Source organism: Cervus canadensis, chromosome 22 (assembly GCF_019320065.1).
Source record: "Cervus canadensis isolate Bull #8, Minnesota chromosome 22, ASM1932006v1, whole genome shotgun sequence".
Classification (NCBI taxonomy): Eukaryota; Metazoa; Chordata; class Mammalia; order Artiodactyla; family Cervidae; genus Cervus; species Cervus canadensis.
The window spans coordinates 24,785,086-24,857,174 of NC_057407.1; the positions used below are offsets into that span (position 1 = coordinate 24,785,086).

General features: G+C 40.4%; 1 long non-coding RNA gene and 1 other non-coding gene across 3 annotated transcripts; both read right to left on the bottom strand.

The window, feature by feature from the left end:
* Positions 1-22,039: 22,039 nt before the first annotated feature.
* On the bottom strand, positions 22,040-33,525 carry LOC122424306. 2 transcript variants are annotated; one of them, XR_006264377.1, is made up of 3 exons: positions 33,379-33,525; positions 31,417-31,557; positions 22,040-22,170 (listed from the first exon to the last, which is right to left on the bottom strand). It is a non-coding gene; the product is annotated as an uncharacterized LOC122424306 (long non-coding RNA). The 2 variants fall into 2 exon arrangements; XR_006264376.1 differs by lacking the exon at positions 22,040-22,170 and adding an exon at positions 22,629-22,688.
* An 11,677-nt stretch (positions 33,526-45,202) lies between these two features.
* On the bottom strand, positions 45,203-45,309 carry LOC122425259. The gene has a single exon (XR_006264794.1). It is a non-coding gene; the product is annotated as a U6 spliceosomal RNA (small nuclear RNA).
* Between the last annotated feature and the right edge of the window lie 26,780 nt (positions 45,310-72,089).

Below are 72,089 nucleotides of genomic sequence, written 5' to 3' on the forward strand. Positions count from 1 at the left end.
ACGTCTGCAACTTTTGAAAACATGGGCAATCTGCTTGGGCATTTTAAAACCATTTCAAACAGGTGGGGGTTGGGGAGGCTCACACTCACCCTCGCGCTCACACTCACGCACACACGCACGCACACACGCCGGCCTAAGCTTCCTTACCGCCCTCGGCCAGTGGCTGGCCACGCTGTCGGTCACCCAGCCCACCCCCCGCCGCAATTCCCTCTAATACCCTGAACCCAACCCAGAGAAGCGTGCCTTCCCGGCTTGCCCCCAACCTGCACCGTGCGGGCGGGTTCTGGTCTTGGAGCAGGGTGTGCTCCAGCCTCTGCGACCCTGGGGAGGCGGGCCATGGTGGTCCCCCAAATGGGATCCGTCACACGCTCACACACGTATACACACACTTATCTGCAACCTTAAACTTTAGGGCCAACTTTTCTGGACGCAGATAAAATATAAGGCGAGGGAAAGAAGCCAAAAAGCAAGAGGGGCTTGGGGTCTTCAACCGAAAAGGGTCTAGCTCTTTAAAACTCCCTCGCGGCCAGAGACCTCTGAAGCCAGGCGTCTGTCCCGGACTCCAGTTCCTGGCTGAGCTGGGCAGCCTTTGGACCCGCCCCGGGGCCAGGAGATAAGGATCACTCCTGGGTCTGGGATCTGCACCCGAGTCCTGGCGCCCGCGGGGGCGTGGGCGCGACAGCCACCTCTCGGAATTCGCAGCCGGGAGTTGCTGCTGCCTCGGGCACCGCCCGAGGGCGGGGGTAGAGCCAGCTAATGTCCCTGCTAGGTTTCGGAACTTGCTCGGGGGCTGCGGACGGAAAGAATATCTGCACCGGCAAGGCTACCCTCCCCAATACTCCCCAATCGGCCTGGACGATAGTCTCCTAAACATTTTCTTTTCCTCAGTGATTTGTAACTTGTTTATCCATCTTGGGTCACAAGAGAGATTTCAAGTGCTAAATAAGGGAGGTGAGTGTAAAGGACTCCGAAAGGGCGGGGTGCCTCAGAGGTCACGGTTGAGAGCTGAGCTCTGAGGTTTAGGTTCTCACCGGTCCAGTGTCCTGGACCGTGTGATCTTGACCAAGCGCTGGGACCCCTCAGAGCCTGAGTTTCTTAAGTGTAACAATACCTGACAAGATTCTTGGGAGTATTACCGGGAGGACACTTGTAAAGTGATGTATAATAAAAGCTTATTAGAAGTAGTAGTACTAGTAGTAGTTTGAAAATTTAGGAATCATTCGGGGTTTCAAGTTACATGGTAATTCCTCCTCTTCTTTCTAAAACTTAAAATATATAGGCATACATTTAAATATTTTAAAGCACTGCTTATAGGGCTCTTTTCTAAGCCAAGAAAAATAAGAGAAGAACTTTGCTACTTCTCTCTTGAGATATCCAAAACTGAAAAATCCTATTGCCTTCTAGTATTTGTAAAAGAAGGAAGTGACCGGTATTCCATGGCTCTTCTTAGTAAAGGAAACCATCTTCAGCCTCTTTTCTTAGAAGATACCCATTTGTCTCCAGCTTGACTGGATCAAGATGAATGAGAAATTAAAAAGGTTCAGTCCCAAAACCAAACAAAGATCCAGCCAGTCAGAATCTTAAGGATAGGTTCTATCATCTGGATGTTTAAGGTTGCCTTTACATGGTGCTAGCACACACCATTGAGGACCACAAGTCTATCATCTTGATTCCTGAGCTCACAGACACTTTTAGGGTAAGAATCTATGTCCACATCTTCTTGGACAGTATATACTCCAGGAAGGTAGTGGATCTGGGTAGTTTGGTTTACTGATGTATTCCCAGTTCTTAGAACAGTATCTGGTACCTTGTTAATGTTCAAGTATTTGGTGAGTGAATCCTCTTCCCAAAATGAACATTTTTGCGTACTTAAGTGTGAAATCACAGATTTCCCTACAGATCATTGGTAATCTTGACCATCTGTATTTCCCACTGCCCACACTCCATATTTTACAACTGTGGGTGCCTACGATTACTTGCCAGGAATTCTCCCACTTGCCTCTAATCAGCGGTCACCTACCTAGAGGAGGCCAAACAATAGACAAGATCAAGTGGTCAGCAGTTCCTCCCACTGGCAGCAGCACCATTTTCCCTCTCCAGGGTTCTGCATGACCCTGAAGCTGAGAAGAAGAAAGGACTTGGAATTTAGCCTACTTCAGATTCTAGGTGTGGAATAACCCCCCCAAAAAAGAAGGGAAAAGTGAGGGCACAGGGTAGAGAGAGGTATAGAGAGACATATTAAAATCCAGGAATTTAAAAAGAAGTAATTTGAACTTTCAAAACAGCTAAGACTGCCAATTTCCAGACATTAAGTTTATGATGTTCCCAAACTCTCTGCCTCTCCTCTGAACCTTTCTGTTTGTTCTACTTCTCCTGGTTCAGTTCCTGTGTCCCAGATTGGAAGGAGCTTCAGTGCAGAAATCATATTTATTCTACCCAAACTTTGAATACTCAGCACCTAAACCCATGCCTTGAGGTGAGTGTGCACATACACACTTGAAGAATGAATGTGTGAATGCATGGGTGAAGTGTGACCTTAAACTATGTAGTATGTGACCTTTAGCATGAAACTCATTTAAATTCCCTGACCTTTCAGTGGTTAGTTAGGACTACACCTTTCTGTTGCAGGGGGCGTGAGTTCCCTGTGGCATGGCCAAAAAATTAAGTAAGTAAAAAAAAAAAACATGAAACCCATTTAGATTTGGTGGCTAAAACTGATATTTATAGATTGTTTTCTTAAGAGTTTATAGTTATCTTGAAGTAGATTTTTCTTGAATATATGTAAAGAAGAACCCTGTGTTCTGGCTTCTCTCACTTACATTATGAATTTGACAATATATTCTAGTGGGGGGAAATAATGCCATAAAATAGTTATGTGCGTTATTTTATTTAATCACTATAACAATTGTGTGAGGTAGGTATGGCCTTGATTTTGTATGAATGACTTTGATTTTAGAGGAAAGTAAAGCGGAGAAGGCAATGGCACCCCACTCCAGTACTCTTGCCTGGAAAATCCCATGGATGGAGGAGCCTGGTAGGCTGCAGTCCATGGGGCCGCAAAGAGTCAGACATGACTGAGCGACTTCACTTTCACTTTTCACTTTTATGCATTGGAGAAGGAAATGGCAACCCACTCCAGTGTTCTTGCCTGGAGAATCCCAGGGATGCGGTCGCACAGAGTCGGACACGACTGAAGTGACTTAGCAGTAGCAAAGCTAGATAAGTAAAGAAACTTGCTCAAGAGCCTGGAAATGATAGAGCTAGTATGTGAACCAAGGGGCCCAAACCAAAGCCCACATTCAGAGCTACAGCCCTATGGGAGGGGTAGGATGTGGTCATCCACCATCTAGCATATTTGGGTACCAGCATATTTTGGCTCCAGTATCTGCCACATAGTGTGTGCATACCAGTTAAGACACTCTCCTATCTCTTCCTTTTAAACTGAAAGAATACAGTGTTCCACTCTGGAATCCAATCTGCAACCCTCCTTCTTTGGGCCCTGAGGATCAAATAATTTACTGGAATGTAGAGAGTATTAATTTGCAAACATTTCTGAAGTGTCTAGAGATCTGTCGGCTCTGGTACAGGTGACATGCCAATATACTGTTACTGCAGAAGCAGTTCAACAATGAAATCTTAATAAACATGATTAAGAAGTAAACTGTGACATAATAAACTGCAAAAATGATGGTCTTATTTTCCTATAGCTAGTTCCACTCAAAGGAAGAAGAAAATCCACAAATGTAAAATTGTGCATTTCTTTCTTCCAAAGACATTTCTTTTCAAAGATTTCGAGTTGTGAGTAAAGAAAGCATTACTGCAGTCGAAAGTGGTAACTTACCTCCTTTTTCTGAAAATGTGAAAACAGGAGATAAGTTGGTTGACTGTGAGGCAAAAGAGGACATATAAATTGGTTATCTTTTAGTTTCTGAAAAATGTCATCAAGAAGCATATATTATAGATATCAAGGTAAATGCTTCATATTCAATAACGTAACTGACTCCAAACTGGTAATTTAGAGCAGATCAACAAAGGAAGTTAAAACCCTTATTTCAGATAGAGGGAAACAGATAGTGAGGACCACTTTCTGAGTCATCTCCTGGAGGCACTTTTATGATTTACTTGATAACATGTTCTTTTCCTCACAGGGAAGCAGATAGGTTTTTTCTGACCATAGTACCCCTCTAGTCCTTTCAGCTAGGGAAGAAAAAATAAAATGTTAATTCTCGTGAGGTCGTGATCTTCCAAGCTATCACATGTGAACTATTATTTTCATATCCTAGAGGAGGGACTCCAGGAAGAGAGTTTAATCCTGGCTAATGTTCTGGTTCACTTCCATGGGAAAAAAATTAATATTGGTAACTGGAAGATTTGAAATTTCAATGTTGGCTGTGAGGAACCAAGAGAAACCCAAGAATTTATTATGGGAATCTCTCCTAAAATTTCCCAAATATTCAGCTATACTGTAACATATCATCCTGCATAATAACACTGAAAATATACCTGGTGACAGTAAATTTCCTCATGAACAGAATATTTGCAATTTTCTTCATAATAGATATTTGTATCTCTTTTATTTCATCTCCCACCAACTCTATGAAAATATAGAAATTGGAACCTGGTAGATGCTTAAATAATAATTTGATTATTGAAGGTGTTCATTCGATGTATGTCTTCTTATATATTTTAACAATTTTTATTGCACTGAAGCAGAACTGAATGAAAGAAGAGGAAATTACACATTGAAATCAAGGATGCAATACCTGCATTTTGAAAAATACCCCACAGTATAAATTACTGCTGAACAACTTTAAAAATAGACAAATAAAAAGGCAGAATTAAATTAAATCATTCAGGGACTTCCCTGGTGGCCCAATGGCTAAGACTCTGTGCTCCCAGAGCAGGGGGCCCCAGGTTCAATCCCTGGTCAGGGAACTAGATCCCACATGTTGCAACTAAGATCTGGTGCAGCCAAATAAATAATTAAATATTTTAAAAATTAATTAATTAATTAATTAAATCATTCAAGATTGTATTGCCATGAAATAACTACTTTTTGTATTTGGGTTTATCTCCTCCTGGACTTTCGCCAATACAAATATATACACACTGACACAATCTACTTTCTTTAGTTGTATCTCTCCTCATTTGGGATTTATAGTTAGTTTATGGAATAAAATAATCCTTTATACCTTTAATTGTGTGTGTGTGTTTGTGTGCTCAGTTGCTCCGTCGTGTCCAACTCTTTGAGACCCCCGTGAACTGTAGCCCACCAGGCTCCTCTGTCCGTGGGATTTCCCAGGCAAGAATACTGGAGTGGCTTGCCATTTCCTCCTCCAGGGGATCTTCCCAACCCAGGGATTGAATCTGCATCTCCTGCATTGGCAGGTGAATTCTTTACCACTGTGCCACCTGGTAAGCCCCTTATCTTTTTTTTTTTTTTTTTTAAATTTTATTTTATTTTTTTTTTAGCCCCTTATCTTTTATTACTCACCAATATGTCTTCAATTTTCTATTTGTTAAATATAAACCTATATCTATCACTTTTATTAGCTCAATAATATTCCATTCTTTAAATGTTCCAAAATTTATTAAAACAATGCCCTATTAATGATCATTTAGGATTCTGCATGAGACTAAAGTAATTATTTATATTAGGATGTTTTGGTTGCCAGGGACAGAAACTTAGTTGAACTAATTTAGGAATAAAAGGAAATGTATTAATCCATATAACTGGCAAGACTAGAGATGAAACTAGTTTTCAGCAAGCCTAGATTAAGAGGCTCAAGCAATGCTGTCAGCTTTATCCCTCCATCTCTTGATTCTTTTTTTCTCTGTTGCCCTCATCCTCTCATGCTACATATGGATTGACCTTCTCCCAAAATCCAGGAAAGACAACCATGTGCATCCAGGTTTAGCAATCCCAAAAGAAAGATTTTCACTAACAGATGGGAAAAGCAATGAGAGAAATTTCATTCCGTGTTAAAGTTTTCAGTTTCAATTGTGGAGAGTATAGATGGAGTTTGTGTACTTTTCACCGGCTTTGAGAATAAACACAAGTGAGTCACAAACATGATTGGCTACCTGATCAAGCCTGGCAGTGTGTGTGTAGACTTGAGACTCAGGGAAGGGCCTTTAAGGTACGTTTCTCTACAAGCTCCTATCGTGGTTGCCTCTTACGCAGTTAACTAAGAGTTCCAAGAATACAAATACAGTAGGAGTTTGATTTCAATCAAAGCTGCAGTGGTTGGCCCACACATTGGTAGCTATTTTGAATATACTCTGAATCTGGCAGTAGTGCAGGACTGTACCCTTTACAAAGGAAGCCAGTCAAGTGTTATACTTATTTAATACAGATGGTTTGTTAAACTATTTACATAACATCAATTTCAAATATTCTGAAATGAGTCTTAAGTTTTTCTGAAGCTAAACTAAAAAAGAGAAAGTTAAATATTTTAAGATGATCCGTGACAGTTGATAGATTGTTAGATCGTTTTCATTCATTTGTTCCTTCAACAAATGTTGATTAAATACTTATTTTGTCAATTTGCACTAGGCACTGATGGTATAGAACTAAAAGACCCACTAGGCTTTTTTTTTTTTTTTTGGCTGGAGGAAGGTTATCTCCTAATTGGATACACAAACAAAAATACAAGTTCAACTGTGTTGGGTAAGTTCAATGACAAGGAGCTAGGGTCATCTTGGTAGACAGCTCTTTAGGAAAATTATAATTTGCAAACATGGCTTCAGAAATTAAAGGTGCCATTTTTAGAAGCACTTCTTGCCTCCTCCACCTATAATTTATTTTAATAGTATTTTAATAAGTGAAAGAGAATGTCCAGTTTTATGATCACATTATGATACCTGAAGATATGTTTTATGGAACCATTCACTGAGTTCCCACATGGTTACAGCTGAATATAGTGTGATTATGTGCTTCCATAAAGGACAACTCTGTCTTGCCACAAAGTGATCCAGCAAACGCTAGGTGGAGTTTTGGAAAATGACTCAGCAATCTGGAATCTGAGCAGCCTTGCTCCTTGAACTGTACTATCTTTGGAAAATTGTTCCCTATAAAATCCTGTAGCCAGATGAACAAGGACCCCCGAAGATGCAGTACTCACTTTCCAGATTTAGCACATTCCTAGAATTTTAAACTCATTTTTATGGACTGTTGCCCAGGTGAGGGGGGGGCTTAGCCAAGCCAGGAACAGTTATGAGCAACATCCCCCAGGAAGTCAGTTCCCAAATTTGGAGTGCTTATATTCTGAACATTCCTGACAATTCTGGCTGAGAAATTCAGCTTGCCTAAGTTTGGGTACCCCAAGGATTTTACATGCAGCAGAGAACTGCTGAATTAAGCTAAGTGTTGGAAGACATTGCAGTTTTAATTATTAAGTTAGCCCCTTGCTTTAGTGAATGCACAAGTTGGCATATGTTTGGGAATGTTTCTGTTTCCAAACTCACAGCAACTGCATTTTTTAAATGTTTGACCTTGATCTTGCGACCTTTCCTCTAGAATCCTGAGAGTCCTGGGAACACTCACAGCTGAGTGATGGGAGCAAAACTAGACAGATAGCAATTTTCTTTCTCTTTTATTTATTTGTTTAACTCTTAGGCTACTTTGTTGTTGTTGTTGTTGTTGTTTTAACTCTTAGGCTACTTTGTTATAAACTGGACCTAACTTCCCTTTCAGTTATTAATTTTATTGAAATCTATCCTCTTGGTATGACTTTACACTTTGAATTGATACCGCTAAAACTAGTAAAGCTATGTGACCCACCTGCTAAGGCAAGCTGGCATTTTGGCACTGCTCTCCAGAGAGCTGAGACTGTTCTCTAGATTAATGTTTTCAAAGTCTTTGATTGCGGTTCAGAATAAGAAACAGCACATAAACATATATAAACACACACATATTATATGTGATTGAAACAAAAACTTCAAGAAACCATATTTATCCTTTCTGCATATGATGTACTATGCCTTGGGTTATGGCCCACAACCATATTTCTTAACCTTTCCTTGTATTACCTACAAGCTAAGAACGGTTTTATGTTTTTCAGTGGTCAAAAGCAAACAAATTATAATGAGACACATTTACAACATGTCATGTGCTCTTCTGAGCCTTCGCATTTATTGACTTGTTAAATCTTTAGTGGTTAACATATTTTGAGGGAGTGCTCTGTGTGCAGGATGCTTTGGTAAGTGCTTTCAATGATGCTTCCCAGGGAGCTCAAATGGGACAGAATCTGCCTGCAATGAGGGAGACCTGGGTTCGATCCCTGGGTTGGGAAGATCCCCTAGAGAAGGGCATGGCAACCCACTCCAATATTCTTGCGCGGAGAATTCCACGGACAGAGAGCCTGGCAAGCTAGTCCATGGAGTCACAAAGAGTCAGACATGACTAAGCGACCAACATTTTCTCTTTCACTCTATGAGGCAGGGGATATTAGTAGTCACACTTAATAGATGACAAAACAGAGGCTATATCACTTGCACAGGATTACACACCTAGGAAGTGGTCATTAGGATTTAATCCTAGGTTTCTCTGCTTCCAAACTTTTGGTTCTTAATACTGTTGATATTTTCAGCTTCTTGACCATAGCTTGACACATAATATGGACCCAATGCATATTTGAAGAAAGAGTGAACACATGTATGAATGAATGAAGGATGCAGAGATAGATTGATGGTATCCCATAGACCCTGACCAACTATGAGGACACAGATAAATTAGGTGATTGCTTGGTGCTTTAAAAAGCAACCAACCAAACAAATAAACAAAGTAAATCCCTCACTTATTAAGTGCTAAATACTTCATGTGGGCTTTCCCGGTGGCTCAGCAGTAAAGAAACGCACCTGCAGTGAAGGAGATGCAGGAGACTCAGGTTCGATCCCTGGGTCAGAAAGATCACCTGGAAAAGGAAATGGTAATCTATTGCAATATTCTTGCCAGGAAAATCCCATGGACAGAGGAGCCTGGCGGGCTTCAGTCACAAGAGTCCGAAATGACTTAGGGATTAAACCCCTACCACCACCACCACCAACTACTTTATGTAATTGCTTTCAATATCTTTACTCAATTAACCCTCATAAGGACACTATGAGGTAGATGCTATCCCTGTTTTGCAAAAGGAAGGACTGAGGTCCAGAGAGGTTAAGTACATTGCCTAAGATGATATGACCAGTATAGTTAGATCTGGTGTGACTAAGACAGATGATCTTCTTAATTACTATGCTATGTAGCTCCATTTATTAATTTCTAATATCACTGTAATACTACCTACCCCTATAATTGTATAACCAAAATAGACAATGTATCAGAACCTTCATTAATAACTATAATATTTTCCAGTGACATATTTCTCTACCAAAAAGTTAAAAACTCAGGGTGGAAGAAGTAGAGGAGACAAAGAAATGCCTTCCAGTACATTTGATATGGAAATTGTTATTAAAATGTTATGTTATATTTTTTGCAAATGTTCTATAAATCTAAAATTATTCTAGAATAATTTTTTTAAGAACACGATGAAGCACATGAAAAAATGTTTTACTTAACCCCAGTGAGATACTACTATACCTCCACTAGGATGGGTACAGTTTTTTTTAATGGAAGATAACAAGTGTTGGTTCAGATGCAAAGAAATTAGAACACTTAGGCATTTTTGCTGGAACTGTAAAATAATGCATACACTGTAAAACAGTTTGATGGCTCTTCAATATGCTAAATATTGAATTACTATATCACCCAGCAATTTAATTCCTAGGTGTATATCTATATATGCAAAAGAATTGAACACAGATGTACAAACAAAAACTTATATGTGGATGTTCATGGCTGCAATTGTCACAATAGCCAAAGATGGGAATAATCCAAACATCCATCAAAAAATTATGTTAAAGAAAATGCAAAAAAAAAAAGAAAGAAAGAAAATGCAGCTTTCCACACAGTAGAATAGTATTAAGCTGTAAAGAGGAACAAAGGACTGACATATGCTATAAAGCAAAAGAACCCTGAAAACATGATATTAAGTGAAAGAAGTCATATACAAAGGACCATATATTGTATGATTCCATTTATATGAAATGTCCAGAACAGGCAAATCCATAGAGATGAGAAATAAATTGGTGGTTATCAGAATTGTGGGGAGGCAGAAGGGGGAGTGCTGGTTAATGATCATGGGACTTTCTTTTGGGGATGATGAAAGTGTTCTGGAACTAAATAATGGTGATAGCTGCACAGTACTTTGAATGTACTAAATGCTACTGAATTGTACACTTTAAAATGGGTAAGATAGGGAATTCCCTGGCAGTCCAGTAGTTGGGCTTGGCATTTTCACTGCAGTGGCCCAGGTTCAATTCCTGGTCCCAAAAGCCATGTGTCAATAATAATAATAATAAGCTTAAAATAGCAAACTTTATGTTCAGTGTATTTTACCTCAATTTAAAAGCTCACTGTGATACCATTTTTAAAAGGTAGTATACTGAAATAGAATGTGCTGGGAGATACGATACAACTTACAAAGGAAAAAAATTAAATATTGCATGAAATACCAGTGTTCAGTACAGCATCTTGATTTACAGCGTGGACTTTCAAAACTGGCAGCTCTAGAATCAAAGCCCTGTGCTCTCAAATAATGACCAGTTATCCTTAGGCAAGTTTTATAACCTGTCTGAGACTCAGAGTCCTCATTCGTTAACTGTGTGTCATTGCTATTGGTTATAATGAAATACTTTTTATATAAGTTGTCACCTAGCCTAAAAATAATGATGATTAATATATACGTTGTTGTTTTTTCTTTTTCACCTTTGTATATATGTGAATTGAGTGTTACTAGTCTTCCTAATGATAATTTCACTAAAAAGAAAGTGATCTGGGTTTGGGGAGATAACAATCATAGTTTTATCACCATATGTGACTTTTTACATCCCAGGAAAAGTATCCCGTGAACAGATCTTTAAAATAGCATCCAAAGGAATCCAGCAATTCACTGTAACGATTATGTGAGGTTATACTGAAATTTAGACTAAATTGCTATTACTAAAATTTCTAGGTTGCTTCCAACTGTTACTACAAAACAATAGTCATGGAATCTGGGAATTGATAGGAAAGACTTTATTAGAAAAAAAAAGATACCTATGTTTCCTTCCTTTCCCCTTGAGGATAACTAAGCTGTCACCATGAATATCAAGACTGCTATTTCTTCGTGAATTTGCATATGGCATCCTCCCAGGTAATTTATGGAGCAAATCCTGACATAGCTCAGGAAGAAACCATGTCGCTCCTTTAGTATCATTAGTAACTGAAAAGCCAAAACATTTAAAGAGGTAGAGGAAATTCATCTCCCAAAGATTCAGACACAGCATTCTCTGCTCTACACCATAAACAATTCTTCCAGCCACACAACTCAGCCTTTCTAAAGTCAGAAAAAGAAACTTCTAGAACCCTGCCCTCTAACCTCTGTTCCTCATCCTCTTGGGCTCTCCTGGGAGTTGAGGAATGTGGGGAGAAAAATAGCTGGAGGGTTTGGCTTCCAGTTGGTCAACCCTGACGCTAATCGCTCTATGGGAGAGTTTAGATCTCCGTTCTTGGCAAGAAACTACAGGACAACAAAACTGCCAACTGAGTGACTATGTGAAGAGCAGGGAGCTGGGTCTGATGGGTATCTGGGGAGGGAAAGGTTTAACAGTTTCCATGCCTGTTCAAACATTCTAGTCTAAAAAAAAAAAAAAAAAAAAACATTCTAGTCTTACCAACAAATATAACAAAGTCTCACTGACGTTTGACCTGCAGGCATACCTCAGTTTCCTGCATTTTGCAGATATTGTATTAATATTTTTATAAATTGAAGGTTTGTGGCAATGCCACCTCAAGCAAATCTACTGGTACCATTTTTTTTTTCCCCTACTGGTACCATTTTTCCACCAGCATTTGCTCACTCCTGGTCTCTGTGTCACGTTTTGGTAATGCTTACAGTATTTCAAATTTTTTCATTAAGATTGTATCTGTTATGGTGATGTGTGGTCAGTGATCTTTGATGTTACTATTGTAATTGTTTTCCAGCACCACAAACTGTGCCTGTGTAAGGACATAGTTAACGTATCTGATAAATGCAGTATGTGTTCCAACTGCTCCACAAACCGACTGTTCCTCTGGTCCATCTCTACCCCTCTCCTCCTGCTGTCCTATTCCCTGAAACACAACGATATTGACATTAGGCCAGTTAATAAACCTACAGTGGCCTCTAAGTTTTCAAGTGAAAGGAAGAGTCTCATGTCTCTAATTTTAAGTAAAAACTAGAAATGATGAAGCTTAATGAGGCAGGAATGTCAAAAGCCTAGACAGGCCAAAAGTCAGGCCTCTTGTACCAGTTAGCCAAGTTGTGAACGCAGAGGAAAAAAGTCTTGGAGAAAATTATAAGTGCTGCTCCAGTGAACCCAGAAATGATAAGAAAGTGAAACAGCGTTACTGCTGATTGGGAGAACATATTAGTGGTCTGGATAGAAGAGCAAACCAGCCAGAACATTCCCTTAAGCCAAAGCCTAATCCAGAGCCAGGTCCTAACTCTGCTCTATTCTATGAAGACTGAGAGGTAAGCAAGCTGCAGAACAAGAATTTAAAGCTATCAGAGGTTGGTTCATGAGGCTTAAGGAAAGAACCCATATCTGTAACATAGAAGTGCAAAGAGAAGCAGCAAGTGCTGACGTAGAAGCTGCAGCAAGGTACACAAAATATTTAGCTAAGGTAGTTTATGAAGGTGACTATCTTGAGATTTTCAATATACATAAAACAATGTTCTATTGAAAGAAGATGTCCTCTAGGACTTTCATAGCTAGAGAGGTAGCTAGAGAGAAGTTGATGCCTAGCTTCAAAACTTCAAAGGACTGGCTGATTCTCTTGTAAGGGGTTATTGCAGCTGGTCATTTACAGTTGAAGCCAACGCTCGATTACCATTCTGAGAATCTTAAGGCCCTTAAGAATTATGCTTAATCTACTCTGCTTATGTGTTGTCAATGGAACAACAAAACCTGGATGACAGACAGCACATCTGTTTACAACATGGTTAACCGAATATTTTAAGCCCACTGTTGAGAACTACTTCTCAGGGAAAAAAAAAAAAAAAAACTCCTTGTAAAATATTACTGTTCATTGGGCTTTTCTGGGGGCTCAGTGGTAAAGAATCCTCCCACCAGTGCAGGAGACATGAGTTCGATTCCTGGTCCAGGAAGATCCCATATGCCATGAAGCAATTAACTTCATGTGCCACAACTATTGAGCCTGTGCTCTAGAGCCCAGGAACCTCAACTACTGAGACCACGTGCTGTAACTACTGAAGCCCGCATACCCTAGAGCCTGTGCTCCCCAATAAGACAAACCACGGCAATGAGAAGTCTGTGCACCACAACTACAGAATAGCCCCCACTCATTGCAGCTAGAGAAAAGACCACACAGCAGTGAAGACCCAGCACAGCCAAAAATTAATAAGTAATTTTTAAAAATAAATATTACTGCTGCTCAGTGACAATGCATCTTATCATCTAACTGCTCGGGTGGAGATGTACAGTGAGCAACATTATCCATTCTAGCAACATTATCCATTCTGCAGCTTATGGATCAAGGAGTCATGTTTACTTTCAAGTCTTATTATTAAGAAATATATTTCCTAAGGCTATAGCTTCCATAGACAGTGATCCCTCTGATCAATCTAGGCAAAAGGAATTGAAAACCTTCTGGAAAGGATTCACCATTTTAGATGCTGTTAAGAATATTCAAGATTCATAGGAAGAGGTCAAATTGTCAATATTAATGGGAGTTTGGAAGAAGTCAATTCCAACCCTCCTGTATAACTTTCAGGGGTTCAAGACTTCAGTGAATAAATAACCACCGCTATGGTAGAAATAGCAAGAGAACCAGAATTAGAAGTGGAGCCTGAAGATGTGGCTAAATTGCTGCAATCTCAGAATAAAACATGAACAAGTGAGGAGTTGCTTCTTGTGGCCAACCAAAGAAAATTGTTTCTTGAAATCACTATTTCCTTCATCTCCTGGAGGAGATGCTGTAAAGATTATTGAAATGGCAACAAAGGATTTAGAATATGACATAAGTTTAGTTGATAAAGGAGCAGCAGGGTTTGAAATGGTTGACTCCAATTTGAAAGAAGTTCTACTGTGGGGAATGCTATCAAATTGCATGCTAAAGAGAAATAATTTGTGAAAGGAAGAGTCAATCGGTGTGGCAAACTTCATTGTTATCTTAAGAAATGGACTTCCCTGGTAGTCCAGTGGTTAAGAATTCACCTGCCAGGGTACTCTTTTGCCCCCTTCTGATGCCTATGTCAGAAGCTTTCTCTATCTCCTTTATAATTTAATAAAACTTTATTACACAAAAGCTCTGAGCGATCTAGCCTCGTCTCTGGCCCTGGATTGAATTCATCTCCTCCAGAGGCCAAGAATCCTGCGTCTCATCGTTCAGCAACAACCTTTCATCTTGGGGGCTGGTCCGGGATCCTTCAGGACAAGATGGGCCTGATAATCTATGTGAGCCTACTTCTGCTGACTCCAGAAATCCCGAGTCTGCCATTTGATCCTCAAGACAATACCTTCCTGTCCTGGGCTCACTCCTATGCTGCATTCCACGATCGGTCTAACTGCTGGGTCTGCGGAGCACTCCCCTCTTCATCCGTGAAAGGCGTCCCATGGTGGACATCTGCACTTCAAGGAAAGGACTTTCTCCAAGTCTGCAAATACCTTCAACAATCGCATGTGATGCCTCTTCTTAAACTGATGACATCTAACAACCTTAAGATGGACTGTAACTATGGACATAATGTGACTTTTCATTTTGATTTTAACTTGGTTTAATGACTATTTTGCCTTACATCTGTAACTGTATAATGGGGTTTTCTAACCGTCTAAAAGCTTTTAATTTACAAATAGTTGTCCGAGCTCCTATGAGTCCACAGCCTCCTCCAACTATTACTTGGGGCCCCTGAATCAGACATCCTCACTATGAGGATTAGGAGAATATGGTGCCTCACCAATTTAGGGACAACGCCCCTTGTCAGCTCGGAAGCAGCTGTGGAATGAAAATGACGCCCCTTTTCCCTAGGCAACATAATTCTCCTAAAAGAAAAGGGGGGAATGAGAGAGTCATTTCCTAGGCAGGTTGATAAGAAGTCTAGGGGTCCCCAAGGAGAGAGAGGTCTGGGATATTCAAGGAGGAAAAAAGGACAAACTTTTACTTTTTTTCCTCTACCTTCCTTAGGATTATAAAACAATAATGTATCCTGCCTGAGGACAGTCTTTGGATTAAACCCTGTGACTAATTCTGTTATTTTAAAACATAAATTATGGGAGTAGGTCTGGTCTTTACAAGGATGTATCTTGCCTGAGGACAATCTTTGGATTAAACCTTCTGGCCAACTCTGTTATCTTAAAATGTAAATTATGGGAGTGGGTCTGGTGAGGTCTTTGCAGCCTCCAGACATTCTTTGGATTCATTGGAGAGTATATAACTCCATTGCTAACACTAGCAAACGGGTACTCTTTTGCCCCCTTCTGATGCCTATGTCAGAAGCTTTCTCTATCTCCTTTATACTTCAATAAAACTTTATTACACACACACAAAAAAAAATAATAATTCACCTGCCAATGCAGGAAACATGGGTTGAATCCCTGGTTCGGGAAGATTCCACCTGCCTCAGGGTAACTACGCCCCTGCGACACCACTAGGGAAGCCCGCCCTCCGCATAAGAGAAGCCCTGGCGGTGAGTGCTCACTGCAACTAGAGAAAGCCTTAGCTGCAACGAAGAACCAGCACAGCCCCAAATAAGATAAACAAATTATATATATATATTTTATATATTTATTATTATATATTATATATTATATTATACATATTATATCATAAATATTATATATTATATATATTATTGTATAGTAATATACAATATATAATATATATTTATATATTTTTTATATAATAATATATTTTTATATTAATTATATTATTATATATATTATATATATTGTATTATATTTTTACATATATATTATAAAAATTAATATATATTAATATATAGTAATATAATTTATATTATATTATATGTATATATTATATATTTATAGTATATATTAAATATATATTTATATTTAAATTATATATATATATGTATATATTTAAAGAAAGTAATAAACTGCCACAGCCAAGAAACGAAGATCCTGCCTGCTTGGTACGTCCCCTTAACACACCCCTGCAAAAGAAAAATAGAAAAGATACCTGATCACATCTGAACACAGGGTTCCGTTAAAAACAGTAGGGTGAACTGAGGGGAATGGAGGCGGCCCTCAGGATCACCCCAGTGTCAAATGGGGTCTTTCCGTTGAGCTAAGAGGGCTGCAGATGGCTCCCAATGGCGGTGCGCCCGCCCCAGTCTCGCGGGATCTGCTGCGGCGCGCAGGCTCCAGAGTTCGAGGGCACAGCGGTTGCACACGCATGGGCTTCTCTCCAGTTGTGGCACGTGGGGCTTTCAGAGCGTGTGTGGGCTCTGTAGCTGTAGTGTGAGGGCTCAGTTGCCCTGCAGCATGTGGGCTCTTAGTTCCCCAAACAGGGATGGAGCCGCCATGTCCCCTGCATGGGAAGGCGGATTCTTAACCACTGGACAAGCTGAGAAGTCCCAAGGGCGGAGGTTTTATCTGTGGACTGGCTGACTGACTGGCTAACAGCTCCAGCAATCTCACAAGCAGCCGAAAGCCTCAGTGGTAACAGGCAACTAGAGTTTTGTGAGTAGACTATGCCAAATTCTGGGTTTAGAACGGCCCAGCGAATTCAGTAGTATTCAAAACTGTGACTTCTGTTTCAAAATCATAGCTAAAAGCCGACTGTCACCATGAAGCTCTCCTCCCGCTGAGAAAGAGTCCAAGCGGCACTTTTCTCCCTTTGTCATATCAAGATGGCATTCTTATCTTGACTTAGCGTACTGCACTTCTATTCTATGATGGGTGCTTACTGCATAGTCTTAAAGAATCAAACTGTCGGATGAGAAGACAATATTGTTCTTTTATTTCAAGAATGTGTGGTGTTATCTAAGATACCATTGCCCATCCAGTAGATGGATTGCCAAGGCATTTCATCTGTGAGGAAAAAAACAAACAAAAGGTATGGCATGAGTCTGGGACAAAGTGCGAAGAGTTAGCCAACCCCTCACTTTTCCAAACTTGAAATCAACTTTCAGGGGAGAATTCTGATATTTCTTATCAGCCTCCACTCTTCGGTTCCTCCTTCCCAACAATTCTCATCTTGCATTTGAGGCCCCCTGTGGTACCAGGGAGGCTTCCCTGGTGACTCAGTGGTAAAGAACCTACCTGCCAATGCAGGCGGCTTGAGGGTTGGATCCCTGGGTGGTGAAGATCCCCTGGAGAAGGGAATGGCAACCCATTCCAGCATTCTTACCTGGAAAATTCCAGACAGAGGAGCCTGGCAGGGCTACAGTCCAGGGGGTTGAAAAGAGTCAGACACCACTGAGCATGCGTGCATCCATTACATCATGGTGCCATGGAAGTGAATTCTGTCTTCCCAGGGGCAGGAGCAAGGAACCCAGGTGTGGCCCATTTGGTTCACCTGGCCACAGTCACGGATGCCAGGCTCTGCACCTGTGAGCTAGGCTGGTTCCAGGCGTGAACCTCGGGCTCTGCACTTGGAATGCCGGGACAGAGGCTGCCCTCATGCTGGGCTGTGTGATGGCGCTGCCATCCCCTGGAACAGCAGTGACAGTTTTTGCCACTGTTAGGGGGAGCCAGCCCGAGGCCAGTGCTAATTCAGAGGACGCCAGAGATGAGAGAATTGAGTGGAAAGAGCAGTGGAGCCCCCATAACATGCATCAGATCGCCACTGAGTCTGGCCCTGTTTCTGGACTCTTCCACAAAGTCTATATATTCTGTTACTGAAACTGAAACTTCTGAATTCGCTGGCCAAATATCCTAGGAGGTAAGGGTGACAGAAATCCAGAAACAATTTTCTGTTCTCTAAAAATATAGTAGTATATATAGGAAATCAGGATGCAGCTGTAATCGCTGCAAGATCTATTTTCTCTTAGTTTTTTTAAGTGAAATCTTCCAAGTGTTAACACCTTAAATATGTTAATAACGTTTTGAATACATGTGTTTTCTTAAAAATGGCAACAGTGTGAAAGGATAGACATTGAGGAGGGTGTCTCCCTCCCATTTTTCTCAGTTCTCCTCCTCAAAGGCAACATTTAATTCCTTTACAGGCTTCTTAGTATACTTCTAAAGATATTCTGCACAAAGATCTTTCCTTTCAGTTAACACTTGCTATTGGGTTGGCCCAAAAGTTCATTTGAGTTTTTCTATAAGACATTATGGAAAAACACAAATGAATCTTTTGGCAAACTTAATATATGCTGTCAGCATCTTGCTTTTTTTGCTTACAGATATTTTTCAGAGGTTGTTCCATATCAGAAAATATTTAAGCTGCTTCTTTATTTTTTATTTTAATTGAAATATGGTTGATGGGCAACCAACAACCATATTTGGTTTTTTTAATGGGAAAACTGCTTCTTAAATATGATAACATGGGTAGGAATTTTTCATTCTTCATTTCACTGCTACCTGCAAACAAGGGTGAGTAAATTAGTTTGTTTAGTTAGTGAAATGAAGCAATTGTAGCAAATACCTGTTGCACATTTCTGAAGAAATTCATTTAAAATTATGAAACAGCTCCAAACTATTCTCTGTTTTGGTTCTGTGATTTGTTTAACCAAGATCCTAGAGTGAATCATTTAGGCTATAACCTTTAGCTATTTTACATAAAGCTGCAGCAAATGTTGTTATGTATGCTCCTTTGTTTGAAAGCCATGTAAAATGTTCTCAAAAACAGCCTGTATAAGTATAGGCTATTGAATCAAAAGTTTTAAATTTGAGACTCTGAATACAAGAATTCAAAAATTTGTTTTTGTTGGCTTTTTTGTTTGTGTGTGTTAACCCTTCCCCTTGACAAAGAGTTTAAAATTGAGGCATAATTGATTTACAATATTAGGATATTTTCAAGTGTACTCCAAACTGATTCAGTTTTAAATTATACTATATTACATATATTTTATTTGATTCTTGTCCATTATAAGCTATTATGAGATATTGAATATAGTTCCCGGTGCTGTACAGTAAATCCTTATTGTTTACTTTATATAGAGTGTGTATCTGTTAATCCCTTACTCCCAATTTATTCCCCCATCGCGTCCTTTTTGGTTATCTTAAAGTTTGTTTTGTATGTCTGTGAGTCTGTTTCCATTTTGTAAATGACTTTGTATCATTTGTTTAGATTTCGTATATAAGTGATATCATATGATACTTGTCTTTCTCTGGTTACTTCACTTCGTATGGTAATCTGTAGGTCCAGATGGATTCCTTTTTCTCACTCACCCATCCATCCATTCATTTATTCAATAAATAGTTATTGAGCACTCAATATGTGCCAGGGAGTATTTTGGGTACTGATCCTTACCTTAAGGACCTTCATTGAAAAAGAACTTAATAGGTCCGATGAATGTCCAGTCATCTGTGGTTATTTAGACACGTTAGTATTTAAGGGACTTTGTTATAACAGCTTCACAGTTATTTCAGTACAAAACAATTCATTTTTGGACCTGTATCAGAAGTCATGTCTATGCTAGGGCATTCAATATTTCTAGGTGATAAAAGTAAGGGACCAATAGTTCTTTTTGATGGAGAGCCTTCCATAGAATACTTCTAGAAACAGTTCCAAGCCATTCATTATGCATCAGTAGCCCCACCTACAGGGTCTTCCCTATAGGCCCAGCTCTCTGGCCTTGGCTGACTGGACCAGGAGTGGGCATGGGACCTTAAGGCAGCCACTTGATAGGCTAATTGGTGACTGCTATGCTGACCTGGCTCCAGAGCTTTGTCCATTAGCAGTATTGGTCACAACATTGCACCAGTCAGACACTCTCAAATTGAGATACTGAGAAAATAAAGTAAGTGTTAGCTAAGGAAGCAAAACCCAAAGGAAAGGAGAGACTGAGTCACATAGTCAAGTCATGAAATCCTGTAGCCAAGGTTTTCACACCCAGTGACTAGCCAGAGTTAACCAGGGCAGGTCTGGTCTAGGGCAGTTTTCCTCAAACTTGGGCAGAGAGTCCCTACTTCTGGATCTTTAAATTAGGTCAGTCCGTAATTCCATTTATTGTTTAAATTGAGACTTCTGTTTAATTGGTGATTGATGTCCCAATTATCCCAGATGGTAAAGGTGATGGGAATCTAGAAACAATCTTCTCTCCTTGGCTGGAGGGCCTGTTAAAATAGAGACGCTAGTTCCACAGTCAGAATTCCTAATACAGTGGGTCTGGGGAACCAAGAATTTGCATTGCTAACAAATTCCTAGTTGGTGCTGATACTGTTGATCCAAGGACCAAACTTTGAGAACCACTACTCTACAGAAATATTCCATGCATTCAAATCTCTTTGAAATAAGATGGGTCCTCTTCTTGCTGTTAGACTAGATAGAACATTTCATTTTCTGGGTCCCTGTGAGATCATTCTACCACAGAGCTGAAATTCCTGATTGCCTATATTTTCAGGTCCTTTTGACATCTCCACATTATTTAAGCTAATCTGAGTGAGTCCTTACCACAGTATGAGCCTCCAAAATAGAACACAGTAATAGGTATCATTTATTGAAGTCCTTACTCTGTACAAAGAGAAAGCATTCAATAAATGATAACTAGATGTTCCACTAGGGAATTGCAATGACTCATAAATATTTTGTCCCTAAGTTCATTACTGCAGTGTTGTTTATTTCGTATTTTTCTTTTTAAAAATGTTTAATTTCCTCTTGATTCTTACAGTCAATTATATAAGAACCAGTTTTGGCTCAGTGTTTGCAATTTTTTTCTACAGTTGCAATGTTCCATCATATCCTCAAAAATATTAAAACTCAGAGAAAATCAAAATCAGCACTAACAATTGAGACTGAGCTCTTCCTTTGACCTAGATACACTCTTTCTGACAAATTAGTGTGTTATTAAAATGTCTTACCTCTGAGGACATCTGCAATCACATTTATTACAAACAGAACTAGGAAGATCTATTAGAAGTTTATACCAGGCTCCATCCTAATAGTATCAAGTCTCTGGTTATGTCTTTTGTCAAACTTTAAAATGGACTATTTATTTCATGATTATTCCTTGTGCTTCTGCACCACTAAACTCCAAGCTGCATAAACCCTGCAAGTGGGTCCACTAGTTTTCTCTCAGTGCCTAACACGTGACAGGTGTTCAATAAATATTGATGGATGTTATGGGCTCAAAGTTTGTATTCCCCACCCCTAATTCTAACTCCTAATATGATGGAATTCAGAGGTGGAAGTCATTAGGTCATGTGATGAAGCTTTGGTAAGTGGGATTGAAGTAAAGTGAAAGTCGCTCAGTCTGACTGTTTGTGTCTCCATGGACTGTAGCCTGCCAGGCTCCTCTGTCCATGGAGTTCTCCAGGCAAGAATACTGGAATGGGTAGCTGTTGTCTTCTCCAGGGGATCTTCCCAACCCAAGGATCAAAGCCAGGTTTCCTGCATTGCAGGCAGATCCTTTACTGTCTGAACCACCGATTGGTGCCCTTATAAAAAGAGGTTAGAGTACTCCTTTGTCCATTTTCCTCCATGTGAAGGTACTAGGAGAAGAGGGCAATCTACAAGCCCGAAGAGGACCCTCGTCAGAACCCAACCATACTAGCACCCTTGTCTCAGACTTCCAGTCTCCAAGACTGTGAGAAACACATTTCTGTTGTTTAGAAGCCACACAGTCTATGATGCTTTGTTATAGCAGGCCAATTAGACTAAGACAGTGAAATTGAATTTCCCTGGCTGTACACTTACAATTAATGTGCTAAGGCAAGGGTCATTTGTATAATTTAAACTAAAATAATAACATGGAAATAGTTAAAGTGGAATAATACATTGAAAATAAAGTAGCTCATTTAGAAAGCCAGTGAAAATAAAAGGAGAAGCAACAAAGCTAGGAATTACTTTATTCTTCATTCCATTGATAAGAACTCTGCCTGTGGCCAAGGGCAAGTAGATGGTTTAATCGGTGAAGTAAGGCAACCACTTTGAATTCATTTAAAACGAGTTTGCTCCATAATCTGTAAAAGAAAACCAAGAAAGCACATAATAAAAATGACAGCCTGATACACCAAAATGACCCCTTTTATCTCAAGACCTTGAGGCATTTTGCAAATGACAATTATCTCTTACATCATCCGCTCTGAGGTAAGAATTATTTTCCCCATTATAACTCAGCCTCCATAAAATTATTCTTTCCCAAAGTCCCAAATCATGGCTGCTCTTTGAATCCCTCACCTCCTGAGAAATGTCTAAGTTAGCACATAAATCACGTTGTTAAAGAAAACTTTAAATCAGGGCAAAAAGTTATATTTGAGCTATCAAGAGACTAAGCTACTTAGAGATTTCAGATTTCAGTAAAACTTCCACAGTGGGCTTACCTGGTGGCTGAGCTGGTAAAGAACCTGCCTGCCAGTGCAGCAGGCACAAGAGACGTAGGTTCAATCCCTGGGTTGGAAAGATCCCCTGGAGAAGGAAATGGCAACCCACTCCCGTAATTCTTGTCTGGAAAATTCCACGGACAGGGGAGCCTGGCAGGCTATAGTCCAAGAGACACAAAGAGTAGGACATGATGGAGTGCATGTGTGCGCATGCCCATGCGTGTACACACACACACACACACACACACACACACACAGAGCAATGAGTGGAAATGAGAATAGATTGGGAGAATTTTAACACAAAAATCTGCTCAATTCTACTTTATATTTTAATGACATTTTCAATATTTGGAAGGCCTTAGAGATGAATTGACTTCAAAACACATTCTGAAATTGTAGGTGATCTGGAGCCAAAATAAAGAATATCTAACCAAGAATACATTCTCAGAGGAATGATAATAAAATCCAAGACTGGGAGAATGTTCCATTTTATTGCCCAGATCCATAGAAATTCACCATGGTAGATCAGACTTTTAATATCTGGTCACAACAGGACATCATTCTTAATGATCCCCAGCTGCAGAGAGTATGTACTTGGAATTTTCATCCCTACCTTTGTGCTATTAGGGAGCCTACGTTTTAGATTTACAGTATTTTTAAACTTCTATTTGCAAGGAATTACAAGCATCAAGAAAAAAAACTTACCAAGATAGTATAAAAACACTCCATAATGCCCTTCACCTAGATTCACCAATTGTTAATGTCTTGCCCTATTTACTTTGTCATTTGTCATGTATAGAATATTTTTCCCAAACCATCTGCAGTTATGTTGCATTCATTATACCACCTTATCCTTAAGTCCTTTACTGTGTCTTCCTAAGAATAAGAACATTCTCTTACATAACTGCTTTATAGTTATCCACTTCAGGTAATTAAACATTAATCAATATTTCTATTCAATCTACTGTTCACATTCCAATTTTGTTGACTGATCCAATAAGGATCTTTATTGTATTTTTCTTCTACAGTACAGGATTCAGACCAAGATTGCTTATTACATTTTGTTACTATGTCTCCTTTAATTTTGATCAATTCTTCAGGTTTTTTTTTTCCCCATAACAGTGACATTTTTGAAGAACATAGGTACCTTTTTAAATATATTACATAGAAAAAATTTTTGGAGAAATTTAGGTTTAATGATGGTAGTTTTAATTTTTCAGCTAACAAAGTTTTAAAAAATTGAAGTATAGTTGATTTACAATTTTGTGTGTGTTTCACATGTACAACACTGTGTTTCAGTTATATATATACATATATATATGTACATATATATCCTGGAGGAGGAAATGGCAACTCACTCCAGTATTACTGCCTGGAGAATTTCATGGACAGAGGAGGCTGGCAGGCTACAATCCATGGGGTTTCAAAGAGTTGGACATGACTGAAGCAACTTAGCATTCATGCACATATATATATATATATACACACCATACTGTGATTGTTATATATATAAATATATGTGATTCAGTTTTACATATATATATACTTTTTCAAATTCTTTTCCCTTATAGGTTATCACAAAATATTAATTATAGTTCCCTGTGCTATACAGTAGATCTTGTTTGGTTATCTATTATGTATATATATACAGATAATAGATATATATGTATGTGTGTATTAATCCTAACCATTAATTTATTTCTGCTGAACAACTTTTGATGGTAACTGCAAGGAGAGGCAGGAATTGCATAGCTTCTAATTCAGTCCTATCAGTGAAATTCATAAAAATGCATTCACATGTAATGTGCTAAAGGAGTGCCTGGCACATGGTTACTAGAAAATAAATGTCCTCAAGGGTAGCTTTCTTCCCCTCTCCAAACATGTATGTTCCATGTGATGAGAGTCATATATGAGTCTTCTTGGTAATTTCATCCTAATTATCTAAGATCATGGGTTGATATTGAGTAGACTCAATAAAAAGTTTGCTGAGTGAATGACTGCTGCAGCAATGAGGTGTTAACTAGTATCATCTTTTTCTTTAAAATTTCAGTCACCTAACAAGTGACAAGGCACAAAGTAATTGAGCAGGTATTGAAAGCCTTCACCTTCCCAGGAAAATGGGTTTCCCAGCAGGTGTCAAGCATATTCCTACAAAAGAATATCTTGTTTATTCCCCAAATGCTTAAAATCCACTGAAAAGATTGTGTTCTGTTATCTTTAATAGCCATTGTACATAATTTTCTTCTCTTCTTTGTTCATTCCTTCTCTCCACATGTTAAGATACCTACCAAAAACTCATTAACTCAAATTCTGATAAACTGAAACCTGTGGAGTTTTTGAAATATTCTCTGCTATCTGAACATGCTAAACAAATTTTAAAAATAAATAAACCGTGTAAGGGTGCTCATTTGGTTTACTTAAGGAATCAATAGTGCTTTGCTGAGGCACTGTTTATGTACAAGTGATGGGTTAATTGCAAAGAGCTCTATACTATTATTTAGTTAGCAAATTGAGAGGACAGATTTAGGGGACTGTGCATCTGTTTACTTGTTCTTATCCCAACACAACCATGGTTCAACCACAGACCAGATGATTAATGCTCAGTGAGAAGGATCTAGCCCAGGGTCACACAGGTAGTAAGTGGCTCAGATGGTATTTGGATCCAAGTCTTCAAGTCTCACCTTTGCTAGACCACTCTGTGCCCACACAGTTTGAGTCCTGTGGGTTCGTACTATGCTGAGTCTGTGGTAGGCAAATTAAGCTGATCAGGTAACTTCACCAAGAAAAACATTTGGAGAAAGAATTTAAGTATATGCTATTTGAAGGAAATCAACAATGTAGTCCTTGTGGGAAAAGTAGAACTTTGGCCTTTTCCCCCACTTATTTTAGAGTTGTTTTTATTTTGAAATACAAGGTGGGGTGTGGAGAGTAGCCATTGTAATGTCTTTAGTCTTTAGAGCCTCTTAAAGTACAAACTGCAGCCCTAAGTCCTTTAAAAAGAATAAAATGGCATTTCATTTAAATATATTCTTTTCATCATTTTAGAGAAAGCTTCCTTCACATTAAGATAATGAGCTTTTCCAGCAAAATATGATGGTGAGACACTTTGAATTACCCAACTCGGAGCAAATTTTAAGCAATTAGAACAGCTCCTGAGATAAAAGAAATCACCTGATAAAAAACACGTTATTTGTGTCTAGAGAGAATTACAATGAAGATTTCAGAGTACCATTATTTTCTGATTTTTCATTGTTTGTCTCCGGTCAGCTAAGGATTGCATTCTTTCTTCATAGATTAAGTGCCCTTCTGAATATTTAATGGCTCACTCAGAGTTGGTTTTTTAATTTCTTTAAAGATGGTTTTGATTTTTTTACTGGGAGCTACAGGGGATAAGTTGTGGGAAGAGTCTGTTAGGCGTATGAAAGGAATTGTATTCACTTTAAAGAAAGAATAATGAAATGATCCATCTACTCGTATTTTAAATGCTCCTTTTATATCCATGACTTAGACTGTTCATAAGTATGATTGGTTACATTTAAGTTACATGCATTTTCTCCTAATTATGCTTCTCAAAAATTATGGGGGAAAAAAACAAGGCATAAACCTTCTTTTGCACTTGACTTACATAAACTGATAAATGACTATTGCAGAATAAACACGTGCTAGTTTGTATTAACTGGAGTGAGATTGTCCAAACTGGTTGGCTGGTGGACAGGCCAAGTGGTCACAGTCATGGACCTAGATTTACTTAGCAGTTGTTATTTGTAGGTGCTAAGGAAAGCCCTTCACTTTCACCTAATCCTCACCTGAAACCTCAAAGGCAGTGACTGCTATCAGTTTTGTCGGTGAAGACAATGAGGATGGGAAGCATTATGCATGAGCAAAAGTCCTAGGGTTAATGATCCCATTCAGTCTGACTCCAGAGACTACACTTTGTGTTGGGTAGATCTCACTGGCACTTGTCACTGGGGAAATTAGAAGACTGTTGAGTAGATTCAACAAGCTAGAGGAAGAACTGTTGCAGGAGTCCAGGTAGAAGATGACGGGAGCTGGGACGAAAAAAAAATTTTTTTAATTAATTTTTTCTTTCTTTTAACCTGTTCCTCCCATCCTTTACCTGCCACATCTGGCAACCACCAATTGGCTCTTCTCTATATCTATCATCTTGGTTTTTTGTTTTTAGATTCCCCATGTAAGTAAGATCATATGGTATTCACTTAGCATAATACACTCAAAGTCCATTTACGTTGTTGCAAATGGCCAGATTTAATTCTCTTTTATGGCTGAATAATGTTCCACTGTATGTGTGTGTGTGTGTGTGTGTGTAAAAACATGGGGGCTCATTTTTTTTTTCAAATTAATATTTTTGTTTTCTTCAGATAAATATCCAGAAGTAGAATTTCTGGGTCACATTATGGTTGCATTTTTAATTTTTTTAGGAACTCCCATACTGTTTTCCATGTGTGTGAAAGTCACTCAGTCATGTCTGACTCTTTGCAACCCCATGAACTGTAGCCTGCCAGGCTCCTCCGTCCATTAAATGCTCCAGGCCAGAATACTAGAGTGGATAGCCATTCCCTTCTCCAGGGGATCTTCCCAACCCAGGGATAGAACCCAGGTCTCCCACATTGCAGGCTGATTCTTTACCATCTGAGCTACCGGGGAAGCCCAAGAATACTTGAGTGGGTAGCCTATCCCTTCTCCAGCGGAGCTTCCTGACCCATGAATCAAACTGAGGTCTCCTGCATTACAGGTGGATTCTTTAGCAGCTAGGCTACCCAGGAAGCCCGCTGTTTTCCATAGTGGCTATACTAATTTACATTCTCTCCAATACTTCTCCACATCCTTGCCAACACTTGCTATTTCTTGTCTTTGATAATAGGCCTACTTACAGGTGTGAGGGGACATCTCATTGTGGTTTTGATTTGCATTTACCTTATGATTAGTGACATGGAGTATCTTTCAGTATACCTGTGGCTATCTGTAAGTCTTCTTTGGAAAAATATCTATTTAGCATCTCTGAAATTAAAAGATGCTTACTCCTTGGAGGAAAGTTATGACCAACCTAGAAAGCATATTAAAAAGCAGAGACATTACTTTGTCAGCAAAGGTCCATCTAGTCAAGGCTATGGTTTTTCCAGTAGTCATGTATTGATGTGAGAATTGGACTATAAAGAAAGCTGAGCGCAGAAGAATTGATGCTTTTGAACTGTGGTCTTGGAGAAGACTTTTTTTTTTTTTTTTTTTTTGGAGAAGACTCTTGAGAGTCCCTTGGACTGCAAGGCGATCCAACCAGTCCATCCTAAAGGAGATCAGTCCTGGGTGTTCATTGGAAGGACTGATGTTGAAGCTGAAACTCCAATACTTTGGCTACCTGATGCCAAGAGCTAACTCATTGGAAAAGACCCTGATGCTGGGAAAGATGGAGGGCCGGAGGAGAAGGGGACATCAGAGGATGAGATGGTTGGATGGCATCACCGACTCAATGGACATGAGTTTGGGTAGACTCCGGGAGTTGGTGGTGGACAGGGAGGCCTGGTGTGCTGCGATTCATGGGGTCGCAAAGAGTTGGACACAACTGAGAGACTGAACTGAAGTAAACTGAACTGAACCTATTTTTTAATTAACTTTTTTTCAGTTTTTTGCTATTGACTTCCATCTGGCTATTCCTGAATTAAATCCTTTTATAATAAACCAGTAACCTAGTAAATAAATGTTTCTGAGTTCTGCGAGCTGCTCTGGCAAATTAAGGAAGGAGGCTGTGGGAACCTTCAGTGTTGGTCAGATGCACAGGTGACAACCTGGACTTAGCATTTGGCATCATGAATTATAATCATCAGAACCTCCAGTCTCTAGCCAGCTGGTCACAAGCACAGGAGATAACTGAAGTGGGACAGCAGGGAGCAGATGGGGGCACTCCTGTGGGACTGAACCCTGACTCTGAAACCTGATGCTATCTCTGGGTGTGCAGTGTCTGAATTGAGTTGAATCACAGGACGCCACCTGGTGTCCTGAGAATTGCTTGCTGATATGGGAAGGAGCCCCACCCCTACACACACATTCATACTCTGGAATTAAGTCCAGGAACCCTAAAATACATGGCTAAGACAGGTGGTGGAGAAGGAGCTCTGGAGAAGATCTAATGAAACCCTCTTTTATCTGACTCCATGCTTTTGTTGTTCAGTCACTCAGTCGTGTTCGACTCTTTGTGACCCCATGGACTATAGCATACCAGGCCTCCCTCTCCTTCAACATCTCCCAAAGTATGCACAAACTCATGTCCACTGAATCAATGATGCCATCCAACCATCTCATCCTCTGTCATACCCTTCTCCTCCTGTCTTCAATCTTTCCCAGCATCAGGGTCTTTTCAAATGAGTCAATTCTTCCCATCAGGTGGCCAAAGTATTGGAGCTTCAGCTTTAACATCAGTCCTTCCAATGAATATTCAGGGTTGATTTCCTTTAGGATTGACTGGTTTGATCTCCTTGCAGTCCAAGGCACTCTCAAGAGTCTTCTCCAACACCAAAGCTGGAAAGCATTAATTCTTCACTCTCAGCCTTCTTTATGGTCCAACTCTCTCATCTGTACATGACTACTGGAAAAACCATAGCTTTGACTAAATCTTCTCCAGGGAATCTTCCCAACCCAGGGATCGAACCCACATCTCCTGCACTGCAGGCAGATTCTTTACCATTTGAGCCACCAGGGAAGCCCCTACTCCTTGTTAGAGGAAAGCCAGTTAGAATGAGTGGAGGTCAGAATGGTGACATATTTTAAAAGAAATGATTTCACTATTTCCAAGAAATAGAACCAGGTTATAAAATTATTCCTTCATCTTCCCTCGAGCACTTGCTTAATAAAGAATTAGAAATGATTTGCCATTCAGAAATCAGCTGGACGGCCAATGGTGCTTCTTAAGTGTTTGAAGGTGATTAAAAGCAGTTTGCTTTTGTAAGGTGTTTAAACAGTCCCTCTGAAAATCTTGTTAAACTCTTCAGTTGCTTCCCTATTCTTTAAAAAAGGGGAAAACATAAACTCTGTTGAGAGTTGAGCCTTTCTGTGTCCCAATTAATGAAGCTTTACTCAGTTAAGAAATATTGACTGGCTGCATTAGCATGCATCTTCCTCTGGGGTCAACAGAGGCACCTTTAACCAGGCATTTAAACCTTAGCTGATGTTAGTGACTATTTTAACGACCACTCCAGTTAGCATTTTGCATTCTGCCAAATAGACTAATGGCGTGAGGGTGGGGATAAGGGACAAAGTCTCATAGCCTGCTTTGCCTAGAAACAGACCCCAGATCATGGAACTATGTCGTGATGGAGGTATTTCCTCTGATGTGTTGACTATCTTCACACGCCAGACTTCCACACACACTGTCTCCTTTAGTCCTCACAACCAGCAGACATGGATTATATTTCAGCTTTCCCTTTTGCAGATGATAGAACCCAAATATTAAACCTGTATATCCAACTCTCTGTTGGCCATCTTCACCTGTACCTTCCCTGAATAAAAGCCCAAACAACTCTATTTTTTTTAAAACCTCCTTTTTTTTTTGAGAGGGTCAGGAATCAATTCATCCATCAACAGTTAGAAATCTTGACTCATTTTTGATTCTTCCTTCTGTCTCTGTTTTTAAACCTTGCATAATCTAACAATTGCCAGCTCTTAATGGTTTCATTCCTACATATTTCTGTACAGTTGACCCTTGAACAGCACAGGTTTGAACTGCATGTTTCTACTTTATGGGGATATTTCTCAATAGTAAATAATATAGCAGTACATGGTCCTCTGTTGGTTGAATCTGTGGCTGCAGAACCACAGACATGGAGGCCCAACTGTAAATTATACATGGATTAACACCAGTGTTGTTCAAGGCTGATGGCTGCTTCCTCCAAGAACAACAGTTTTTCTTTCCCTGCGTCTACGGTCACCCATTCAAAGACTTCTTCCTCTTCTGCAACTGAATCTCTCTCTCCCTCCCTCTTACAAGGATACTGTGATAACACTAAGAGCTCACCCAGATAACCTCCCTGTCTCAAAGTCCCTAATCACATCTGCAAAATCCTTTTTGCCATGTCAGGTGACTTCACAGGTTCAAGGGATGAGGACATGGACATCTTGAGGGGCTAAGCCCCCCACATCCTCCTTGCCTTGCTCACCTTGTCCTCACTTCTCACCTCCTCACTGGTCTCTCTGTCTTTAGGGTAACCCATCCTCCCTTTCTGCCACCTGTGAGCAGTGGCTCCCCGACACAGATCTGTTAACTGAACCCTGGGGGACAGCTAACAGGACACATGCCTGGGTTCTACCTCTAGAGATTCTGAGTCAGAAAGTCCAGTGGATCTGTATTTTTTAAATCCACCAGCATACTGGTTTAAATAAGTAAATGAGCAAACAAAACTTTATACTTGGATGACAGTTCCAAAATTTCAACATAGGGGTAAGTCAGAAGTTCGTTTTGAGGAACAATCTCATAGGGGACTTACCTGAGACTGTGTTTACATAGCAAACATGTTATGTTTACATTGATTGCATGTTACAGATCAATGAAAATAGCAAGATTTTCTAAAGATGCTTTTCTGCAGATATTACATTACTTAAAAAAATTGTTTTAGTAGAGGAGTGATTTTTAACCCTTCCTTCCTCCTGCCACACCTTATCACCTACTATTTCTCGAGGTCACTGATACCCAAGGGAGTTTGGGAACCTCTGATTCTCAGACTTCTTAAGGACAAGTATTTAGTCTCCGCCTCCTAGAATTCCGGTTACTCAGCATTCAATTACTATGCTAAGTGCACAATTCTTCAAATTAATGGAATTTGCTAGTACAAAATCCAAGTACAAAAGCGTTTGTTAAGTTTTTACTAAAAGACAACCTACTTTGATGAGAAACTGAGACGGAGGATTAAAGGAGAACCATAAACACCCAGGCTGTTCGGAGGTCTGGTGAGCATTTTCTGTTGAAGAGTGTTACCAAGGCTGGTTGGTGGTGATGCATTTCGAGAGTGGATCCAAACACTCCTGGGAAGTGAAAAGCCAAGCAGATGTGTGTTATTTGTATCTGTCCAGATATGGAGTATACAGATTATACCTAGCACGTAGCACTTCTAATGGGCCCTCAGGCGCTGTTCTGATCACTGTATATGTATTAGCATGCTTCACCTCATGTAATTTGTATCATCTCATTTAATTTTCAGAAGACCTTAATAACTCACTCACTCACACACACACACACACACACACAAACACTTAAGAATGGTGAATCAGTGTGGTTAAATACCTTCGCCATGGTCACACAGCTAGGGAGTAGGTCATTAAATGCAAGCGCCCTGGTTGCAGAAGTTTTACCCTCCACACTGCACTGCCCAGAGATGTCAGCTGTGTCACCAGGCATAGTACAAGAGAGACAGAAGAACAGGCCCTAAGTGCATGGTCTAGTTAGGTAGAAAGGACACAAACACAAAAACATTCTGAGGCCATGACAAATAATTCAATACAAACAGACCTGTGCCCTGAAGTCTTATGGAGGGCAAGTGATTTGTCCAAGATCAAGCCAGTAAATAGCACAGTTGAGAACAGAATCCATGTGTATCTGAGACCAGATCCAGGTACTTTCAAATGGAATGAGGCTATCTAAAGCAGGAGCCAAGGGAAGGTACAGCAAGGGCATTTTATTTACTCTTGGGCTAAAAAAGGCCTGGCTTTATTATTATAAAAATTTTTTTGTGTACAGTTCAGTGATTTTCATTCAGTTGACTGAGTTGTATAACTATCATCGAAATACAATTTTTATAACATTCTCATCACCCCTTTAAGCTCCCTCATTCCCATGTACAGTTAATTTCTGTTTCTATCTCCAGTCACAAGCAACCTTTTGTGTACTTCCTATAGATTTGCTTTTTTCTGGACATTTCATACAAGGGGAATCACACAATATGTGACCTTTTGTATTGACTGCTTTCATTTAGCATAATGCTTTTTAGGTTAATCAGTGTTGTAGCATATATCAGTACTTTTTGCAGCTAAATAATATTTCGATCTATGGATATATCACATTTTGTTTATCCATTTTATTCATTTGCCAGTTGACAAATCTTTGAATGTTTCCCAGTTTGGGGCTCTTAAGAATAATGTCGCTACGAACAATCATGCACAAGGTTTTGTGCAGATGTTTACATTTCTCTAGGGCACATGCCTAGAAATAGAATTGCTCAGTTGTGGTAATCTTGTTTACTTTTGAGTATGTTTAATTTTTAAGGAACTGAACTGAACTGAACTGAAGGCCTGACATTTAAGCAAAGATATGAAGATGAAAAAAGAAAGAGCCAAGGAAAAAGGAAGGGACAATGTTCTAGACAGTGGGTAAAGCACCAGTTTCTTTATTCCTGATGGGATACCTATAAAGTAATAACTATTGTATTTTGCATCTTAAACCCAAGGCAAAATAGTGTTATCAAAGGAAAACTGTCAGTTTCTTGAAGGTGATAAATGAGCCTACATCACAGTTAGGTTGTGTTTTCTCAGTCTGGTTTAAACAATTCTGTGAGAAATCATTCAAAAAAGAAGAAGAAAGAAAGAAACACCCCAAACTAAAGCAAGGAACAAACATGCAAGCAAATGAAAAACCAAAATGCTGGCCATGATAGTCTGATAAGAGAAAGGCACAAGTCAAAAGTAAGAATCTATACTACTCCTTAGAGCCTGTGTTTTTCTGTGTTTCAGTGAGTTAATCTCTTCACATGCATAGCAGTAGTATTTGCACAGACTGAAAGCCACAGCTCTGCTTGTACTGCTTCCCAGAAGATCAATTGTGTTTAGCAAAATGCAGGAAAATAATCATACCCAAGCCATCTTTCTCCAATATGCTGTCTTCCTGTTTGTCAGCTTTAGCCAAAGTTGTTTTGTGTGTCTGTATGTTTTCCCTCTTCGTGTGCTTTTCTGCTCAAGACAGAGCACATATTCAGGGCCCTGGCAGTTGTGCATACAATACACTGGTTAATCCAAGGTGACCTGCAGGTTTCAACTTTGTTTGCGAAGGCAGCTGCTGTACAAAGAGCGAGGTAATTACGACATTACAAACCATGGACATAAAGTTGGAGAGCTGATTTCTAAAAGGCCCAAAGAGAGTTTTTACTTCTTAGCTTATGACCAGAAGTTCATGGCACATTAAGTTTTCCATTTGAAAGCTAAGAGAATCCCTTGCCACCGCTTCTAACTTCTCAAAGTGATTGGAGAGAGAAAATGTCAGGATTTCTCTTGATGAGAAAAGTGCTCTTCAAGTGGAGTGATAGAATGCCAGCTTTATCTCTGTACTTTAAGACTAAATAGGAAGCAGAGATTGGAGTTTTATCTGGACGGAGATCAGTGACGGCCTTTTTTTTTTTTCTTCATCACCTACTTAAAATTCATGTCCCTGACTTCTGGATATGGCCCATTCATTTTCCTTTGTGAAGTTCTCACGTAGTTTGCTTGTTCTGAGACCATCACCATGCCCTGGGGGTAGGCACATGGTCCAGACGTGACCCTTTGGAACAATGCGTATACCTGGTCACAGTATTGGGTTCAAGAATGGGCATGTGACCTCCTAAGCTGGGCTGATGAGAAGTCTAGAACTTTTGCTTAAACAGTCAGGAGAAAGGTGCCCTCTTTCCTTTGGATTGTTAGGCTGGAAGAATTTAAGTCTAGAGGTGCTAATAAATATCTTCTCTAGTTTAAAGGAGCACTCCTATCTGTAACAGGACAAAATAATAGCTGAGAGAGAGAAGTAGAACCCAGATATGAGGGAAGACAGTGTCCATCTGTGCTAAAATCTATAGCTTCTAGACTAGTCTATTATTTGAACCAGTCATTTCCTTTGTGTGTGTTTGGATAGAGGGAGGATTTTGTTACCTGCAATAGAAAAACAACAACAAAAACCCCACCATTCTGACTGATTTAGGGGTCACCCAAAACTGTGTTTAGTACTAAAAGAAAGTGGAATTTCTCCATACCTTAAACCCCAACTCTGAATCAACAAAGGAATTTGGGGAAAAGTCTCAGCATATGAATTTAGGTTCAGCTTCTATTGTGGCTTAGCTGGTAAAGATACTGCCTGCAATGTGGGCGACCTGGGTTTGATCTCTGGGTTGGGAAGATCCCCTGGAGGTGGGAAAGGTTACCCACTCCAGTATTCTGGCCAAGGGAATTCCATGGACTGTATAGTCCATGGGATTGCAAATAGCGGATACAACTGAGCAACATTCACTTTCACTTTCTACATAAGTGCCATACATAAAAATTTCAGCAAGTTAAACCAGAAAGAATCCCAGAAAGCTTGTGACCTAAAAAGGTGAAGTTACTGTCCCAGGGTTGTCTGTTGTGGTATAACTGAAGTGCCATGACGTTGGAGTCCTCCACTCTCTTTGACTATCTTTTAGTGAAACAAATTTCAAAATGTAAGCTCCTGCATATATGTGGATTGTAATATCAACTTGGGCTTCCCAGGAGCCTAAGTGGGTAGAGAATCTATCTGCTAATTCAGGAGACGTGGGTTTGATCCCTGGGTCAGGAAGATCCCCTGGAGAAGGAAATAGCAACCCACTCCAATTTTCTTGCCTGGGAAATCCTATGGACAGAGGAGACTGGAGGGCTACAGTACATGGGTTTACAAAGAGTTGGACACAGCTTAGTGACTAAACAGTAACAATGTTAACTTATGGACAGTGGTCAGCTTTTTATAAATGAAATAGAATAGATAACATTAGAATATATCACATGTTAGAAGAGAAGAGTAAGTAGTATTTAGTGAAGTTTTGTTTAAGTTGTATATTTAAAAATATGTATATATCCAAGTATACATAGAAATCAGTACAGTGAATCATTGAATCTGACATGAACTATGTGCTTGTATTGTGGTTCTTAGAGTTTGAAAACCTCTTGAATGCATGCTTGGGTTTCTTTTATGAGCACGTTTATATTTGAAAGGAATGGGGGGAGTATGTTTTTCATAACAGCAAAGGGTTCCTGGTCTCCCAAGCTAGCCTATTCCGGAGGGCAGGGATTCTAAGGAAGGTTCAGAGCCTGGGTTGTGAGCACAACAATTTCCCTGTTTGTCTTCCCCATCACTGAGCTACCAGCAACCAGAGCATTCTTTTGGAACGCTTTTGGAATTCTTTGGGGGATGAAAGTGCTGTATAAAATAAAGTCTGGTCTGTTTATGGATGTAATTCCCTGTGCCCAGAGATCAGGACGAGCGCTGCGGTCGGAATTACACTGCATCTGAATCTCATTAACTGCCCATGATTTCTCCCCTGGATCCCGCGGCTCTGCCCTCTCTGAATTACTGCGCACATGGTTGGCTTCCGCAGATTGCTCAACCCGGGTCATCTGCGATCCAGTCCGCCGTTCCGGTAGAACCGACGCTGCAATTTGAGTGGACCTATATCAGAAGTGCTTTCGACATGAAAATTCTGTCTAATGATTAAAGAAACTTCCTGAGCTCAATGCTGCTGACTTTACAGAGTTTATTACCAAACGCTGTGGGGAAGGGGTAGATTAGATTTCTTTGGCCTGGAGACAGAAAATTGGACAATACATGTTTATTACCAAAACTGGGACAGCAATCAAGGCCTATCTCAATCCCTGTTTAGTACTGAAAGAGTGTTGCACACTTTTTTTTAACCTAATAATTACTTACTTCAGTTCAGTTCAGTTCAGTCGCTCAGTCGTGTCCAACTCTTTGCAACCCCATAGACTGCAGCATGCCAGGCCTCCCTGTCCATCACCAACTCCCAGAGTCTACCCAAACTCATGTCCATTGAGTCGGTGATGCCATCCAACCATCTCATCCTCTGTCGCCCCCTTCTCCTCCTACCCTCCATCTTTCCCAGCATCAGGGTCTTTTCAAGTGAGCCAGCTCTTCGCATCAGGTGGCCAAAGTATTGGAGTTTCAGCTTCAACATCAGTCCTTCCAATGAACACCCAGGACTGATCTCCTTTAGGATGGACTGGTTGGATCTCGTTGCAGTCCAAGGGACTCTCAAGAGTCTTCTCCAACACCACAGTTCAGAAGCATCAATTCTTCTGTGCTCAGCTTTCTTTATAGTCCAACTCTCACACCTATACATGACTACTGGAAAAACCATAGCCTTAACTAGACGGACCTTTGTTGGCAAGGTAATGTCTCTGCTTTTTAATATGCTATCTAGGTTGGTCAAAACTTTCCTTCCAAGGAGTAAGAGTCTTTTAATTTCATGGCTGCAGTCACCATCTGCAGTTATTTTGGAGCCCCCCAAAATAAAGTCAGCCACTGTTTCCACTGTTTCCCCATCTATTTGCCATGAAGTGACAGGACCAGATGCCATGATCTTAGTTTTCTGAATGTTGAGCTTTAAGCCAACTTTTTCACTCTCCTCTTTCACTTTCATCAAGAGGCTCTTTAGTTCTTCTTCACTTTCTGCCATAATGGTGGTGTCATCTGCATATCTGAGGTTATTTATATTTCTCCTGGCAATCTTGATTCCAGCTTGTGCTTCCTCCAGCCCAACATTTCTCATGATGTACTCTGCATATAAGTTAAATAAGCACAGTAACAATATACAGCCTTGACTTACTCCTTTTTTTATTTGGAACCAGTCTGTTGTTCCGTGTCCAGTTCTAACTGTTGCTTCCTGACCTGCATACAGGTTTCTCAAGAGGCAGGTCAGGTGGTCTGGTATTCCCATCTCTTGAAGAATTTTCCACAGTTTATTGTGATCCACACAGTCAAATTACTTACATAGTCTTGCTATATACCATTCATGTTCTCAATGCTGTTATGTCATGCAATCTTCCTGTGGACTCTATCAGGGTGGGCTCAGTGATGCTGAGTAAGGAACAGCTCTCACATTTCAGTGTTTAAAACTACAGGTGTTTACAAAACTGCAATGAGGTACCACCTCACACATGTCAGAATGACCATGATTAAAATATTTACAATTAACAAAAGTTCCAGGTGGTGTAAAAAAAAAAGGAACCACCCCCTTTACTATTGATGGGAATGTAAAGTGGTACAGCCATTGTAGAGAATAGTATGGAGGCGCCTCAGAACGTTAAAATAGAATTGCCATATGATCCAGTGATTCCATTCCTGGATGTAAATCCAAACAGTTCAGTTCAATTCAGTCACTCAGTCGTGTCTGACTCTTTGTGACCCCTTGGACTGCAGCACGCCAGGCCTCCCTGTCCATCACCAACTCCTGGAGTTTACTCAAACTCCTACAAATCAAAAAGAAAAATGCATCCCAATGTTCATAGAAGCATTGTTCACAATAGCCACGACATGGAAACAACCTAAATGTTGATCAACAGATAAATGGTTGAAGAAGATATAGTTTACATATACAATGGAATATTACTCAGCTCTAAGAATGAAATAATGCCATTTGCAACAACATAGGTGGACCTAAAGAGAAATAATGGTTGAGTGAAATAGTCAGAAAGAGAAAGACAAATACCACATATGACACAAATATGTGGAATCTAAACATAGACACAAATGAACCTATCTACCAAACAGAAACAGACTCACAGACATAGAGAACAGACTTGTGATTGACAAGTGGGAGGGGAGGCAAAGGAGGGATGGATTGCAAGTGTGGGTTATCAGATGCAAATCTGAAGCAACAAGGTCCTACTATATAGAATAGGAAACTATATTCAGTATCCTGGAACAAACCATAATAGAAAAGAACTTTTAAAAGAATACATATACATATATATTTGTGAATCACTTTGCTGTACAGTAGAAATTAGTACAACATTGTAAAGCAACTATTGTTGTTGTTCAGTCACTCTGTCCTGTCTGACCCTTTGCGACCCCATGGACTGCAGCACACCAACCCTCCCTGTCTTTCGCTATCTCCTGGAGTTTGCTCAAACTCTTGTCCATCGAGTCGGTGATGCCATCCAGCCATCTCATGCTCTGTCCCCTTCTCCTCCTGCCTTCAATCTTTCCCAACCTCAGGGTCTTTTTCAATGAGTCAGCTCTTCCCATCAAGTGGCCTAAGTATTGGAGCTTCAGCTTCAGCATCAGTCCTTCCAATGAATAATTGATTTCCTTTAGGATTGACTGGTTTGATCTCCTTGCTGTCCAAGGGACTCTCAAGAATCTTCTCCAGAACCACAGTTTGAAAGCATTAATTGTTTGGCACTCAGCCTTCTTTATGATCCAACTCTCACATCCGTACATGACTACTGGAAAAACTGTGGCTTTGACAAGATGGACCTTTGTCAGCAAAGTGATGTCTCTGCTTTTTAATACACTCTCCAGGCTTGTCAAAACTTCTTTCATGGGGCAAGCGTCTTTTAATTTTACGGTTGCAGTCAATATCTGCAGTGATTTTGGAGCCCAAGAAAACAAAGTCTGTCACTACTTTTCATTTTTTCCCCTTCTGTTTGCCATGAAGTAATGGGACCAGATGCCATGATCTTAGTTTTCTGAATGTTGAGTTTTAACCCAGCTTTTTCACTCTCCTCTTTCACCTTCATCAAGAGGCTCTTTAGTTCCTCTTCACTTTCTGCTTATAAGGGTGGTGTCATCTGCCTATCTGAGGTTTTTGATATTTCTCCCAGCAATCTTGATTCCAGTTTGTGCTTCAGCCAATCCAGCATTTTGCATGACGTACTCTGCACATAAGTTAAATAAGCAGGGTGACGATATACAGCCTTGATGTACTCCTTTCCCAATTTGGAAAAAGTCCATTGTTCCATGTCCGGTTCTAACGGTTGCTTCTTGACCTGCACACAGATTTCTCAGGAGGCAGATAAGGTGATCTGGTGTTCTCATCTCTTGAAGAATCTTCCACAATTAGTTGTGATCCATACAGTCAAAGGATTTAGTGTAGTCAGTGAAGCAGAATAGAATTTTTTTCTGGAATTCTCTTGGTTTTACTATGATCCAATGGATGTTGACAATTTAATCTCTGGTTCCTCTGCCTTTTCTAAATCCAGCTTGTACATCTGGAAGTTTTTGGTTCACATACTGTTGAAGCCTAGCTTGAAGGATTTTGAGCATTACCTTGCTAGCATGTGAAATGAGTGCCACTCTGACAAGGGAACAGAGGGTGGCAAATTGTGCAGCAGTACTTAAGCCTTCTACTCAAAGTAATACCTTCCTTCTGCTCACTTCTTATTGGCTAAAGCAGGTTGTAGGCCTCACCTAATTTGAGAAGAGCAAGAAAGTACTGTCCTACCCATGTTTCTGGAAGGAAGAGAAACACATATTTATTGAACAAGGAAAATAACTTCTGCAACTGTTGTATGAAGAATGTGCTTTTACTACACCCATTTCTCATCCATTTTACAGATGAGAAAACTGAAACATAGTGAACTTGTGGAACCTGTGTCAGGTCACAAAAACAGTAAACAGAGTAGAATGACCAGGTTTAGCAAATAAAAATACAGGATACTTAGTTCAATTTGAATTTCAGACAACCAACAAATAATTTTTTAGTATATATGTGTGTGCTAAGTCACCTTCAGTCGTATCTGACTCTTTTCAACTCTGTGGACTATAGCCTTCCAGGCTCCTCTGTCCATGAGATTGCTCCAGGCAAGAATACCAGAGTGGGTTGCCATGCCCTCCTCAAGGGGATCTTCCTGGGCCAGAGATTGAACCCATGTCTCTTGTATCTCCTGTGATGGCAGGCGAGGTCTTTACCACTAGCGCCACCTGTATAAATACAAATATCTCTGTATTTTTGCTAAACAGGTATTTGGTGTTTATCTAAAAATTAAACTTAACTGGCTGCCGTGTATTTTATCTGGCAGCCTTAAGATGAAGTGGCCAGGATTTGAACCCAAGAATCTTGGCTCCAGAGATTATTTTTTGTTGTTATTTATCATGTTTGTTTTTGGTTTTTTTTTTGCTTCAATTTCTATTTTTATTTTTTGGCCACTTTCCACTGCATTTGGGATCCTAGTTCCCCAACTAGGATAGAACCCATGCCCCCTGCAGTGGAAGCACAGAATCCCAACCACTGGACCACCAGGGAAGTCCCTCCAGAGATGAATATTCTGTTTAGTACCATTCTCTTCCTGTGGTTTTGTTCCCCTTTCAATGTTAATTTAGTGTTTTCTCTTTAATCATATGAATAAGGCCATAAACAAACTTGAACACTTCTCTAGGAGGAAAGAAAAAGGCACTCTGGAAATGTTTTCTCACTGATAGTTTCTTGTACTGTTCTCGGAGGTGGGGATGGGACTCAGGAGGGGACAGAAGGTGGGGAAGCTAAGAAAATAGAGGAGAATGAGAATCTGTCTGCTTTCAGACCCATCTCGTGATCTGCCCCCTAATGTTCTTAGCCAGTAGGAGGGGAAATGTGGGGCAGATAATTCCCAAATTTTTCTATGGTTTTAAAACGTGGCAAATTTCCCTTTTTAACTATGAAGCTCGTAGGCTGATAATAAACTTAGTTGTCATTCCTGGTTCACAATAATTGGAGGATACAGGCTTGAGGAGTTGCATTTAACTGTGGTTGTCAGTGGGCGTATGATTTGTTTATGTGGGTGGGTGTAAGTTTGGCGTTGGGTGGGTTAGGAAGCCAGCCTAAGACTCTAGATGTTTCAGATACTTACCCACCCAGTAAAGAGTTGGTATGCAAATAATTGTTGATAATAATTAAGCCAGCCCAAGACTCCACGGCTTCGCAGGTGACGCTAGTGGTATAGAACCCTCCTGCCAAGGCAGGAGACCCAGGAGACGTAGGTTTGATCCCTGGGTCAGGAAGATCCCCTAGAGAAGAGAATGGCAACCCACTCCAATATTCTTGCCTGGAGAATCCCATGGACAGAGGAGCTGGTGGGCTACAGTCCATGGAGCCAAAAAGAATTGAACACGACTGAAGCAACGAAGCACGCAGCACACAAGACTCCACATTTTTCAGATACATTTTCACCAAGCTGATAGTTGATATGCAAACAATTATTTAATAATTATTACTATTAATTATTAAACAATAGCTGACTCATGATTAGCATTTGATAAACTTATTCATTGCCTGAAGCAGAATCTAGCATATAATGGAAATGAAATCTTTCTTGAATCAGTGATTTAAAGTTGATGCCTTTATTTGCCCTATTATACAAATGAGGAATTAGAAGTTTAGAGGAGCGAAGTGACCACTAATTAAAGTCATACCAGTTTCTGAAGAGCTTTTGGTCTAGGCAAGAACTTTAATTTGCCGAAAGGCTGGTGTTCCAGAGCTGGTTATTATTGATACTACTCCCTTTGACTTGACTTGGCCTTCTAAGGCAAGCAGTTGCAGCCTTAGAAGACTATTAAGAGTGGGGTAAGGACAAACAAATAATTAGGAGGAGCCTATTGGTATGCTTGAGCCCTTGGATAAAAAGATAACCCAGTACAGAAGATTAGCATTTCTTTACTGCTAAATGTCCTGTTTCAAGTCTTAATCCCACGCAAAGGGAGGCAAAATCTTTCCCTAAACTAGGTTTTTCTTTTTTTGACTGCTCTGGGTCTTTGTTTCCATGTATGGGCTCTTCAGTGGGGCCCACAGGCTTTCTCTAGTTGTGACTTAGTTTCCTCTTGGCATGTGGGATGGGATGGAACCCATGTCCTCTGCACTGCAAGGCGGATTCTTAACTACTGGACCACCAGGGAAATACCTAGGCTAGATGTTAAAGCAAAATATTTCTTTTGATTTGGTGATCCCACCAACTGAGCTATTTTTCTTTAAATGTTGTCCTGCAAGACACAGTCTGAGTAGTTTTGTTCTAGAAATAGATGCTGTATGCAAAATCACCATGGTCCTTTATTTTAATTTTGTTGGCTGGCTTGTAGTTCAAAGAAACTACCTTCTCAGTGAGGCCTGTACAACTTTCAGATCTGAGCAATGGAGATTCAGTATCTTCTTGGTGTGCCTTGGTGCAGGGACCAAGGAAAAGGAAAGTAAATGCAAATCTAAAGTTGTTTCTGATCAGGAATCTACTCTACACAGATATGTTCCTTAAGCTTTTTAATACATTTTGGCTTGGCACTAGGGCACACATATCTCAAAAACTAGTGTAACAGAAGATAACACCTGGCATTAATTAATTTCCATTGGGAATACTATTATTTAGTCATTACTATTAATATATCCCAGATCCTGTCCTGTGTTCTTTGTCATGATCATATTTTATATCCTTCAAAACAGGCTTATGGACTATTCTAACATTGTTGGTGGGTATACAGCTTGGTAAAGCCACTTCAGAAAACTGGCCTTCTCTCCCAAGCTGAACACATGCATACCCTATGACCCAGCAATTCCACTCCTTAGTATATATATATACCCAACACAAATGTGTACAAGTGCTTACCAAAAGATATCTTCTAGAATATGCATAGGAGCAATGTTAGTAATGGTCCCAAAAGAAGAAGTACCCAAATACCCAAATAAGAGAAGTACCCAAATAGATCAACTTTTAAATGGGTAAGTAAATTGTGTTATATTCACACTTGCAGCAATGCAAATGAACCATCTACAATTACATACAGAAGGATGAGTGTATTTCACAACCGTAATGTTGAATCAAGGAAACAAGACACAAGAGGCATACTGTATGATTCCATTTTTATAAAGATCAAAAATAGGTAAAACTCATGTGTTATATATATATGTCAGAGAGCAGCTACCCTTAGAGAAGGGTGTAGTAGGAGAATTCCAACACAGCCACCGTGATCCATGCCAATAGTATTACTCCCTAGCATAACCTCTGCCACTTTAATACAGTGGAACCTGCGATTTGATAGGATATAATTCCTATAACTAAGATCTTAATCACCCAGGAGATTGACCTGGGTAGCTTGAACTAACCAGGTGAGCTCTTGAAAGAGCATTTAAAGGTCAGAGATAGAAATTAGAGAGACCAGCTACTGCTAGACTGAAAGAAAGCAACAGGGTTAACCGGGTGAAAGCCACATGGCAAGAACTGTGAGCAACCTGTAGGAGCTGAAACTGGTATCCTGCCAACAACTAACAAGAAAGAAGGGACCTCAGTTATTGAGCCATAAGGAACTGAGTTCCAACAACAACATGAATGAGCTCAGGTCACAGATAAGACCCAAGCATTGTGTGACACCTTGATTCTCACCTGTGACCCGAGCAGAGGATCTAGCTAAGCCACACCCTGACTCCTGCCCTATGGAAGCTGAGGTCATCAATGTATCTTGTTTTAAGGCACTAAACTGGTTTTTTACATAGCAAAAGAAAATTAATATAGGTCACAGAGACTGGAAAGAGCTACTGGGGTCTGTTTCCTAATTCAAGTGATGGTTACACTTCAGTGTGTATGTGTATGTATATATATCTATATACACAGGCTTCCCTGGGAGCTCGGTTGGTAAAGAATCTGCCTGCAATGCAGGAGACCCCAGTTTGATTCCTGGGTCGGGAAGATCCACTGGAGAAGAGATAGGCTACCCACTCCAGTATTCTTGGTCTCCCTTGGTGGCTCAGCTGGTAAAGATACTGCCTGCAATGTGAGAGACCTGGGTTCAATCCCTGGGTTGGGAAGATCCCCTGGAGAAGGGAAAAGCTAAAAGTATACTGGCCTGGAGAATTCTGTGGACTGTATTGAGTTCATGGGGTCACAAAGAGTTGGACACAACTGAACAACTTTCACTCCCTCACTTACTCACTCATATATACATGTATATGTGTAGGTTGTTCTTTGAGGCTTGCAAGATCTTAGTTCCCCAACCAGGAATTGAACCTGGGCCTCAGCAGTGAAAGCACCAAATCCTAACCACTGGATCTCCAGAATTTCCTACACCAGTATATTTTTAAGTTGTGATGATTCATTGTGCTTTACACTTAGGATATGTGCACTTTTCTATTTGTATTTTGTATATATGTTTTAAATGTTTACTTATTTATTTTTGGTTCTGTTCAATCTTAGTTGTAGCATGTGGGCTCTTCATCATGGCATCTTCTGTTGCAGTGGGTGGACTTAGTTGCCCTGCAGCATGTGGGATCCTAGTTCCTTGACCAGGACTTGCACCCACGTCCCCTGCATTGGAAGACAGATTCTTAACCACTGGCTGCCAAGGAAGCCCCTGTATTTTGTTTATTGTTACAGAATAGCTAGACAGTGTTATGAAAGAGTCATCAAATTATGGTACAGTCTTATGAAGTAAGTTATATATTCTGATGTCTACAGTTGAGGAAGCCCAGAGACATACAAACCCAGGCCCACCTGGTTAAACTGTAGCTAGTCTCTTTTGTTCATGATCAGGCAATGAATATATCCCCATGGGATTGGTGCTACTGCAAAAAAGAGAATAGGATTACTCTTTAGAAGGAATCAGACCTTTACGATGTCACTTCGATTATTCAGAGAAGCTTGAAGATAGTTTCAGTCCTTCTCTCATGGTGCAGTTGAGTGATCTCTGCTAAGTGTGGCCTTTTCTTGCTATCTCCCTGCTGTTCCTTCCTCCAGGGGTTAGCAAAAATTGTAGCTCCTGAAGATTTTGGCTTTGACTCCGCCTGTCATCAGTAGAGAATGAAAGTAGAGATAAGGATGAGAGGTAGGATTTCACCTAAGGTGTTAAAGTTAGTGCAGGGAAAGGCATTCTTGACAGCAGCAGTTTCTTCAAACAAACAACCCAGCACCAACTCTCTTTTTTTGTTGTTGTTGTTCTTTTTTCTTTTAAAATATGGAACGCTTCACGAATTTGCGTGTCATCCTTGCGCAGGGGCCATGCTAATCTTCTCTGTATCGTTCCAATTTTAGTATATGTGCTGCCGAAGCAAGCACACCAACTCTCTTTTAAAGATACTGATACAGGGATTTCTCTTGTGGTCCTGTGGCTGGGTCTCTGTGCTCCCAATGCAGGGGGCCCAGGTTTGATCCCTGGCCAGGGAACCAGATACCACATACTGCAACAAAGACCCAGCATAGCCAAATAAAAATAATTATTTAAAAAAAATTAAAATTAAAAAAAGATACTGATACATAACTATACTATAATAAAAATTTGAAAACCTGTTAAACATCTTTTCCTTTCTATTTAAATAAATATATATTGAAAGTGAAAGTGTTAGTTGCTCAGTCGTGTCTGACTCTTTGTGAACCCACCAGGCTCCTCTATCCATGGGATTCTCCAGGCAAGAATACTGGAGTGGGTTGCCATACCCTTCTCCAGGGCATCTTCCCAATCCAGGGACTGAACCCAGGTCTCCTGCATTGCAGGCGGATTCTTTATGGCCTGAGCCACCAGGGAAGTTGAAATAAATAAATATTACTGATATAATCTTAATGTTTAATAATAATATTTTAACAATAGAATTTTAACATAAACAACCTGTAAATTAAAGACTATCCTCCTAAAAATAAACACTGTTAACTCTTGGGTAGGTCTTTGTTTTATTTTGCTTTGGTTTTTTTTTTTAATGATCAGTTTAAATTAAAAAAAAAAACAAACAAACGGAAAGTTACCAATAACAGAACTGGCTGCCCTATCGTTATGGAGAATGAGGGCATATGCCTGTCTAAAACCACTGTTCTATACAGCAGACTCTAGCCATACTGAGATGTCCTATGTAAAATACAGAGAATTTCAAAGGCTTAGGGGAAAAAAGAATATCTCAATGGCATTACATTGATTATATGTTAAAATGACAATCTTTTGATATAGTAGGTTAAGTACATTATTTTATTACTATGTCAACTACAAATTGGCACTTAACCAAGAGCACTGTCAACGACTGGACAACAAAGGAATTTGTCACCTGCCTCTGTGGGGAATTGAACCCCATGCTGCTATAGCTGTTGACCTTCAGCAACCCCTGAGGCAGTTCAGGATGGAGTGTGTGCTCCAGGGAATCTGGTGGGACAGGTCTTTAGATAGTTGGATGTTTTTAGGACAGATTTTATTATCTCAATCCTTGCATCTCTTCATATCTAGAGAAGCACTAAATCCCTTCAAGGTGACATCAGATTCTCATGACTAACAAAAACCTTTTGTAAAATGAGTGCTTCATGAACTCCCCCTTCACCAAAACCTTATATGTATTGACTTTCCCCCACTGCCACTTTAGAGCACTCTCAGAGCTATCTGAGATGCTGCCTCCTGGGCTGCAGTTCTCATTTTGCCCCAAATAAAACTTAACTCACAACTCTCAAGTTGTACATCTTTTTTAGTCGACAGAATAAAATTTTATCTGTAGCTCGTATGTATTTATTTCCATTGGGTAGACTCATTTAACGTATTGCAGAGTCTCATAAAAGATACCTGGAAAGGAAAGAACTGGAGATTTAGTTCCACAGCATCATTATTTGTTTCTTAATAATGTTTTTTCTCTTTGTATTACAGTAAGAAAGAAAAAAGTTAGTACAGGAAAGAATAAATTAGAAAGTAAAAGCTCTCCCACAAACTGAATCATCATTTTTGTTAACATGATGGCTTATACCCTTATAAACTGTAATTACACAAACATACTATGTATAGTCTCTTCTATAAACATTTTTTCACTAAATCTATCATAGATGTCTTTCTATAGAAATACATTGGTAGATATTTCACTGTGTGAGTGTACCAGGAGATTAAGGTTCTGTATGATTCATTTTTCATGGGGAGAAAAAAAAATGTCACTTACTAGAATTCTAATAGTACTTTTATCATTAATTCATCGCAATTTTAGGATTTTAAGTCTTCAAGGAGTGCCTAGAAATTAGTAGGTGCTCAATTGCTATAGTTAATGGAAGTAGAAGAAATATTCAATGCCATTTAGCCAACCATTATGCTAGTAGAATTAGCACCATTTTATTAGACCTTTAAAACCATTTTGTATTCAGAAACATGCTTTAGTCTACAAATATACACCTCTAGGGATTTAAGGTCCATAGATTATCATTCTATAATACTGTATAATCATCAAGAGTATTTTTAAAAAGGCAAATGTCACCTACTGGAGTGCAACGGAAAAGTTCGAAGAAGGGATTGACTAATTTCTCCTGGAGTTTGGAGGGCCCAGAACCTGACTTACACAGAATAGCCTGAAGATTAGTAGCTGAGAGGTTGTCCCTTTGAGTGAGCTGTGAACCGAGAGTGTGGACACTCCATTGGCACTGGTAACTTTGATTTTCTGAAGATCCCCCCACGCTGAAGAGGAGAGTACCCGAATGCGGCATTATGGGCTGGGTCACCAGAGTAGGCTGGAAGGAAACACAGGCTGTTGGTAAAAATGTACATTCAGGAAATAGGGCCTTGTCAGAAATCCCTAATTTTGGTGTTCAGTAAGACCAGATTTGGGGCTTGCTCAGAGACTCAGTGATAAAGAATCTACCTGCAATGCAGGAGACATAAGCAACACAGGTTTGATTCCTAGGTCAGGAAGATCCCCTGGAGGAGGGCATGGTAACCCACTCCAGTATTCTTGCCTGGAGAATTCCATGGACAGAGGAGCCTGGCAGGCTAGGTTTGCAAAGAGTTGGACACAACTGAAGCGACTGAGCATGCACACACATAGGACCATATTTGAAGTTCAGTGAAGACCATAAGCTTTTCCCTTTCTCCCGGTCTCAGCTCTTTGTGATCCTCAAGTACCCAAAAGTGTCTAACATTGGAGGCACAATAAGGAGAGAAGCATCAAAGCATTTTGCCCTCCCATCTAGGGTTAGGTCTGAGCTACTTGGGGAAAAATTCTGGAATGGATGAGAAACTGAAGTTTTGATAGTTACACTACATTGGACATTCTAATACCTGAAAATTAGATTGTTAATAAACTCAGATGTTCCAGAACAAGCCATGGAATCTGGCCTAGATATTGACCTGGGGTAGAGGAGACAAACACAGTAAATAAGATCTGAAGATGGCAATGGGGAAAATTAGTTTGTTTCCTTATCAAGGAACTCTTACCAAGTTCAATTCATTTAATTAACCAGTTTCTCACATAAACCTTCATTTCTATGTAAACTGTAATTCAGTTTTTACAACCTGAGATAATTTGATTGACCCAATAATCATATGTGACTTATAAGTTTGGGATTAAGTCAAGTTTCTCTATTGAGATGGCTATCTTTGACTAAACAGTGGGCTGATCCAGGGATCAGCAGCATCAGTGTCCCCTGGGAGCTGTCAGATCTACAGAATTTCAGGCTTTATCCCAGACCTACATAAGAGGAATCTATAATTCTAACAAGATCCCCCAGGTGATTTATACACACATTATAATTTCAGAAGCTTGATCAGAGAATTCAGTATGTTTTGCATTGTCTGCTACATGGGGAATTGCTCGTTTTGATCTCAGAACTGTGAGATGCTGAGTTAAAGGGAGGTTGGAATTGTGATACCCGGGCCCTCACTGTGCTACCCTGGGCAAGTCATTTCTAGGACTCCTGCTTTCTCCTAGTTGTCTCATCAGATGAATTGTAAGGTCCTCTCTGGCTCTGACGTTCTGTAATTCTAAGAAATTTCAGTGAAGCAAAACAAACAAAAAACCCACTTGAGATTTAATAAACTCTGTAATCAATTGATTAAAGAGCCACTGCAGATTTACCATGTCCTTGTGTAACTGTGATGAAGGATAGTGCTGGTGCATCCAAGCTTGTTGCATAGTCCTTTGTGTTAGCCCAAATGAAAAGTAATTTCCTGTTTAATAACAATTATCTCTTCTGCATCGAGGAGGAAGCATATTTGATGGTAAAAGAAGATTATTGCTAAAACAAAATAATATTTAGAGCAGTAGCCTTCCAGGAGCTTCTGAATCATTTGTATTAGAATGATTAGTAAATTCTTCATCTGAAAGCATGGCTAATTGGGATCTGTTTTGTGTAAAAGGACTTCTTCTGAAGAAAGCTCTGTGGAAAAACAAAACCCACGTTACTTCCCCAATGCACATACACCAAAATTCTCCTTCATCTTCTGAATTTAAGTCATGTGTTGGTGCAGATAAAGGAGATCCCTGGGGCTCAGTACTCAGGGATATGTGTCAGGTGCATCACTGATTCACACTGCGACTATAGCAAAATTTCTTTCCTCTTCTGGGGTTCAGTTCTATTATCTTAAACGTGATCAGGGGCTTCGCTGAAGGCACAGCGGTAGAGAGTCTGCCTGCAGATGTACGGGTTGGATCTCTTATCTGGGAGGATCCTACTTGCCTCCGAGCAACTAAGCCCAAGTGCCACAACTATTGAGCCTGTGCTCTTAGGGCCTGGGAAGCACCACTACTGAACCCATGCCCTGAAGTCTGCATGCCCTGAAGCCTGTGTTCCACAACAGGAGAAGCCACTGCAAGGAGAAGCCACTGCAAGGAGAAGCCCTGGAACTGCAGCTAGAGCGTAGCCCCCACTTGGCCACAACTAGGGAAAAGCCTGTGAAGAAACGAAGACCTGCACAGCCAAAAATAAATTAAAAAAAATTTTTTTTGTTTAAACTGATGGAACTGGACTATTTCACCCTGGGTGTTAATTGCTGTTCCCTAACAGAGGTTTCCTGGCATTGAGGGCCTGAGAAGGACAGCAGAACTTCAAGCAAGCTCACTGGGAAGGAGTCGATCAGTTAGTAATGTCTGCTCTGGGCAAAGGAGCAGGAAGTGACAAAATAAGTTCCATTTGTTTGCAAATTCCTGGACTCCCTGGGCTCTCTGAAGACGGTCATTTTTAAAAAATATTTCTTCCTGGAAACATTTATAACAGGTTCTTCTTCTAGGCTCAAACGAGAGAAATAGACTGATTACTAGGTTTGCTATTGCTCTGCTGGAGTCTTTTCAAAGCTTCAAGTGTTTTTGTGTTCTCGATAGCAACATGCGGGGCAAGCTCTGAGGCAAAGAAAAATGTGCCTGGATTTAAAAGAAATTCAGTGTGAGATATCTGATAGGTTGAAAGTGATTTATGAAATGAGTTCTCTGTTTTGTTAGAACATGGAGTGTTGTTCCATTCAGGGGCCCTTGATATGAAACAGATGCCCCATCTTATAAATCAGGCAACCTGCGGTAAGGAGATGGCATTTTTGTATAAATTATTGTGGATCCAGAAAGGAAAATCATGGGTGAACAAATTTTTACTGGCTTCTTGGCGTAGAAGTCACTTTACTGGTCATCTGTCTGAGCTGATCTTCCTCTCCATTTTTCCTGGAGGATTGATGATGAGGAAAGAGTCGAAAGTTCTGTGGAGGAACATCCTCTTTGACCTAACAAGTCTCTCTGCAGGTTTAACACGGCTGGATAGGTAAGTGCTGCTTTCCCAGCCTGTAGAGACAGCACCGCTGTCGCATTGGGTTTCAATTTTAAATGTAAACCCTCCGAAAGGAAGCTGGATTAAAGCCTTCCATCGAGTTCAGAGAAGGAATACATTTATAGTTTTCTTTTTTCTCTCTAAGGTCATTAAGCTCTTCCTTCAGTGGTCTACTTTCTACTTTTCATTTGAAAAATGAAAACTTCATTGTTTTCATGCCATTCCTTGGTTCTTTGATAGTTTTTGACAGAGTCAGCTAATGATTATTCTCTCTGCAGTTGAAAGCAGCAAGCTCATTCATTTATTCATTTGTTCAGGAAAAAGTATGCCTTACACTCTCTGATTGAAAGTAAGAGACATACCTGGCTACCTGTTTTATAGGTGCTGCATACAACCTTGCATAGGGCCATCAGGGTTTTCAAAATGACAGAGAAGTCAAATATGGATCTGAGTTGGGAAGTCTGTACCCATTGTAGAAGATGCTAATTATTTTCTTTATTTTGATTGCATTATTGGAGTTGGTCATATATTCACACAACTTAAAAATATATTGCGGTCAAAAGAAGTCTTATTCTATCTCCTGATTCCACCTACCCAATTTTCCACCTTCAGCCTCCTGTATATACCCACTCATTAATTTCTTGTATAGCCTTCTGGTGTTTGTCTTTCTTCAGATATAAGCAAATATAAACATGTTTTTATTTGCCCCCTGTTTATATAGAAATGCTATATACACTGCTTTGCATCCTTCCTCTTTCACTTAATAGTTTCCCTGAGATATTTCCACAGGGCATGGAGAATTGCATCCTCCTTTTCTCAGCCACGTGATACTGTGTGAAGTACCATGGATTATTTATCTGCTCCTCTTTAGATGGACACTTGGGTATTTGCAGCCACTTGCTCACACAGTCTTACGATCAATAACGAGGTTTATCTGTCACTTTACTTCACATTGGTTTAAGTAGAGCTGAAAAAAAAAAAAAAAAAATCCCAGGAGTGAAATTGCTGAGTAAAAAAGTAAACGTATTCATAATTTCAATAGTGATTGCCAATAAGTTCTCCAAAGGGTTGTGGGCCATTTTTCACTCTTGCCAGCAATGTGTGAAAATGCCCAATTCTGCTATTTATTACAGAATGTGCTGGGTAAAACTTTTGAATTGAATTTTTGCCAATTTGATAGGAGATAAATGATATCCTTGTGCAGTTTTGACTTGTAGTTTTCTTATTATAAGTAAGGTGGTCAAACATCTTTTCAAATGTGTGAGAGCCATTTATATTTATTTTTCTGCGACCTGTCAGTGTTCCAGTTGTATTTCTATTGCTTCTCTGATATTTTTCTCCTTCAGTTTCTAGGTGGATTTACTCTTATTTGTGAACATTTATTTTAAGGATCTAAGTCGTTTTTATACATGTACTCGTTTAATCCTCATAACAAGCTTGGGAGTTGGGTATTGCCACCCCATTTTAAAATGAGAAAACAGATTCAGAACAGTTAAGACACTGACTGCAGGCCACACAGCCAGGAAGAGGCAAAACCAATGCTCAGATCCAAGTTCATCTCCCTGCAAAAGCCTTTCCTCTTAATCCTCCAGTAGTACTGTTTCTCTCAGGCAGAGACCAGAATTAACTAATTCAAACTGGCTTTCCTTTCCCCAGCATGTAAGATGGCAGAGGAGGGTTTGGCTGAGACCGTGCTGGGTGGCATGTGGAAGCCCAGCTGGGATTAGAAACATTGCCTCCTATAATCCAACCAGTGAATAATCCGCAGGAAGATTGATGGTACAGCCCCCCACCCCCGCCCTCAGGAAAGGATTGCCACAATGCATTTGAAGCCAAGAGGAAACAGAAATGACAAGTGGCTGAAATTAGACAGGAAAAGGATCACGCTGAGTCAAGCATCAAAGCACGTGTGTGGTCTCTGTGAACCGAGCACAGAAACCAGGTTTTACCTACCAAGAGTGCTTTCCCATTAGGAGCCCAGAAAATTTTTAAACATTGCAGTTCCTTCTGCCTCTGCCGCCTTAAAGGAGGCTTCAGAAAAACCTGAGGGATCGGTGGGGTCAGCAGCCCTTCACACACAGCTGGGGCCAGCACGTGGAGCTCAGTCATTCTTGGGAAGGGTTGTTTCCCTTCCCAGCTGTCCTGTCTGCTTAAAGTTGCCTGTGCTGATTGAAAAACTAGAGCTGGGCCCCAGAGACGAAAAGAGAGAAAACTGTGGTTCATTTACAGCATTTGACAAATCTGCAAGATTTGAGGGAAGTGCATTACCAACTGATTAAAACCCCAGGTTCTCCCCTCTGAGAATAAGTGTGTAGGAACATTTCATTACTTGCTGAATAATGTAATCATTACAGTTTTCTGTCAGTTCAAAAAGACAGCCAAGATGCCCATTTTCCCTCTATTTCCCATGTTCTTAAAGTCATCTTCCCTAAGGCGACTTTCTTCATTTTCTTTCACATTCATTTATTGTGACTCGATAGAATATGAATCCAATGGATTTAAACTTAATTAAGATTACTGTCACGTTTTTCATCGAGGTAGCAGGCATGCACAAGGGCATGTGCTAACAAGGTTTGGGGGTGTCTCCTGGTGTACAGACTGGTCACACACACAAAAGAGTGGGAGTCTGAAAGGGTTTTGTATTGCTGAGCATTTAATTAAAGTTTTCATTATGATACAGAGGTCCAGCATTACCCCTGAATGCATGTGTTCAGCAGTGGAAGAATCCATGGAAACAGATTTTTAGTGTTTGGTCCCAAAGCTTGATGTTACAACAGAACTGGTGTGGTATAAATAGGAAGATCTTTGAACTGTAGCCACATCAGAGAGCAAAGGTTGGTAAACTTTTCTGTAAAGGGTATTGACCTGAAATAAATAGACCACTGGATATTTCTCCAGAAAAAAAAAAAAAAAAAAAAGGTGGGGGTCATTTATTTGGGATCAGTAGAGAATTGCAATTTGAATCTGCAACTCCAGCAAGTCTTGCACAGCCAGGGAAGGAAACTGCTTTTATAGAGGGGAAAATGAAGTTGGGAGGGCTAGGGTAAACAAAGGCTCCATGACTGTTCATTGGCTGAGTCCTTGCCAGGAAAGAAGAGGCTTTCTTCCTAGGGCATGATGGCTCCCCCTTCCGGTCTCCTGACTCTATTTAACTGAGGTTTCTCTTTGCTTATTTATTTATTTTACTTTACAAAAGACAGACTGTCAATATTAAGGCTTTTTAAAACTTAATTTTTATTGGAGTGTATAGTTAATTTACAATGTTGTATTACTTTCTGCTGTATAGCAAAGAGGATCAGTTATACATAGGCATATATCCACTCTGTTTTAAATTCTTTTCCATGCAGGTCATTATAGCGTACTGAGTAGAGGATATTTAAGGCTTTTAATGGCTCTGTTACAACCTCTCACCTCTGTCACTGGGGTATGAAAGCAACCACAGCCAAAACCAACACCTGAATGAATAAGAGTGGCTCTACATCAATAAAACTTTATTAAAAGCAAAACGAAACAAAACAGGCCATGGGTAGGGTTGGGTCTGAGAGCCATACCTAGGCTTGCCAAAAAGCAGAGTATGAGGCCTCTCTTCTCCTGCATGGGAAATCTTACTTTGGGCAGTACCTTCAAGTTATAAAAATTTGTAAATGTGTGATTGCCTCAATTGTGATTGCCACAATTAATATTGCGTACCACCAAGAGGACTCTGGAGATGGGTCTAAACCCAATTCTTTATTTTCACCCTTCGATCATGTGCCTCTATCTTTTCAGTTTACCTTCTCTCCTTTCCTGGTTGACCCTGGAGAGGAAACGGGAGGGAGTAAAATTCTGGCCTTGACCCTAGTTCACCCTGGATTTAACTCTTGCCTTAGTCACCTGTGTAAATGCTTGACTGCTGGGATTGTGTTTGCTTTGATCTTTCAAATGAGAATTGATGTAGATAATCAGTAAAGTTATTGTGATGTCCACACGTGAGAATGAATGAAGCTTCACAAATTGGTACTCAATGCATGCATGCTCAGTTGCCTCAGTCATGTCCAAATCTTTGCGACCCTATGAGTAGCCTGCCAGGCTCCTCTGTCCATGGGATTCTTCAGGCAAGAATACTGGAGTGGGTTGCCCTACCCTCTTCCAGGGGATCTTCCTGACGGAGGGATCGAACCTGTGTTTCCTGCACTTCAGGCATATTCTTTACTCACTGAATCACTTGGGAAGCTCTTTAGTACTCAATAAATACTAAAAAAAAAAAAAAAAAATGTACAAAATAAGTCTAAATTATTACTGATTTATAGTCTCTGTCCTTCTCTCTACTTTTGTGAATCAAATTATGAGTTTCTTCCAGATTTACATATATGATAAAATGGGAAGCAGAAATACCCTCAGCCAAGAAGTCATTGTTTTGACTGGGGGTGACAAAAACACAGATTCGCAGGATCTCAGAGAAGCGCACCTGGGGCAGCCTGGCACCCGGGATGGAGGCCCCTTCTGTCTCAGGTCCCCTGTGCCCACATTGTTGTCCAGTCCCACATGGGAATGCTCTGTGGGCATTTAAGCAATCAGAAAGCCCAGGTCAGGGCTGGAAGGGTGAGAAGAAGAGGCATCGCACAGTCACCCAGTGACCCCCTCAGGTACACACTCTGTCACATGAACTTGCTTTACTTTCAGCACAAGCTAGAATCATCTTTCATCTTTTTGTTTATTGCCTGTTTCCTCCCAAGAGAATATAAGCTTTAGGAGTTTGGGGACTTTATTTGCCACTGTTTGTCCTGTATCTAATACAATGCCTGGCATGTTGTAGATGCCTGTTCCTTGTCTTTAGAATGAATTCCAGAGTTAAATTATTTCAGATCTGACCCACTGGAAGGATTCATCTTTGTGTCTTTCAGAGTGCTTTGTGCATAGTAAGTACTTAATGCAAATAACAAGCATGAATGCTTGAACCATCAACAGAATATCTGTAGCTTGTGTTTGTGCCAGAAAATAATCATAGTTAACAATGATTTTGTCCTGAAGGATATGCAAAGTGTTTGACATGTTTGATCTCCTCCCCCTACCCCAAATTCAAGGACTATGGGTGGTAGTAGTAGTGGCAGCAGTCAATCTCATTTTAATGATCAGAAAACTGGACTTCAGGAAAGTTCAATAACTTTCCCAAGGTCACATCACTGAAAAGAAAATTCAGGACTTGACCCAGGTGTCTCAGATTTGAAGGGCTCTTCCCTGGTGGCTCAGTCAGTAAAGAGCCTGCCTACAATGCGGGAGACCCGGGTTCATTCCCCGGGTCTGGAAGATCCCCTGGAGAAGGAAATGGCTATTCTCTCCAGTATCCTTGCCTGGAGAATTCCATGGACCGAGGAGCCTGGTGAGCTACAGTCCACAGGGTCACAAAGAGTCGGACACTACTGAAGCAACTTAGCATGCCTGCTTTACCCACAGAGGAGCCTGCTGAATTCTGTGGATTGGATAGAGATGATTTCAGGATTCCTGGACTCATGGGAATAAGAAGTATTTGAGGCGCAGCAGACCTGTCTTTAATATGTGTGGCAAAGAGGTACGAAGAAGCACTGTGAGAAGGCATTACTGTGCTTAGTCTTTGTTCATTGACTTGATGATGAGCCTGTCTCAACTTGTTCTTTCATTTTATTATAATTAGTGATAGGCGTTCAACTTAAATTCAAGGGAAAGTTAATGAAGTGAAGTCTGAAAGTTAGCAAAAGGAGAAAATAAATCAAACTGATAAAAAGCTAAACCGGAAAACTTTCTTTCTTAAACATTTGAAGTCACATTTCTTTATCAAGTGTCAAGTGTCCAGACCCTTATTAAATTAGCTATTTTGTGTGTGTGTGGGGGGGGGGTGGTTAGAGTGCAGCTAAAATCATGACCATAATTCAGGTGCCAAGAGCTATAACTATAAAATGTCTTGGAATTCATTCTTTTAACATACAAATAAAAAATCTTCCTGTTTGAGGCGGTATGGAATAGCAGGAAACACCTAAGACTTAGATGGGTTTGGCTTTTAAAGACTGGCTTTGCTAGTTTCTGCCTGAGTGGTCAATGTCTTCTTGTTTCTCTGAGACCTGGTTTCCTCATCTTTAAAAAGGCTGGAAGTGGGTCCTAAAATCTCCCTCAATGTTTTGTTATGAAAAATAGGTGAGATAAAACCCATGTCACATAATCTCTGCCAATTACAAGCACCTATGAAAAGCTGAATTGGGCTGTGAATTTAACATGTGATGTCTCTCTGGGATTTGCCATAGTCATTGAGATCACCATGATGATAAATAGTACATGTCTGAATTTTTTTTTTTTTTTTTTTTTAATGTCTGAACTTTTATAGTGGCTCAGACGGTAAAGGATCTGCCTGCAATGCGAGAGACCCAGGTTCAATCCCTGGGTCGGGAAGATCCCCTGGAGAAGGAAATGGCTACTCACTCCAGTATTCTTACCTGGAGAATTCCATCAACAGAGGAGCTTGGCAAGCTACAGGCCAGAGTCAGACATGACTGAGCAACTAACACTTTAAACTTAAGAGCCCAGCCCAATACAGGGTTGAGAATTGCTGAGCTTGCTCATACTTTGTACTTTAAGTTGATTTGATCCCTTTTTTAAACACTTTTTAAAAACTGAGGAATAACATGCCTACAGCAAAATGCATAAATCTTGAGCATAATGTTCAGAGAAATTTAAATATGTATGCACTCTTGTACCCCCAACTAGGATCAAGAAAAAGAATATCTAGTACCCCAGCTTTCCTTATATCCCTCCCAGTTGATACTTCTCTGGAAGGGAACAATATTCTTTTTTTTTTTTTTTTTGTAACATTGCATTATGAAATAATCTCATCTTTACCAAAAAAAAAAAAAAAAGTTGCAAAAGTAGGACAAAGAATTTCTGTCTACCCATCACCCACTTTTCCCTAGTGGTGACATATTTCTTAATCATTGACAATTCTCAAAACCCAGAAATTAACATTGATACAATACTGCTAACTCTTCTACAGACCTTATCTCAATTATTCCACTATAGTTCTTTTTCTGATCCAGGATTCAAGCCAGGGTCACACATTGTATCCTGCTTTTATCTCTCTTTAGTCTGTCCCAATCTGGGACAGTTCCTCTGTCTTTCCTGTCTTTCATGACATTTTAAGAGACCATTCCACTATTTTGCAGAATGTCTCTCAATTTAGTCTGTGTGATGTTTCCCCAGATTACATTCAGGTTATGTGTTTTTGGCAAGAATGTTTCAGAAATGACGTGCTCGGCTTAGTGCTTCCTAACTGGAGACATATGATGACGTCTCAATATTGTTGACATTAGCCTTGATCACATGATGAAGGTAATATCTCCCAGAGTTCTCAAATGTAAAGATATTTTCCCCCTTTCTTATTAATAATTATCTTGGGAGATATTTTGAGACCATGCAAATACCTTATTACTCATCAGGCATTTACTGACTAATTTTAGCATCCATTATTTGCCAAACTGGTGCTTTTCTATTTTTACCATTCCTTTCCTACTTATGAATTGAAACTCTCCTGTAAAGAAGAACTGTCCCTTCTGCTAAACTTATTTCTTCACTTAATTATTTATTAATATTAGTCTATACTCATGGAGATTTATTTTATTCTATGCATTGTAACTCATTACTATCAGTATTTCTTTCTCAAATTGTCCATTGGGTAGATTTAGGACATTGGAAGTCCCTTCTTGTTGCCTCCTGTGTCTTTTAAACATGACCCACTATTATCTGCTTTTTTAAAAAATTTATTGGAGTATAGTTGATTTACATTGTCTTAGTTTCAGGTATATAGCCAAGTGATTCAGCTATACATATATTCATTCTTTTTCAGATTCTTTTCTCATATAGCTTATCACAAAATATTAAGTAGTGTTCCCTGTGCTATATAGTAGGTCCTTGTTGGTTGTCTATTTTATATATAGTACAATGTTTATGGGCTTTCCAGGTGGCTCAGTGCTAAAGAATCCACTTGCCAATGCAGAAGACGTAAGAGACTTGGGTTCAATCCTGGGTCAGGAAGATCCCCTGGAGTAGGAAATGGTACGGAGGGAGGAGCCTGGTGGGCTACAGTCCGAGGGGGTTGCAGAGTCAGACACCATTGAGCACGCACACAGGCATCATGCTTATGTTAATCCCAAGCTCCTAGTTTATCTCTCCCTCTCCTCCTCCACATTTCCCCTCTGGTAACTATAAATTTGTTTTCAAAATCTGTGAGTCTATTTTGTAAATAAGTTAATTTGTATCATTTTTTAAAAATTAGATTTCACATATGAGTGATATCACATAGTTGTCTTTCTCTGACTTACTTAGTATAATTTCTAGGGTCTATCCATGTTGCTACAAATGGCATTTTTTCATTCTTTTTTATGGCTGAGGAATGTTCCTTTGTGTGAGATGTCACCTTTATCATATGCTAGATTCTCATATATCCTTGAGTCTATTTGAGGCTTCCTATTGCACAGGGTGTCTTCATTTGCAAATACAACACTGTTTTAATTTTAAAGGCTACTTATTTGATAGACCAAGACCACACTTGAAGTTTTTCTTTTCTAGTGTGGGTAAAAACTATTCTGACTCCATCACTTAGACTGATTTTGCCTGCTTTTGATCTTGATATACAAATATACAGTGTGTACTATTTTGAGTCTTATTTCGTTCATTTAACCTTAAATCTGTGAGATGCATTCACAGAATTTGTTAGTATCGGTAGCTAGTTTATTTTCATTGCTATATAGTATTCCATTATATGCCTTGTACCACAGTCATCTCATCCGTTTCTTAGTTGATAGACATATAAGTTGTTTTCAGTTTGAAAGCTTCTATGAATATTCTTATACATGTTTATACACACGTATCTTTGGGATTTCTAGGAATGAAATTGCTAGGTCAAAGAATAAGACTGTTTTTTTCGAAGTGTTTGTACTAATTTATACTCCTACCAACTATGTATGTGGTTTGCACTTGCTCCACAACCACAGAGCTAGTGATACTGTTAGTTTTTTAAGTTGCCTTAAAGGAAAATAAAGAAAAAAGGAAAACCTTGCATGATATAGATCCTCTTTTTTTTTAGATTGAGGAGCCATTTCCAAAGCAAGGAAGACCCTAGAAATAAAAAATAAAAACACACAGCAGACCCCATTTTTCATCACACCTGACAAGTTAACTCACAACAGTGGTGAATGGGGCTTCCCTGGTGGCTCAGTGGTAAGAAATCTGCCTGCAATGCACAAGACATGGGTTCAATCCCTGGGTCAGGAATATCCCTTGGAGAAGTAAATGGCAACCCGTTCCAGTTTTGTAGAAAAGTATGGCGCTGGCCCAAAAGTTCATTCGGATTTTTCTGAATGAACTGTTTGGCCCAATAAATACAAAAAAGCAGTTATTAACGCAGACTTAGGGTAGCATACAGTTTGTCGTCCAACTCAAAATTCATTTCCCCTCTTCCTCCTTACTAGCAGGACCTCAGCTTTGTTCAGTAGCCATATTTCAGGGGAGGCCATATTTCAGAGGAACTGATGACCAGCTCAGGGGAAAATCATGACTAAGTTAATCCTGGTTTTCCTATTACTTTCCCCAGTAATTAACTAAGTAATAAGCTTGTGACCCGTGTCTAGTCAATGAGAAAGGAATAAAGGTCTGCTGAGGGCGACGGAGGCTCCTAGGAAAGTTTCCTTACTATTAAGAAGGAGCTTCCAGAAGAAATGGTTCATTTTGCCTCTGGATGTGGTGTGTGATACATGGAACTGCAATAGCCATCTGACTGCCAGGATTGAAGATGAAGCACGTATGTGAAAGAATCATAAGAAATGGAGATGGAGCCTTAAACAGAGATCTTAGAACCTGCCCTATTCAAGTTCATGTGAAGTAATAAATTTACATATTGTTTAAGACCATTTGGCTGAGTACTTTTTACTGGACATTGTAACTAATAGCCCTGGTATTAAGCTGTATTAAAATAACAAAGGGATACCCTTACTCATCCCTTATAGACCAGTGATTTTCAATATTTAGCATGTGTTAGAATCACCTACAAAGCTGTTAAAACAGCTTGCCTTAATCCATTAAAGAGCTTCTGAGTCAGTAGGTCTGAAATAGGGCATTTTCCCAAGTGCTGCTGATGCTGCTGGCCCTGGGACCACTCTTTGAGAATTGCTGTTCTAGAATTTAGACACTATCTTACTGCATGTATTTATTTGTTTTAATTTTCTTTTTAAAATTTCTATTTATTTATTTATTTTTGGCTGTGGTAGGTCTTCATTGCTGTGTGGGCTTTTCTCTAGTTGTGGCCAACAGGGGCTTCTCTCTACTTGCTGGGCTCAGGCTTCTAATTGCAGTGGCCTCTCGTATTGCAGAGTGTGGGCTCTAGGGTGTGCGGGCTTCAGTAGTTGCAGCCGTAATTGTGGCTCCGTAATTGTGGGTCCCAGGCTCTAGAGCACAGGCTCGAGAGTTGTGATGCTCGGGCTTATTTGCTTCGAGTTATGTGGGATTTTCCATGACCAGCGATCGAACTCTCATGTCCCCCGCATTGGCAGGCAGATTCGTCTGAGCCACCAGGAAAGCCCACCATCTCACTGTATTTAGCAACACGCTTTTAAGACTCAAATCTTTCATGAACTTCTTTTTCATGTCAGTGAGTACAGACCGTTATCATCTTTTTGAGTGACTACCTAGTAATATATTTTGCAGCTATATCAGAACTTGCAAAACCATGCTACTAATAATAGATACTTCTATTTGGCAGGGGGTTGTATTATTATATTAACATGTGCAATCCTGCTATAAATATCGTTTTATGGTACTCTGGACTAACTGTTGGATTCACCGGTGGCTCAGCAGTAAAGAATCCACCTGAATTGCAGGAGACATAAAAGACGCGGGTTTGATCCATGGGTGGGGAAGATCCTCTGGAGAAGGAAATGGCAACCCACTGCAGTATTCTTGCCTGGAGAACCACATGGCAGGTCCCAGCCCATACGGTCACAAAGAGTCAGACATGACTTAGTGACTAAACAACAACAACATAAAGCACTTACGACATTGAGTGATTTCCTTAAGGTAAATTCCTATAAGTAGAATTCTGATATTTGGGGAAATATTTGGGGTTTTTTCCCTTCTGTTTCATTTCCAAAATCCCTCTAATCTACTTGCAGATACATTGTCCTTAGGTTTAGATATTTTGTCAGAGGACCCTTGGTTGACCCTGACTCAGCAGGACAAGACCTTGGCTATTTGCCTTGCAGTGATCATTCCTTCACGTTCAGAGAGTTGAGCACTAAAGATTATGGCACAGACTATTTTATTTGTAAGGGTTAATTTAGTGATTTTACTCGGGGACGTGAATGGAAGCTTATGAACTTCTTGAGTCTTTCTTTCTGTACATTATGAGAATCTGAGCATGCTTTCTATCTTTGTCATACTTTTATTTGAGAATAAAGCAAACCAACTGTTCAGTGGTCTAAAGATCAATGCTTGCATTTGGATGTCATCTGTCAATCATTTCAGGTATTAAAGAAGGTCACACTACAGGGGGAAAAGCTGGGTCCAAGTTAACAGCTGTGATGCTTGAGTGTGGAAGCATTTCTTTTCAGATGTATCTAACCTCCTGAGTGGGAGTAGCACCTTTGGTTTAGCCAGGATGTTTAGTATAATTCAGGGGAAAATATTTACCAGAAGAAAGTTGGCAAATGGAACCCAAGGAAAGATAGAAGCACCTAATACATTTTCATTCTAAATACCAAAGTTTCTCTCTCTCATGTACAGACCCAGTGATGAATGGTCCAGAACTGGCAAGGCAGCTCAAATATCATTGATTTGTAGCCTCAAAACTGTTCAAATCAGTGCTACATCCCTGCCAGCGGGGAGTAGGATGATAGAAAGAAAGAGGATGGGAGGAAAGTGTTTACTAAATTGTTTTTAAGGGCAAGACCTAGAATTTTTTTTTTTTTTTTTATAAAAATGAAAATTAGAAAAAATAAAACATAAAAAAAAATACATTATATAAATTTTTTTTTTTCATTCTTTTTTTAAGACCTAGAATTTTTATATTCCACTTCTCATAACCCATTGGCAAGAACTTAGTCAAACAGTCACACCCAGATCCAAGAGTGTGGTCTCTCGCAGTGAAGCCATGAGTACGGCGCTAAAACTTTTATTTTGGATGTTCAAACCCAGGGAGGTGATGGTGAGGGAAAAAGTGTAGCCAGACAAGGAAAGATGGGAAGCAGTGTGATGCCTAGCTTTATAAGTCAGTCATGATGAGACGCATGAACCACTCCTCAGGCTTTGCACATAGTGCCTTTCTCTGGGTTGCAAGAAAGCATTGTGCCTGGGAGTAGTTCATGGAAGGAGAAAAGGAAGGGGGTTTAGCTATTCTTCTCCCGCCCTCTTCCCATTCCCAGCTGTCAAAGTTTACCCTCATGGAGAACTGATTTGCCTGTCTTCCTGTTGTATCACCCAACCCCTTGGCAACTGCTCAGGAAACGGGTACCCTGCCCCTGAAGTAGAAGAATGACCACACATGAATGAGGCACTAACCACGAGAGAAAAGGGGGCAGTTAAGAGTCTGAGAAAATGTACGAAATGTGTGTTTTAGTACATGATTTACTGTCATTTTGAGTAGACAGTAAAAGGAACTTCTTGGAAAACTTTTCTAACTGAAGTCTACCTCCTGGAGTTCTGAACCTGTTGTTCACTACCTTACAAAATAAACTAACTGATTAGAGGCTGGTAGGGAGAGGGGAGTCTCCCTTCATCTTCGGCCAATAACTCTCCTGACATAGGGATGGTGTTTGTTGGGCATCTCAGGAACCTAAAGGATGATTTCCTCTCGTTGCTCTTCTCCCCTCATGGATAGCAATTAGAATGCCAAGAGAGGTTGTCCTTCCTCCTTTCCTTCCTCCTCCCTTCCTTCCAAAGGAAGATTTGTGTGTGATTACCTTTGTTTTGTTAAGAAGGCTAAACTCTTTCATGGAATCAACTCCATCATGGAATTTTTCCTGGCAAACAAGCAAGTGTGCAAACCAACCATTTCAAATGACCTAGAACATGGATGGCTAGCCAACCAAACTAGTATATACTTTAGGCCATCTTTGATTGAGCTTGACATGTTTGTTTACTGTGAATCGGTGAATTTAGAAATACAGCCAAATCAAAACATAACTAAAAGCCCCATCTCCAAGGAGAAACAGGCTCAGTGGGTTTTGAAACACCTGTTTTCAAAGGATCTTTAAAAACAGAAATCTGATCTAATTGGCACAAATGCTGCTTAAGGGGCAGAATGCCTAGTGGTTAAGTTGACTTCCTGTAGAATCAGAACACCTAGAATTAAGTATCTCAGTGCATGTTACCAAATTCTTAGACTAGTTTTATTTTCTGTTTAATGAGCATCTAGTATTATGACAGTAGCTATCATTACACTACCTCACAGGGATGTTGTAAGAACTAAATGAGATAAAACATGCCAAGTTCCTGGCACATAATATGCCCTTAATAAACGGCAAAATTTATCATGATCACCATCGTTGTCATCATCGACATTATTTTATGGCATGATTCATGTTCCATTCACTGACATGTCATTCCATGTTGTTAATGTTTGAGGGTTTTTTTGTTTGTTTGTTTGTTTGTTTGTTTGAGGGTTTTTAAGTGACCTTTCATTTCATTAAAGGGATAATGGCTGCTGCCATAAATCATGAAGCACGTAAGGGTGGTGCTTCTGGGCTCAGTCAATTGTTGATTGGTTACAGGTTATACTACCATTATGTTAAGCTTCCTTTAAAAGTCACTTTAGCTCTCATGTCAAAGGGCAAATGTAGTTACCTCAAGTTTATTTCCCATTGTCTTGTTAGGAAGCCTTATAAATAGTACTTGGGGATTGTTGAAACTATGTGAAGATGCCAAGTCATCCCTGCACAGTGAAAGATTATCCTTGTCCACTGAAGCTTCCTGATGCTCTGGCTCAAGAGGACCTCACCTAGCATTCAAATTCCACTCTTTATCTTATTTAAAAACAAAAACTCCTATCTCATGTGAACAGAGCTTGTTAGGGCAGTAATCCTGTGAAACTGTTCATTGCCGGCAGATATCATTAATCAATTTGTTTACACTTGGTCTAGGGTAATTTGGCAGTTATAAAATCTGTTCTTTGGTTTCTAACAGATACCAAGAGCTTATCCCATAAATTCTGCAGCTGTGGAACTAAGGACATTAGGGCTGTCCCTTCATATTTTGGAGTATATACCACCACAGTGGCGTCCCACCCCTCCACCTCAGGATAGATGTATACAGATATAGCGTACGTTCCATAAAGCAAACTGTCATCTTTTCTTGACTCAGCAGTTCTTAGCTGCAAAGACCATGATTCATCTGGTCAGGTGAATGCCAGCTTCCAAATGAGAAGGGAAAAAAAAAGAAACAGCATTAGGAAGATTCACCTGTAGGCTCTCTTTTACCATTTCTCCTCCAAGCCTACTCTTATAAAGCCACTAGCTTTCCAGAATCAACATCAGTGGATCTGACCTTTCTAGCTTTTGACCCTCAAAGAAGACAAAAGTGAAACCAAAGTCTTGTAAAGAGAATGATGGGGACGATGAATTTCGAGACTTTACGAAGTTGTGGACCAACGAATTGGCTGGGTTCTCTCAGACCACTCCTCTTGACTCAATGCCTCTTCCACTCTCCAGTCCAACCACAGTGGTCTCCTCACGACCCCTCAAATATGTAAGCTTTTCCATGATGACCTGGAGCTCTTCCTCCCAGATCTTCTCATGCCTGGCACTTTGTCAACTCAAGGATCACTTCTTCAGAGTAGCTTAATTCACTGAAAGAAGCCCCTCCAGCTTACCCCAGCAATATTGTTTCCTTAAGCCTTTGGACTCTCTGAAATAACTGCTTATTCACTTAACAGTTCACTTTTCTTTGTTTCGGTTGCACTGTGCAGCTTATGGGATCTTAGTTCCCTGACTAAAGGTCAAACCCGTGCTCCCTGCAATGGAAGTGCAGAGTCCTAACCACTGGACTACCAGGGAATTCCCTTGTGGCTGTTGTTGAGTCACTAAGTCCTGTCTGACTCTTCTGCTATGTGGACTGTAGCCCTCCAGGCGCCTCTGTCCATAGAATTTCCCAGGCAAAAATACTGGAGTAGATTGCCATTTCCTTCTCCAGGGGATCTTCCTGACCCAGGGATGGAACCTGAGTTTCCTGTATTGCAGGCAGATTTTTTACCACTGAGCTACCAGAGAAGGCCAGGGAATGCCCTACAAGTTCGCTTATTTTATGTCTTTCTTATCTTCCACATAAGGTGTATGAGAGCAAGACCTTTGCTTGTCCTGTTTACCACTCCATCTCCAGCTTCTGGAAGAGATCAAGGTACTTCATAGGTGCGAAGAGCACTTGACAAGGGGTCAGATGATTTGGGTGGCATTTCCAACAATGAGCAACTTTGACTCATTTCCCCATCTTCCTGAACCTCCTTCCCTCACCTGTAAAAAGAGACAATAATACCTACCTCACAGAGTACCTGTGAAGATCTTTGAAACAATGATCCTGAAAATATGTTTTTAACCTATTATCATTACATGAGGGAGAAATCCCAGGGTTTTGTAAAGGACCTGGTTAGTGAATGGATGAATGAAATATGGAAAGTGGAGAGTCTTAACCTCTTGAGATGATTAAAATTTAAGATGTTTATCCCACTCAGAAAAAAAAAAGTATGGAAGTTACTACCTCAAGAAGTTACATCAGTTGACTGTACAGATTCTAGAAAGCTAAAGCAGAAATAAATGACAAGCTATAATCAATTGAGTTTTAGAGTCAAACTTCTGGAGTCCTGGGGTCTTCTTGGAAGCCCCCTTGGAGTCTCACTGTGGTAAAGGGGAAATCATAATAAATGGGAGACTGAAGTGACAGGAATTCATGGCCTTCCTCCCCAATCCAGACTGACCAACTCCATTTTTGTGCTTTTTGCCCTGTTTCAGAAACTAGCTATTTCCTGCTCAGTCCTCCTCCCTCACTTGCTTCCTACACCCTGATTTTGTGTGCAGTGGCAGTGGGCCCAACTTCAAGCTGTGGGGTTTGGTCAAAGTCATTCATGGCAATCCTGTCCCTCAATCCCTGTCTGGCTGGGAGCTATGGATTGACATGTGACCCAGCTATGGCTTCTCATGGAAACATGAGAAGTCCCTGATGCTGAAGCTTTGGGGAAACTTTGATTTCCTTAGTAGTAAGGGACATGTGTGGCTGGTTCTGACCTTGCCTTTATTCCTCCACCTCCCTTCATGGCCAGCATTGTGTCTGCTTCTCACTTGCAGCCTTGTCACCATGTGTCCATAAGCATGATGGGAATGCCGGGAATCGCACAGACATGGAATTTGATCAATGAGTTACTGAATCAATGCCAGCAAACATCTGGCTCCAGAATTCTTGCCATGTGAGGAAAGGAACCCCCTACTGTCTAAGCGACTTCATTTGGGCTTTTGTTACTTGCATCCAAAAAGGCGTTCCTGACTGATATACAAACATGGTGCTTCCAGGTAAGATTTTGTTTAGATCAGGAGTCTGAGACTAAAAAGAATTTGAAACACTGTAATCTTGTCTCCTCTTCTCATCTTAAAGATATGGGAAAACTTGTAACTGTCTGTCACTGCAGAGCAAGGTACCTTTGAACATAGAGGCTTCACACAATGGCCTTTTGGGTGTCTCCTACAATTCTGTGAGCTGGCTGGGTTCAGCCAGGCAGTTCTTCTGCTCCTAGTGACATCACCTGGGCTACAGTTAACTGGGGGCTCAGTGAGCTTGTCTCTTTTGACAGGAATGCCTGTAAGTTTGACTCACTTGGGACACTGGGCCTCTCTCTCTTTACATGTCATCTCAGAGCCTCCCCACGTGGCCTCTCCATGTTGCCTGTCCATTTGGTCTCTCTGATCAGGTAGCTGGATCTCTTACATGGCACCTCAGGAATTCCCAAGTACAAAAGCAGACGCCACTAGGCCTTCCTAAGGCTGAGGCTGATGGCATGCATAGTGTCCCATTTGCCACATTCTACTGGTGACAGTGGGGCGTCCCCCCTGGCTCAGTGTAGAGAATCTGCCTGCAGTGCAGGAGACAGACTAGATGGAAGTTCAATCATGGTGTTAGGAAGACCCCTGGGAGGAGGGCATGGCAACCCACTCCAGTATTTTTGCCGGGAAGAATCCCACGGACAGAGGAACCAGCTGGGCTTCGGTCCATGGGGTTTCAAAGAGCCGGGCACAGCTGGAGTGACTGAGTATGCACACGCCTGCTGATGACAGTGAATCACAGGGACTTTTAGATTCAAGGATAGGGGACCTCCCTGCTGGTCTGGTGGTTGAGACTCCACACTTCCCCTGGACGGGGCACAGGTTCGATTCCTGATTGGGGAACTAAGATCCCCACATCCCATATGGCCAATATATTTAAATTAGATTCAGGGGTCGAGTACTATCCAAAGCATGCATATCAGCAAGTGTGCTTTATTGGAGATCATGTGTATTAGCTGCTCAGAAACTGAGACCCAGACTGTGAAGGCTGGTAGTCTAAGCTACTAGAGTCATAGCTATTGAATTTAGCTGATCATTGAAGGGCTGAGAGGTGCAGAGAGGGATGGAGTGAGGTGGGGTGAGGAGGAAGGAGGGAAGGTACTTATCCCTAGCCTCAGCACTCTAGAGATTTGGGGCTGGATCATTCTTTGCTATAAGCGCCATCCTGTGCACTGGAGGATACCTGCTTGGCCTCCACCTACTAAATGCCTCTAGCACCTAACCGCTGGCTGTCACAGCAACCAAAAATGTCTCCAGACATTGCCAAATGTCCCCTGGGAACAAAACAGCCCTCGGCTGAGAACAGTGGCCCTCACCTTAGTGGTGTTTAGAGGTTCTGCTACTATGCAGAAGTCTAAAGGCTTTTTAGGCTGGAGATGCTGGTTTTACATACGGTGGGGTGTGGGGCACATTTATACTCTTAAAGTCTTTCAATGGGAAATGTCCATATGTAATAGAAAAAGATAGGAAACCAGGTTCACACTCTGGGCCTCTTGTTCTTTGTGGAGCCTTTGCTTTAGACAAAGACTTGATAATTTCTGCTCTAAATTCACAAAGGTGTACTTTTAAGATTGTGCTCCTGAGTGAAATCTGAGCTGGCAATCTCCTTTACTGCTAGTACATAGTAACATAGTATTAAGCAATTCCCTTACCATGTTTCCTTTTTTTTTTTTTTAAAGCAAGGGTGGTCCACAAATAAGTAAGTGTATTTAAAAGTCATGGAACTGAGTGACATCAGCTGGAGAAGTAAGCAGGTGAAGGAAAAAGAAAAGATGGTGGGCTAGGCCAGGGTCCTCTCTGAGTCCCTGAAATATTTTGAGGTGGGAAGACCCACCATTGGAAACCAATTGGATATGTAAAATAAGAAGGAAGAATCTGAATTAACTCTTGGTCATACTTAAAGAAGGCAAATGAATCAATCTGATCACTGCCAAGTCCAGGCTCGTTACTGCCTCCTCTGGAACAAGTAGGGGTGCATTTATGAGCGCCACAAAACTTGCCTGCCTTGCTCACCACTGTGTCCACAGTGCCCGGAAAAGCGCATGGCATGGGGCAGGCGCTCATGGTACGTTCATTGAATGAGTACGTGCCTGTACGTGTCTGTGCTGGAAGGCAAAGCACTCTAACGTGGAAAGCCAGATGACACGGGTCATAAGTGCAACTCTGTGTGATGTCCCTGCAACTGGTGCTGCTGGTGCCTTGCCCTGATCGCTTTTATCTGTCCTCCAGCGGCTGCAAGCGTTGACTTAATGCAGGTGAGGGAAGATGATGAGTTAGGCCATGGTATTGTCTGTAGAAGTGTTACAGGGGATCAGATTCTAGATTGCATTGTTTATGTTTTTTAATTTTCTTTATGTTATGATGTTTCGACGTCTTCAAAAAAAAAAAGCCACCTTTCTGGCTAGGGAAAGACTGCCCCTCCCAAGGCTATTCTTAAGAGATAGGAAAGGGCTCAGCATGCCTTTGGTTTGCAGACTAACCAATTCAGAGATAGACATCCTCTCCTTGACCTCTGCTTCCCATTCCTCTGCCTTAATCATCCTGAAGCCAGGGACTAGGTAACTAGAGACCACCCTGAGAGCTTAAATTCCAAAGAATTATTCCAAGTAACCAATCCTAAATCATTTACCCAGCTGTGCCTTGCTTTGCAGTTCCCGCAGAAACTTCAGTAAAGGTTGACCTAGATTTTCCCCTCCTTCCTATCTTCCTTCCCCTGACCCAAACCTGGTGTCCCTCACATGGCCCTAGGTGGCCTGTCCTGCCTCCTGTTTCCAGGTTCTGTAAGGATATTAAAACTTGTTTGCCTGAGCCACTCCTGTGTCTGTTCTTATGGCCACGCCTGACTGTCTCATAAAAGAGCACAGAGCATAGATACATTTTGATGGTAGAGCCAACAGGATTTCCTGGTGGATAGGATATGGAAAGTGAGACAAAGATTGCAGACGAGGATGAATCCCAGGTTTTTGGCCAGAGCGACTGGAGAGAGGAAGTGGAAATTTGCTGAGATATGGAAGACTACAAAGGGAACAAGTCAGGGGTGGAGTGGAGGATTGAGTGTAGAGTTTGGCCATGTTAATTTCCACATGTCTATTAGATATACATCCAAGAGAAGCAACTGAGTAGGTAGTTGAAACAGTGAGTCTGGACTTTAGGAGAAAGATCTGAGCCAGAGATATCACTGGGGAGTTATTGGCATATAGATGATGTTTAGAGTCATGGGACTGAAAGAAATCATTCAGGGAGTATTTATTTAGAGAAGAGCAGAGGGCCAAGGACTGAGCTTCAAGACCACCAAAACTTAAAAGTTTGTCCCAGTGTTTCTCTAAGTTTCATTTCTATTGTCTTATTCTGTTATCCTCATTGAGCTAATAAGTTTATCAATCTTTCCCCAAATTATTCATCGTCTGAATCCGGTTATTACTGCTCCAGTCATCTCTTGCTGTATACCAAGCTTCACCAAAAGAGTGGCATAAAACACCAGCATTTAGAGTTATAGATACATAAAACATTCTTGTGATTACCAGGGGGGAAGTGGGGGAGGGATAAATTGAGTGGTTGGGATTGACATGTGCACACTACTACATATAAAACAGATAATCAACAAAGACCTACTGGGACTTTCCCTAGTGGTCCAGTGGTAAGATTCTGTGCTCCCAAAGCAAGGGGCCTAAGTTCGATCCCTGGTCATAGAACTAGATCCCTCATGCCGCAATTAAAGTTTCCCCCATGCTGCAAAGAAGATTGAAGATGCCACATGCTGGAACTAAGATCAGGTGCTGCCAAATTAAATAAACAAATACCCACAAAGACCCACTATACAGCACAGGGAACTCTACTCAATACTCTGCAATGGCAAGTAGATATATGTATAACTGATTCACTTTGCCGCACACCTGAAACTAACATGACATTGTAAAGCAACTATACTCCACTAAAAAGTTTTTTAAAACCCAACATTTTGTTATATCTCCTGGTTTTGTGGGTGCAGAATATGGGCTGGGTAGTTCTTCTGGTCCTTGTGGGGGTAGCTGGAGGTCTATCCATGGTATTTAGCTAGGGGATAAACTAATACATTCATTGAGGAGAGATGTAAATTGACTCTCGCAGCAGTGTAGGTAAGAGCCAATGAAAATAAGTGACATTGTATTTTTTAGGAAGAGAGGGTGGACAGTCTTGGAGAGAAGACTGAGGCCTCCCCAGACCCTAAGGCTGTTAGAGAAGTTGGAGGAACAACCAGGCGTTTGGTAAATTGCAGCATAAATAAGAAGAGACAAATTTACTCTCATACAAAGAAACCAGAATCCCATCGGAGCATGGCGCTTCCTCCAGCTCATCACTCTCATTTCATCTAATAACTGAGCTTTGACCTGGTGACCTATGGATCCTCGTGCAGAAGCCACTGTTCCACATACTTCTCGGAAAATGCTTTCCAGATTCCTCCAGGCAGAAGTGGTTGTTTGTCCTGCTGTGTCCCTGCGGTATTTTATACTCACAAGAGGTCCCTGGCACTGGATCAAACCTTCAAATGAGGTGAAAACTTCAGTGCTTAATGTGGATGTGTGTTTGGTGTGAGAGCAGGCTTAGCGGGACTTGACCTTGAAAGAAATTATAAAAAGAAATGATTTCTTACTCGATAAAATGTTGTTTCTGATGGCAACGACATGCAAGAGGCAAAGAATGAATTAAGTGTTTATTGTTTTGCTTGGCATAAAGTTTTCACACATAAAATTTTATGATAAAGGGCAAGACAAGTCGTCCTTTACTCAAGTGCCACTTTTTTAGCCTAATAAA